The 72089-nt window shown below is 40.8% G+C and overlaps 2 protein-coding genes across 2 annotated transcripts in view; both read left to right on the top strand.

Annotated features, from left to right (window-relative positions):
• LOC311276514 (uncharacterized protein) overlaps positions 1–115 on the top strand; it is a 2075-nt gene extending 1960 nt beyond the window's left edge. The window contains exon 2 of the mRNA XM_084386213.1: positions 1–115. This exon is cut by the window's left edge and continues 660 nt beyond it. The gene's annotated coding sequence lies outside the window, so the exon portion shown is untranslated.
• A 14948-nt stretch (positions 116–15063) lies between these two features.
• Positions 15064–66577, top strand: LOC311276183 (tumor necrosis factor receptor superfamily member 11B-like). Its single transcript, XM_084385723.1, has 5 exons — positions 15064–15140; positions 37873–38236; positions 46345–46560; positions 64971–65195; positions 65780–66577. The coding sequence occupies exons 1-5, from the start codon at positions 15093–15095 to the stop codon at positions 66169–66171; spliced, it is 1245 nt and encodes a 414-aa protein (XP_084241849.1). The 5' UTR covers positions 15064–15092; the 3' UTR covers positions 66172–66577.
• Positions 66578–72089: the final 5512 nt, after the last annotated feature.

Below are 72089 nucleotides of genomic sequence, written 5' to 3'. Positions count from 1 at the left end.
GCACGGTTATGTTCCAAAATCTCTCAACACACCGTTTAGGGCACAGGTCATTTCCCTGTCAGCCCTACCGGTCTCTGATGAGGAAGGAGACCCGAGCTTCCTTTGCCCAGTTAGGGCATTAACCCTCTGGGGTCTGAGGGGTTTTCTTGGCCCTGGAGGTGTTCTGACATGCTCTGACATTTGTGCTTTTTTCAGTTATTTATAAACATGTTAATGGCAAAGGTGTAAATTCACTCTATATAGCACAAACAGGTCTACCATATGTGATCAACATGTATATGTTTGAATTTTTAAGAGAATAATGTTTATGCGTGGTTATTGATAAAAATAAAAATGAAAGTTGCTGAAATAAGACCACAAAACACATAGTAAATATGTGTCAATAAGACTTTTGACTAATGAATGTTGTCGCTTCGAGTTCTGGCTTCAAAATGATGTGAAAATCATCCTGCCTAATCGTTCACATAACACAATACATTGATTTACACTTTGTAAAACATTTTTTTTGTCAGAAGAGGTTTATGCATGGGAGTGGTAATGGCCTATCAATATTAATGAGATTCAGACCAGGGGTGTGACAGACACTCCCCACATTCCTAAAAAACAACAACAAAAAAAACTGTTAGCATACATTATCCAAAGTAAACTGATGGGCAATTAAAGGGATAGTTCACCCAAAAATGAAAATTCTGTCAGTAATTACTCACCCTCATGTTGTTCCAATCGCGTAAAACCTTCGTTCATCTTCGGAACACAAATTAAGATATTTTTGATGAAATCTGAGCCTTGTCTCACTCCTCCGTAGGCTGCTAGGTGGCCCAAACTTGCTGGCCCAGAAAAGTTATTAAAGAGATCGTTAATATAGTCCAAGTGACTACAGTGGCTCAATCTTAAGTATATCAAGCGACGAGAATACTTTTTGTGCGCAAAAACAAACAAAAATAACGACTTTATTCCACTATTCATTTCCTTCTCTCTGGGCCTCGTAGTGTTTTTGCGCTGAGCGTCTGTGTTGCACGTCATCACGCATCACACACATGACCAGCGTCGGCCAATAGTGAGCCTACGTGGTGACGTGTAACACAGACGTGCTGCGCAAAAACACTACGCGAACCAACTAGAGGTCGAGAGAGAAGGAAATGAATAGTAGAATAAAGTCGTTATTTTTGTTTGTTTTTGCGCACAAAAAGTATTCTCGTCGCTTGATATACTTAAGATTGAGCCACTGTAGCCACTTGGACTATATTAACGATCTCTTTAATAACTTTTCTGGGCCAGCAAGTTTGGGCCACCTAGCAGCCTATGGAGGAGTGAGACAAGGCTCAGATTTCATCAAAAATATCTTAATTTGTGTTCCGAAGATGAACGAAGGTCTTACGCGGTTGGAACAACATGAGGGTGAGTAATTACTGACAGAATTTTCATTTTTGGGTGAACTATCCCTTTAATTGTTATGGACGCACAATGTATGTATATATCTGTTGATGGTCCATAGGACAGAGAAATATCACTGCGAGTATCTGTTTATGGGCCATGACCGCACGTATTTAGTGATGCACGTAATGAACGGATCGTTCGCGAACGACACATGCATTTCAAACATTTACACCTGTATTCACAAACATCAGTGCATAAGGCAGTATGGAAGCATGATAAGCAGTGTCATAGTCTAACCAAAACCATACGTTTATATATATATATATATATATAATGTCTAGTATTTAGACAGTAGGCCTAGGCTATCACATATTTTACCGGAGGCTGAAATATATTTAGACTAAATCACATTACACTTAAGCAGATATTCGCAAATAAGCTACATTAAACATAAGGCAGTATTTTAGCATGATAGTGTTATATAAGCTAATCAAAACTGAGTGAAATATATTTAATATACAAATATATTTAGAGAGTAATAGCCTATCACATTGAAAAAGTTTACACTTGAGCATATACTCGAATGTTAGGGATATTGTAAGGCAATCTTTCCTGTAAGATGTCAAAAGCAAGCCAAAACTAAGCAAACTATAGTCTGAAAATTCATATGAGTTCTATATTATCAGAAAAATAATTATATAACAGTAAAACTTACTCCGAAATTGTGTCCTCGGCGGGATCAATTCGCTCTTCAAAATACTGCCGTTCGTCGTCCGAGTTACAATCTTCCTCTGAGGAAAAGGTGAATTCTTCCTCGCTGTCCAGAATCATCTGAAGGGCGTCTTTACCGGAAAAGCGTGCCATACTCAAAACGCGATGAACTATCAGTGAGTCTGATGAAGAAACTGTGTTTGTATGGCATTGATCGGGGGGCGTGTGCGATGCATAGATCACCTAAACTATTTACCATGTAAATAGTGCCGGGGGCGGGGCTGCCTCAGCTCATCAGAGATAATGAAGGGAGAACTAAAAAACGGTACCTCTCCTTGCTTTTAAAGGGACTACATAAGCTGAGAATATTTGTTTTTTATATAAATTACTTCATTTAAAAGAAGAGATTTCAAGCTTCATAAAGACATATCTCACGTGTCTGTGTGAGAAGTATTCGCTGAGTTATGGTTAATTTTCGGACGCGTTTCAGAATGGACTTAACTGACAGAGAGAAGGCAGAACTCGCTTCGTGTTTATTTTTCTTTATTTGGCGAAAAGCACAACACTTTGTTTTTATTGTGAGTATACACAAAAATAATACACATTTAACAGGATCGATTGATGTATGAAACTCCTATGGAAAATCAAAGTCAACAGAGTATTTATGAGTTTCTTTTACACTGATAAAAAAAAAGCGAGCCGGTATCGCCGGCGATACCGCCGACCCCAGGGGGTTAAGAGCTTATGTGTCTCGCTCTTCTGTTTTCAGACAGACAGAGCAGCTCTTTGTTTCGTTCAGCGGGCGTTCTAAGGGACTAGCCGCATCGAAACAAAGCCTATCCAGATGGATAGTTGACGCTATTGCGCTAGCGTACACTTCCAAGGGCATGCAATGCCCGTTGGGTGTCAGAGCGCACTCCACGAGAAGCATGGTTTCATCGTGGGCCTGGTCAAGTGGGATTGTCTTGCAAGATATATGTATGGCGGTAGGCTGGGCCTCCCCGTCTACATTTATAAGGTTTTACAACCTAGAGGTTCCCGCCCTACAGGCCAGGCTGCTGTCGGTCTAAATGACCAGTATTGTCTGTTCTGATGCTATCGGTTCAGAATGTTGCGTCTACTGAGCACAGCTCACTGATCGACCAAAAAAATAATAATAATAAATGCTATGGGCAAACTGTATAAGACCCACATTTCCCCATCAGTTCAGGCCGTACCCCGCCCTGTCTGTATGATGTAATCCGCGTCTAAGTGACGCTGCTATATGTGGAAGAGCGCGGCTTCGCCCCTCCCTCTTCCCGGACTCCCTGTGAGTTCCCTGGGTGATTGTGCACTATATGAACCCTGGGTTTTCGCCCTTGGGTCTTTGGTGTCAGATCCCAGCACGCACGGCGTCTTGCATTGGGTCCCCTAGAGTAAGATACTCTTACGCAGTACGAGAGACCTCTCGTAAGAGAACGTAACCTCGTTCTCTCTAGTAGAGGGAACGAGTACTGCGTATCTTGCCGTGCATGCATACGCTCTGGTTGCTTCGACGATGAAAAAACAGATATCAGCTGCCTGTGAGCCATATTTATAGGCCTAAGCCACGCCTGTTTCGGCGGGACGTGACGCAGCGGGCGCGAAGCGCCCTCATTGGGTCTGACGTCACGCCAGGCCTCGCTCAATAGGCTGCTGCAGTTGCCGCAGAGCAGCCAATAGGCGCGCGAGCCGTCTTGCCTATGTCTGTATGCTGCCGCAACGCGTTTTACATTATTACAAAATTAAGGATAATTTTTGGCTTCAATATCTCGCGGAAAAAGGATTTTCCCCTAGCGTAAGATACTCTTACGCAGTACTCGTTCCCTCTACTAGAGAGAACCGAGGTTACGTTAGTAACCGAGTACGTTTTTTTCACAAATCGCACCCCATGGAATCAATGTTAATGCCGTTGAAATTCTGCAGCAGAGCGATGACATCTCAGATCATTATCTAGTCTTGTGCATACTCCATTTACCCAAGGTTGCAAAGCCGACTCTGTGTTACAAATATGTTAGAAGTAGAACTTTCACTTCTGCCACTAAAGATTGCTTTATTAATAATATTAATAATTATAATATATTAGAATAACTCAATATTGTGACAGAAACTTTTGACTCTCTCTTTTCCAGCACTCCTTTGCGCTTAAAGAAGATTAAAGAAAATAACCCAACGCGTAGAACAACGAGCACACTCGGGCCCTTAAGAGAGCAGCCAGAAAAATGGAGCGCAACAAGAAGAAAACAAAACTAGACATTTTTTTAATTTCATGGATAGAGAGCACGATTGCGTACAGAAAATCCTTAAAAACTGCTAACATCTGCTTATTTTTCGACTATCTTAGAAGAAAACAAACACAACCCTAGATATTTATTTAACACAGTGGCTAAATTAACAAGAAATAAAGCTTCTACTTCTGAAGTTTCCAAAGAGCATAGAAGTAGACTTTATGAACTTCTTTACTTACAAGATTGATAATATTAGAGAGAAAATTATAACTATGCAACCATCTACTACAGTAGATCAGGCAGTACATTGTAGTCTCCCTGAGGAAAAATCCATTCATTCATTGCAATAGGAGAGGAAGAATTGTCTTTAGTGATCCTTTCAGTGATTGTTGAACACAATTGAATAAATTCAAGGCACACGTTTTTATTATGCAAAGCTCTTTGTCTTTTACAAGGAAGTGAGTCTCTTTTGAACTTCACTGAATGTGTGCCACTCAAACTAGCAACAGATAAAGGAACAAATGATCATCTAAATCAGACTTTATGGAAACACTTAACAATAAGGTTCATTTGTTAACTACCTTAGTTAACATGAACTAAGAATGAACAATACTTCTAAAGCATTTATTAATCTTAGTTAATATTCATTTTCAACATTCACTAATACATTATTAAAATCAAAGGTTGCATTTCTTAACATTAGTTAATACACTGTGAACTTAAATGAACAAATAATGAACAGCTGTATTTTTATTAACTAACATTAACAAAGATTAACTAATATAGTTACAAATCTATTGCTCATTTTAATACATAACCTAATGTTAACTAATGAACCTTATTGTAAAGTGTTAACGACTGACTTTGCTGTTTGATGATCATCCAACCATCAAACAATGAATACAGTATCAAACTGAAATTTCAGAGGTGGTGTTTTTTTTTGTTTTTTTGTCCTTGGCCTCGGCCTACAGCTCTAACTGCGGACCTTAGTGTGAGCCTGCCTCCATTAGCGGCACAGGCGGCCTATTTTCCACCCCAGCCACTTTTCCAGCCATTTGTGTCTAATTTGCTGGTGTGTATGGAATCGACAATATCTAGGGCACTTTCAACAGGTTTCTAAGTGGGGAGAACTTGTGTAATGTTTTGATCGGAATGAAACAGCTGTGTTTTGTCACGATGTATGATATAGGATTTAGGAGTAGCGTAAGCTTTGACGTTATTTTAGTTTATAACTTTTTTTATAATGGATGGATGCACTTTTTGGGGGCATCAGAGTCAGGACCACCTTTCACTACCATTATAAAGCTTGGAGGAGCCAAACAATGTTTTTAATATAAATCCAATTGTATTCGTCTGAGAGAAGAAAGCCATATACACCTAGGATGGTTTGAGGTTGAACTATCTCTTTAAGCTTACAGTTGGAAATTCATCTCAGTAAGCCTATTTTTCACCTCTCCCCAGCACAGAAATGTACTGATGGCAGCCAACTTTCAGTTAAAGTTCCTGTTCTTTTTATTTATGGAATCAGTTATGGAAATCAATTGAGTTTTGAGGGCCTCAATGTTATCAGTAGACTCATTCAACAGAGGAAGATCTCTATATCAATCTACAGTGTATGTAAATGAACTGGCTTTTTGGACTCACAGCTGCCCATGGTAAATCTGTTTACTTGTGTCAAATTTGCAAAATGGGGATCCTTTAGGAATTAGTCAGAGTGCTGAGTGCTGAACTGAAAAAACTCTGACAAGAGTTTTGCATGTGAATGGCAGAACACAGTTGAAAATTATTTACCCCACCACAAGTAACACATATATTAGTCATTCAGTATATACTATTCTCCAAAAAGAGGTGTAGGTTAATCTTCCAGAATAATTTTTTGGTGAAAACAAACTTATTAACTGTAGATGTGCAGAAATTATGCTGTTCTTTATAGAAGTGACCACACAACACTTATTGTAAACGATTTGTTGCTGCATGCTATTCCAAAGAGAAAATGAAAGTGCTCCAATGACTTTAGTGGTGGTGCTTAGCAAAGCCCAAATACTAATGTCAAAATAAGAAGAAGAAAGAAAGAAAGAAAATTGGAAATGTTTCCACCTCTGTTGGAAAAAGGTGTCTGTGCAATGTGTTATTGTAAGTTTAATTTAAATTAGTTGCAAACAGGAATTCATGCTGAAATTAACTGAACATTTTAGTTATAATCTTTTGGAGCTGTTTTACAGAAATTTCCTGTTTTAGTAATGTTCTATTTCCTAAGTGAAATTACCATGGTTACTGAACAGATAGGATAGGATTATGAGTTAGGATGTTTCTGCAATACAGCGCCTAGTCCCTTGTTTGTTTCACTGACCTTTTACTGTAGTTTGTGTGGTCAGTAGTATAAAACTGAAAATACAGTAGCCTTCAATGACTCCAAAGCATTGTCATTTTATGATGAGTGTGTCGGTAAGGGCTTTGAAATGGTGTGTAGACTGGCCACATGGAAGCACTGATGGTTGACCTCTTAACACCCACATCATGTCTGGGTATATATCGGTGAAGAATTCCACAATGCTTCACCACAGGTCGGGCAGCCGATCCACGCGTCACTGATGGCGTTGAGAGCTACGTCTGTCTTAGACTGCCTACATGCTGTGGTGTGTCTTCTCCCACAACCTTTCGAGGTGTGGTCTGTATTGGTCCAACTGTTGAAGTAATGAACCACCCATTACGTCAGTTAAAAAAAAAAAGTTCTTCTCTGTCGAAAGCACAATGATAACTGTTTTCTGGAAATGGTGTTCAGATAATACAATACATTATATAATACAAACTCAGAATGATTCTCTAATCCTAAGGAAGACATAGTGGTTCTAAAAACAGTTTAAAATATTTCAAGACTGCTAAAAAAAACGTAAAATATTTTACTTTTGGTTGAAAACATTTTAGGAAATAACTGAACACTTAAATATCTAAAAAATGAACTCATAAAGGTAAAATTCAAAACCTGAGTTTGGTTGAAAGCGTAACCTGGAAAGGGGATGTGCCAGTGAAGACATCATGGGTGTGCTATCTTTGGGTAGAATCTCTCAGGACACACTCTGGTGTGACCACACAAAATTTCTACTTACTTTGTAGCTATGTCATAAAATAAGAACTGTTAAAGTACTTTACATGCAGCTGGTGTCTCTGTTGTCCTCTGTGACCTAAAGCATGTCGCTTGGCAGAACTCTTTAATCTCTGAGCTGACTATCAAGGGTGCAAAGACCACAGTGAAAGAGGATTTTGGCAATACTCTAAAAGAATAAGAAAGCCTATAATTGAAAAGTGCTTGTCAATATAAATTTGCAACTGGTTTATTTATTTTATTTAGTCAAGCCACCAAAGCAGTCTACTGTTAAGGTCTCGGTTTAAAAGATTTTAAAGAATCAAAGATATGTATGAATAAGTAGTTTAGGATTTAAAAAAAAAAAAGAAAAAAAAACTGCCTTCCCATGAATTATAAAACAATGCTTCTTGATTCTGATTACAACACTCCTTCCTGAAGAATATGTGATAAAAAATGTTGTCAAAGAGTCTGCTTTATTGTAAATACAGTCACAGCTAAAGGGTTTACAAAAAAAATCAGTATATTCATTATATAGCACATCCTCTCTTACTGTTACAACGGGAAACACAGAGGCAGAGGATGAACTCAAGTATGGGGTTTTATTGGCAGGTGATGTCATAAACGAACAGTGCAGATGAATGAAAACAGTCTGTGAAAACAAACAATGAGTAAATAAAACTTAACTGAATTGTCTAGGGGGAAACAAATCTTGAGGCACACAAAGACTGATGAGGCAAAAATAAAACAGGAGAACAATAGTTCAAAAGGGGTAGAAACAATCAGTCTTAGGGTAAATTTACACAGTAACAATGTACTAAATATGGAAAAGAAAGTTTTGCGCACGAATGTTGTCAAAACAATCCCTGTTCACAATCCACAAAAATGACTAAAAACACTGTATTATGCATGCCAGGCCAGAAACACTACATGACATGTAATACACATGCACATGACGTAACCGTTTTCAAAATCTGTGTAGTTTACTCAGAGATGATAATGGTATAATTTCAAAAACTCTTTAAAACACATTTTCAAAAGTTTGTGTTTTCAGGCTTTTCATCTACATGTTAAAACATTCCATAGACTTCTATTGTTTTTATGTACGGTTAGTTATACTAGTAATACTAGTTATAACCTAAAAGTAACCCACACCCTAACCCTAACAGAAACCTTTCCACTTTTTTATAATTTAACATAAAACTTTATTTACTTGATTTTTATACTATTTTACAAATGAGGACGGTGTAAAAACTAATATAAAATGAATATATTAATAATACATAATAAAAATAATCTACTTATACTAATGCATTTCAAGTTGTACAAATAAACATTATATGTGAACATAAAAAAAAATGTATATATAAATATATACAATTATATTTATATTACATTATATTATATTATATATAAATTGCTATAAAGACATGTATGACAAACAGAATGAACTAGAACCATTTTTAATGACAAACACTTAGGAGAACACTGGGAATACACCCATCAACGTAAACATAAACGATAACCGACAAAGGACTAAACTGAACGTGGGGGTATATACAGAAATTGTCTTATTATTATGAGAAGGTCTATGGTTCACATGAGGCACCTCATCCTATCATATAATGGCAGTGAAGTCAGTTGTGAATAATGTTCTATATTTGGTGTTATTGCTAGTAAAGTTAGGAAAGAAATGTTTGTGGAATGTGCTTTACTGGGCGGTAAAAAGAGCGCAAATTGCTCTATTAGCTGCAGATTACTGGTCACTAAGGTGCCCATAAAACCACATTAAAGATTAGATTTTAATCTGTTCATTAAAATCAGCTTTATTATTATATATTAATATTTATATATTATATATTAATAACAGCTTTATTTGTCATACGTAGCAGTTGATACTAGTCACTATAAATGTAACTAATTTAATTGTTGAAATCTAGAAGCGATTGAAAGAATATATTTATTTATTAAAAACTTTATATCATGTTTACCTTCATTCATTAAAAAGCGTTATCTTTATTAGGCATAGGGCCTACACAGCAGTCATAAATCATTACAATTCAAGTCTAATTCATTTGTTGAAACCTAGAAGCCATAGAGAGAACACATCATTATTTTATTTATTTTTTTCATTAAACAACAATATAATACAATATTTATAATTAAATTATTCATTTTCTCTTTATTTGTTAAAATGCATTATATCAGCATCATAGTGCAGTGCAGTCATAATCATTCAAGTCTTATTATAATTGGTCAAACCTGAAAGCCAAAGAAAGAAAACATCAATATTGTTTATTTTCTTTAGACAATATACAATATCACTCAATATTACACAACACCTATTATTAAATACTTCTACACATTTGCTGGTGGTAATGTCGTAAATGAGTCCTACATGTCGTGACATTCCCTACGTATCATGTATGTTACACAATGTCGCGCACAAAGGCTCGCCTGCCTGGTGTGGGTCATTGAGGATCATTTGACGATTTTGTCGAGTGGTTGTTGGTGAACTGCACCCCTAACAGTGTCTGACCAGGTGCATGAGCCAGCAACGCCGGATGTCATTGAGGGAGTATTAATGGAACTCGAGGGTTCAGAGGACAGTCCCGCCCACAATCCTGCCGCTGTGTGTGAGTCTGATTTGATCTCAAAAGGATTTGTTTGAGGAGAACCTTATTGACTGGTTTGGAGAGGTGATATCTAACACCCCTGAATCTCCAGCGCCCCCTGTATCTCCAGCGTTTCCTGAGCCTCCAGCGTTTCCCATATCTCCAGCGCCCTCTGTATCTCCAGCATCCACAGGATCTCCAGTTTGCCCGCCCAACCTCCCTGCTGTTCCTCATTCCCACCTTCACTGGTGTCCTTCAGCCCCTCTGCATCTCCAACACGCAGCAAGGATCTGCTTAGTGTCCTCAGGCCACCAGCTTCAGCACAGAGGATCCCCTGGCTCCGCCTTCAGCCTCTGTGCCCATCACTCCACCACAGCCTGTCGACACAACGGCTTCACCCTCCCTCGGCTCCACCGGAAACCATCGCCCATACGGCTCCACCGAGTTCCCTCGTCCCTCCGGCTACACCTTGGTTGGACATCGTCCCTCCTGCACCTTCGGCTACGTCTAGTTCCGCCCTCCCCCGGCTCCACCTTCGTCCTCTGTCCCACTGACTCCGCCTCTGTCCTCTGTTTATCCGGCTACACCTGTGTCATTGCCTCGGCTTTTCCTCGGTCTCCAGTGCCATCGGTCTCGCATAGGCTCATAAGCCTGTCATTTCCACTTGGGTCTCCATCTTCGGTGACGGAATCTCCAACGGTCATAGCTTTGGCGCCTACCATCAAGTTGTCTCCACCATGGCTCCTCCTGCCTTCGACTTTGCCCTGGGGCCTTGTCCTGGCTGGCCTCTGGTTCTACATCCATTAATGTCAGACTGTACGACAGTCAAGATGCGTTAAAAACGGACGCGTGCAAGAAAATTTGTCCGGAGTTTTACATCATCAATCAATGACATTCAGTGACGGTGAGCTGCGTTACACCTCCAGCAGAAAACGTCCAATCACTGGATTGAAATGGTGGCTACAAAGAAATCTCTAACGTTAATTTTGGTCACGGCTTGTCTTGAAAAACGAAGACAATTTGACGGTCGTCGTAGGAGAAGTCACACTGCAGGACTGTGAGCCAAATCTTCTGACACTGCCAGAATTTCGTTGGAGGTAAAATTTTATCTCAATGGTCAGTAAGTGGCTGTCGGTGAACATGTCAAACTTACGATCAAAGACTTCAGATTTAGCCTAGGATCTGAGTAATCTTTTAGGATTAGCAAAATTTGTCTCAGACTGCAAAATCGTGGCCAAAAGCGCACAGTGTGCACCCAGCTCAAGTTTAGCAAAATCATCTGCTAAAGTCTATTGCAGATATGGATCATTTTATATGCATCCAACTACGGTTGCAGATGGACAGTCAACTTGTGTTGTGACCGTTCCAATATGGCGGATGTCTTACGTATAGCGGCTCATTAAAAACAGCCACTAATGAGGCATCTATGTATATATATGGATTCAGCTGCTAGCGCCATCTTCTGGCGAGACACAGGAATTCATTTGACTTGCGACTCTCACAGTACATCAAATGTACAATGGTCGGTTGTACACTTGTTATTCCGGTGCATTGAGGGATTGAATGAGTGCACTCAAAACATCCACTATGGTTTCGGACACCACTACAAATGGCTGTCCCCTCAAATAGTGCCCTATTTAAGGGTATAGGGGGCAATTTCGGACACAGCCAGACATAAACCGAAACTAAACAGAGCAGGAAAACATGAACTAAAGGAAACAGAACAGAATATCAAATAAGAGTCCATAACCATGACATATAGTATAGATTAATATGAACTAGATTAATAAATAAAAGAGGTTGTCCATTGTTAGTGAACTTATGTGAACAAATTTAACTGTAAAGTGTTGTCAAAATGTTCCCTTTTATTCTTAAGTGTTTTAAATGAAGCGGGTGGGTTGGGTTGATGATGAAGTGAGAATGGATAAATTCAAATTAAGAAAAAATAAGGATCACGGCGCTTGGACAGAGTTGGCCAGCTGGATGTGTGGAAGTCATGCCTTTTTTATTGTTCTCTTTCAAAAGCTACGCTCAATGCTGCGCTTGATTTAAGCTTTATGGGAACGCTTTTGTGCGTGACCAGCTGTGAATATATGTGTGCAACACGTCGATAGAATTGACTTTGAGCTTATAGCCTCTGACAGTGACATCATTGGAATGCGCGCATGTCAGAGGCTATAATTATGAGCCACAGGTGCATCGGCAGGTCTTTTGTCTTCAGACCATACTGTGATGTGTGTCTGCTTCTTAAGCTCTCAAAAACTCTTTGTTTCCTCTGATATGAGTTAGTTTTTGCTCTCTTCAGTCTCTTTGGACTGGCGCATCATCGTATAACCACACGCCCCTGCACCCACGATAGTCTAATAAGTTGACGCCGAGGGCACAGGCCTTGTTGGCTGAACAGAGTTTGGTTCTCAGAAACAATATCTCTCCCCAACGGCTCGTATTGGCCTCCGAAGGGTACCAACTGAGGGACGCTGGGTTTTCAGCTGATATCATAGAGACCATTCTCAGTGCCAGGGCTCCCTCCACTAGAGGAAGTATTGCCAATAAATGGGGTGTCTTTGAAAGGTGGTGCACTGCACGTAATGCAGATCCAGTTAACTGCCAGATTGCTTCAGTTCTGGACTTCCTGCAGAAAAAAATTATCAGCAGGCACATCCCCCGCCACTCTCAGGGTTTATGTGGCCACTTTTCTGGCTTGCCACGCCTTGATTAACCAAAGCCACTTGAGAAACATCCTCTGCTCGCCCGCTTCGTTCGTGGAGCCAGGTGGTTGAGGTTTCCCGTTAAAACCAAGATTCCTTCATGGGACTTAGCTATAGTCCTGGAGGGTCTGGTTGAGACCCCCTTGGAACCTCTAGGGTCAGCGTCTCCAAAGCGATAAACTTCTGACTTTTAAGATAGTTTTCTTATAGTTATTACTTCTTTAAAAATAATCTTGCATTCTTATCCTGGCTACCTTGAGGCCTTCTGCCCTCCGCCGTTCACAAGGCCGGATCAAGAGTCCGTGCTCTTCAGCCCTACGTCCACCGCACTAGCCAGTGCCATAAGTCAGAGCAACTATTTGTTTGTCATGATGGCCATAATAGAGGCGGCCGCCACAAAACTTACAATTTCACATTGGGTGAGGGATGCTATTGCCCTCTGCCTATGAGGCGTTTAGTCAAGCTTCGCCAGTAGGCATCAGGGTTCATACTACTAGGGGGGACACTTCTTCCCAAGCCTTGGCGGGGGGTTCCCCCCGTAGCATGTTTGTGATGCGGCAGACTGGTCCTCTCCGCACACATTCATAAGATTTATAGTTTGGATGTTCAAACCACTCCGGGCTCTCACGTCCATGAGTTGACATCACAAGCTCATGTCTGCATTCTTCTTTGCGTTCTTGTGAGCACACACTACTCAACCGTAAGAGGTCCAGACACCCACAGTGCGGCGGCGTGGGTATTCAAGATCAAGCGCAGCATTTAGTGTAGCTTTTGAAAGGGAACGTCTCTGGTTACTTGACTGTAACTCTGTTCCCTGAAAAAGTGGCAACGAGATGCTGCGCTTTATTGCCGCACTGGGGATGTCCCAGGCCTGCTCTTCAGACAAAATTATACCTGCCAATGCACCTGTGGCACATCTAATTATAGCCTCTGACGTGCACGTATTCCAATGATGTCACTGGCTATAAAAGCTCAAAGTCAATTCCATTGACGTGCTGCACACATATATTCACAGCTGGTCACGCACGAAAGCGTTCCCATAGCGCTTAAATCAAGCGCAGCATCTTGTTCCCGCTTTTTCAGGGAACAGGGTTACAGTCAAGTAACCCGAGACGTTTTTCCTGTTTGCTATTTCAAAGTCCTGTTACCGAAGTGTTGTGAACAACGACACAGAAGGTAAATGTGTAGATACAATGGGCATGTCACTTTCCAAATAAAATATATTTGTATTTAAGTGTCTCTTTATGGAAGTATTATTATATGTATGCTACTATAATAAAATAGACACAAATATATTTGTCTTTAAGTGTCTCTTTATGGAAGTATTATTATATGTATGCTACTATATTAAAATAGACAAATAATATAGTGTCTCTTCTGCAATTGGACATACATTCAGTCATGTCTGCAACTTGACAAATATGTTGTCAATATATAGGATTAAAAAAATGAATGGTCTAAAGTATTTTGGAGTTTTTGCAAACTTATTATATTGGGCTTTATTAAACTTTATGAAACTATAATGAATTAATATGCTTTTTTTTATTTATTTTTTATTTTTACTAAAAGTCAATTTATTGAACAATTTCCACAGTCTTTAAACTGAGATCTTCAAAGGATTTGCTATCCTGTGGCTCTCTCTAGTGGATAACATTAGTATTATGTTCTTCATCTCTGAATCGCATTGATACAAATGGCTGATACTTTTTTTTCTTTTTCTTTTTTTTATGATTACATATTTTTTAATGATTACTTTATTACTGAAACATACCCACATTAAACTCAAATTCACTGATACGTGGTATATTATTTCATGCTTTAACGTTTGTATTTTCCACTTCCATTTTTTTAGCTAAGCAGTAATGATGCATTATTATATCACTTGTTAAATGGTTATTTATGAATTAGGCCTACATTCAGTCTTGCATTACTAACAGTGTGATTCAGTTTGTTTGCGCGCAAACCAGCCACCACTGCCTGGGACTCCTTATAAATAAATAACTTTTAGAGTAAGAAAAATCCAGACATTACAAATAACAATTTTCATTCTGGTTGTATCTTTCCGGAACATGTGATGAAAGGAGTTACTGGCATAAATAGCCTGAAATATCCCATCGTAGTTTGATCCATGCCTTTCACCAGTCACCACATTTCCCGAATAATCTAAAAATACGCATTTATTTCATACTGGCTTCATCAAAAGTGTACTTTCCGCAGGTAAAAAATTATTCAAGCCAGAGAAACAGCCAGAGGACGGACTGCAGTGCCACAAAGTGGGTGGGTACATTCTGACCTTATCCCTTAAACTATAAGTGTGGAAACGATCTTGTCCGTGCGGACTTCTGCGAGACTTATGAGTGTGCTGAATATGCCTCCACTGACAGCAGTGAAATTACAGATGGTGAGTATGATGAAACTCAGTGCCTGCGACACTTCAGTAAACCTTCTGCTTAGTTTGTGTTTTTTCCTCAAGACATGATGCTGTTTTACATAATATGAAACGATTATAAATTATGTTGAAAGCTATTTAAATCGTGTTGTGGTTGATGCTTTAACTTACAGGGATATTTTCTGTCAAGTAGCGCAGGTGAATGAACCTGCCAATCAATTGGTCTTTTCGCGCGAAATCTACAAAAACGTTCGCATTTGGTGAATCATATCGCTAGTTTGGAGTCGAATCTTTTTTTTTAGATGCCCCAGAATGCTGTCTATTTTGGCTTTCTACTTGGTTTTGATACATTTATGTTGCTTTATTTACGCAGAATTCACTTTGGTTTCTCGTGTGCCAAAAGTACATTGTGTATTGGAGTGTCCCTGAAGTATTTGCATCAAGAACCCTGTAATGTGGCATCATGTTTATTCTTTTAGTATTTTTTTTCCTAAAGGTGTTATAAAAGAGTTGAAAATATTCCCGATAATATGCATCTTATCACAGTAATTTGGAGTGTAAATAGTTACATATATTATTATTAGAGTATTATTATAATAGTATATAATAATACGTATAATAGTATGTTATAATAATGTGGATATACAGTATTTATAATAGTGGTTTTTGGAATTTTTATTCATGAAGTGTTAGTGGAGACAGGAAACGATGGAAACTGTGGTTATGAGTGAATATTACCCTACCCCTAAACCTAAATCCTACTCATACCCTTAATGCAAACAATAATCATTATAGCCACAAATATAAATCCCCTGATAGATTTGCAAAGCATCAGGTATGTACACAATGAGTACATTGATCATATCTTTCCATTTTAATGTTGGTGCACCTGATACAATGTTTGATCTGTATGGTTTCACTGTCCTTCACTTTACCTGTGTACTTTTTGTACAGTTGTAGAGTGCTTTGCATGTGTAGCTCATTGTGGTTCTGAAACATTATTTGCATGAATCCATGTTTTGGAGATTATCAAACATCATTGGACTTTCCATGTGCCTTTTTTTAGGAAGACGTTTTTTTTTATGAGGCCATGTCGAATAATGAGGTACTCGAATAATGGTGGTTGAGCTGGGCTTTAGTATGGAAACTGTGAAGTTGTTGTCAAGAAGATGTTATCAGTTATCATGAAAGGGTGAAAGAGTCTGAACTTCCCTATAAATGGTGTCTCTCTATTCGGCTGTTGCTATTACCTTGAGGATGTATAAAACTTGTTTTAACAGTTCATCTGCACAATAGGAGAGGCCATGATACATTAAATAAGTTATGAATATGATAACAGATAATAGTGTAGCTTATTCATAGCTAGTAGTTCTAATCAAGCTGAAGGCCATTTTTAATGATTGCTAGACAGCACTGTATTGAAATACCTCTTAATTTGTCTTTTTTCCCCCACCTTAATTGTCTGAAATTAATTCACAGCTTAATATGCTCCATGCATACATTAGCCACGATTACATGATTTTTTTTTTTTTTAAATTCAATTGGAACGAAATCAACATGATTTCAACATGGGGGAAGTTGTGGCCTAATGGTTAGAGTCGGACTTGTAACCTGAAGATCGTGGGTTCGAGTCTCAATACCGGCAGGAAATGTAGGTGGGGGGAGTGAATGAACAGCACTGAAGTTACTCTTCCACTCTCATTACCCACAACTGAGGTGCCCTAGAGTAAGGCACCTAACCCCCAATCGCTCCCCAGGTGCCGCAGCAAAAATGGCTGCCTACTGCTCCGGGTGTGTGTGTGTTCAATACTCACTGCTGTTGTGTGTGCACATGGATGGGTGAAAAGTAGAGCACAAATTACAGGTATGGGACACCATACTTGGCTACACGTCACTTCACTTTTTATGACTTTATGTTTACATGAATGTGAAATAAAGTGATCTGGTTGATGTCTGCACGTATATACAGAGTTTCCGGTAACACTTTATTGTGATGGTCCCTTTTGAACATGCTGTTGACAATTAGTAACTTTGCAACTACATGTCAACTAATTCTCATTAGAGTATAAGTAGACTGTCTGCTAGTAGACTGAAGTAGACTGAAGGGATACTTCACCTCTGGAAAGATGAATGTGTATTTAAAATAGGTAATTTATGTAGAAGAAATATGAAATTATTTTTGAATTTGGAGCTTTCTAGACTGAGAAAAGCCAGAAAATGTATTTTTGGCTTATGTGGATGAAAGACAACAACTCCCAGAATGCACTTGCTTCGCTGCCCTAGGAGGCCACTCCCAAGCCACGCCTACCGGTAAGAGCACGCAGTTGAAAACCATAGACAGTATATAAACTGGGCACAGCGACCCCATTGGATTCAACGGAGACAAGTGAAGTCAATTAGAAGCACTAACTTCCTGATGGTTGAGCGTACTGCGCAGACTCAAACTGAGCTTGACGACGTAGATGTGACGTGAGCAACCCGTCTGTCTTCTAGTAGCTGTGCCAAGATCAATCTGAATCATTCCCTTCCGAAACTTGCAGAGACGGAGAGCGTGAGTAGGAGCTGCCCATGAGCTAGGAGCAGGAGAAACGTTTGCTAAGTATTCTGATTAATTACTTTATCATTTTGCCTCCACGTCCCCCCGATTGCGCGCGAGCTTCTCATCCTGTCCATACGGTAATTCTCTACTGTGCGACAGAGAGTCGCGTGGTTATGACGCAATCGTTAGCCTATTTTTACAAAAACTGCATCTAGGGGGCCATAACGTAAGATACAAGGTAATGGAGCCTTTTATACATTTTCGTGTTTCTTTAGAAATAAATAATGGACAAATGGAGTCTTTAAACGCCTCAGATGTAAAGTTATTCGCTGTCAAAGTGACGCCAAAATGAATGGGAGTCAATGGGATGCTAACAGCAGGGTGATGGTCCGCTAGCCAATGGCGGCGCCCGGGGAAACTTCAAAATAATATGAAACCCTGCCCCCCTGTTGAAAACAACAAGGCTAGGCTACTAGTGAGTCTCCGTGAGTTTGCCCGGGATTTCGAGATCGCCCAAAATGTCTGGGATTCGGCTTTTGCGTTCTACAGTCGCCATTCATTATGTTTACTGTGGCGAGCAGGACAAGGCTGAGGGCCGCGGGAGAATGGCGTGAGGCCGGTGGCGTGATTACTGAGACGCACCGGTCTCGTATCTCCAGGGGGGCAGGGATTTGTATTATTTTGAAGTACCCCCGGGCGCCGCCATTGGCTAGCGGAACCCCACCTGCTGTTAGCATCCCATTGACTCCCATTCATTTTGGCGTCAATTTGACAGCGAATAACTTTACATCTGAGGCGTTTAAAGACTCCATTTGTCCATTATTTATTTCTAAAGAAACACGAAAATGTATAAAAGGCTCCATTACCTTGTAGCTTACGTTATGGCCCTGTAGAAGCAGTTTTTGTAAAAGTAGGCTAACGATTGCGTCACAGCCACGCGACTCTCTGTCGCACAGTAGGAAATTACCGTATGGACAGGAGGAGAAGCTCGCGGGCAATCGGGAGGACGTCGAGGCAAAATGACAAAATAATTAATCAGAATACCTACAAAAAGTTTCTCCTGCTCCAAGATCATGGACAGCTCATACTCACGCTCTCCGTCTCTGCGAGTTTCGGAAGGTAATGATTCAGATTGATCTTGGCACAGCTACTAGAAGACAGACGGTTTGCTCACGTCACATCTACGTCGTCGAGCTCAGTTTGAGTCTGCGCAGTACGCTGGACCCCCAGGAAGTAAGAGTTTCTAATTGGCTTCACTTTGTCTCCGTTGAATCCAATGGGGTCGCTGTGTCCATTTCTTTTACTGTCTATGCGTATCTCTCACGGAGGAGCGGGAATTTTCTTAGCAATGTTAAAACGCACATCAACCGATCACTTGTTTAGCGTTCATGTAAACACTACATTCAGATTCACCAATCGGAATGAATTCAGTTAGATTGAAACAAAAGGTGTGCATGTAAACAATGAATGGCGACTGCAGAAAGCAAAAGCCGAATCCCGGACATTTTGGACGATCTCGACGGCCGGACATGTCTGGGAAAAAGAGGATGGTAACCCCTACTACTCAGCTTTCTCCTGCTACTCAGCTTTCTCCACAGAACAAGAGCCTGCTAGCTTAGCTTCCAAAGAAAGACGGCTGACACTGTGTACATTCTGTGAGTGAGATCCCACCCCCTATGGGCGGGATTGAAAACATGCGGAACACTGCTAACTCTTTATTGTGATGGTCCTCCAACAGACATTCTACTGACCATAAGTAATTTTGCAACTACATGTCAGCTCATTCTAACCCTACCAGTCTAATGAGAGTTAGTAGACATGTAGGTGTAATGTTACTTAAAGTCAACAGAGTGTGTTAAAGGGACCATCAAAATAAAGTTAATCCGAATTTCCCGCTGTTGTCCCAACCTAACCATCCTCATTTTCTTTGTTTTAAAATGCAGACTTAAGATACAGTATATATTCGGGGTCCTAGTTAGGAGATGATGAGGACACAAAGCTTTGTGCCATGATGCTTATGTTTATCAAGCAATGAAAACACCCATTCCCGCACCATATTAAACAACAACATCAGCTCGTTCTGTGCATCATAACTCATTAACACCATTTCTACATCTTTGCATATAAGCAAAACTTTTCAGCTTCGGTTTTTTAATCCAATCAAGTGTTTACGTGTCCTATCGAACGGATTAGAAAAGGTTTATCCCACCCCTCTCAAACCGATTGAAATTTCAATCAGATTGGGCTAGGGGTGTAACGATACCCTCATGTCACGATTCGATACATATCATGATACTGAACTCACGATACGATATTACTGCGATACTCAAAGACATATGGTAAAAGGTTAACGAAAAATGTACTGTTACATTTGATACAATGCTAAATTGGTTTTACATTGGGGGAAAGAAAATGGAAAAGAATAGTCTTGGACTTGGTGCTGGTAACCCAATGCACAGGACAATGGTGACACCAGAATAAAAGTATTCATGATTCTGAAGCTGTTACGCAGCACAGATCAGCAGCAGGAGTCAGATTTCATTCATCACGAGAGTGAGGAACTGACTGACAAGATGATGGCAGAATTCAAAGCAAAATGTAAAAGCACCTATTTAAGCGAATTGGTCATATTACTGTTTTGTTGTTGTGTTTTTCATTAAGAATAATAGGCTAATGAACTCACCATTCAAGCAATCCACCCCCCGAATTTGAAAACGAAAATTAACTGCGCTAATTTGAAACCTGCACCATTATGAATGCCTGTGCAGATGTGCACATTTTTCTTTCGCCTTCAAATGAGTGATTTAAAAGCCTTGCAACACCATGTCATGTTTTTGATTTGTTTACATGTCTTTGGTCTGTGTTGAGTTCATATTTTATTTGAACAGCACCAGAGTTTTTTTGGAAGCTGATCGAGACCCATTATTTCAGCTGTCTTGGTCCCCTTGTTTGGTGCGCACCAGGGTTCAGATGGTAGCGTTGACATTTATTCAAATGAAATGCACTAACAGAGAAATCGCTCCAGGATTCATTTTAATCTAACGAAACATGCCAAGTGTGAACACACCCTAAAGTTGCAGAAAGCTGTTTCTGAAAAAAACACTGTTGAAAGTGTAATTGGCTTACAAACAAACTTAAAGGAGTCATAACCTAGTATTACCTTGGATACCCATGCTCCATTATAGTCTTTCAGGCCCTTCTAAAAAATAAAAGTGGAAAAAAAATAAACACAGAGCTCCTCTGACCCTTATTTCTGAAGGCATTATTGTCTCGCGAGATCTGATGCAATATTTTGGCTGTCATGGACGGTCATTTTAATAATGCAAATGAGAGGCGCGTTGATTGGTGGCACTACTTCAAGTGGTACAAAGACATAGACAAAATACTCAGTTAGCGTAACTTTAAATGTAACTGAAATCTTCATTTGTTGTTTGCAAAGTAGCAGCCATTCCCCATGTTTACCTCGAAGCTAATACTCCCGCTAGCATAGAATAGCCGCATTAGCAGTTAGCTGCTGTTTGTTACACACAGTAGAGCAATAAAAACAGTCTTACCGTTTCAAATTCAGGCAAGTCTCTGATTGTTGGAATGGCCTCTTTTTCCAAATGGAGCTTCGATGCCAACTTCGCCTGATATTGGCCCAAATTTGTGAATGATCCCTGTGTAAAATGTTTAGCACAGACACCTAACGTTAAGCCTGTTGAAAGGGTTGTAAGAACAGCGTCATTAAAAATGAATTTAATCCACTGGTCCCTGATAGTTTGGTCTGTTCTTGGTAGAGAAAACACATTTACATGTTGATTCTGGCAGTCCACCACAGAGCAACTCACGTGTGCACTACGTTTCTGCATCTTTCTCGACTGAATATGATGGGGAGAGGGGCAGGGTGGGCTTCCTGCAGCGGTGTCCATATATGGTATATCCTGCCCCGTCTTGACGTCAAGTCGGGGCAGAAATTAAAATCTCGTATTTGAGTGTGCGTGCACGTGGGCTGGTTTACGAACCCAGGGGTAAACAAATGCTTCACTTTTAAATATCGGCTTCCCGGCCAGTGTACAATAGTTAGGCAATCATAACATACATTGATTCTCGTGGAAAAGTGAAAATTACAGGTGATGACTCCTTTAACAAACTTGTAGCACATCAGCAGTAGGGGCCTATACACTCGTAATAGGGTAGGATGGGGACACTCATCGATTGCTCCTGTCTGCCTCGTTGCTGCTGCTGAATTGGCAGGCATCTGTAAGCTTCATATATCTTTCTGTTTTGAATCATTATTTACTATCATTCCTTGTTGTTTATACTGCTAAATATAGCATACTCAACATCACACATTAACCTGACATCGCTAGCTTCAATCTAAATTGTTATTGCTAGCACAACATGCAAGTAATTTGCTAGCCTGTTAGCGTGTCATCCGTGCGCTCTTTATTTAAGTTTTTTTTTTTTCTCTCGCGCCTTTTACTAGTTCATCAAACCTTAGGTGAGTAGGATCAGTCAACAAACACGGTGAGTCATGACATCTTCTCCTCTTATTGTCACTTGCACTTCATGTAACATGTATAGCATACCCTTCTCTGCCAGCACAGGATTTATATGTGATAAATGCAGGGAGATAGTCAGGCTGGCGGAGAAGATTTCAGAACTAGAGATAAACATCCAAACTTTAATCGAGGTTAATTGTAAGAGTGCAAGGGCTTTAGATACTGCTTTGGATGCGACTAGCTTAGTGAAATCTGTACATTGTTTGGTTCCGGCTGTAGTAGAGCCCGTGCAGAAGGGCAATTGGGTGATGGTGAGGCGCTGTAGTCGCAGGACAAAACACCGCTCTTCCATCTGATAACAACATTAAACATCTCCCCACTCAGTGAAACACCCACTGAGAATCCTGTTGAATGTGCCCTAGTTATTGGCGATTCTATTACACGGAACGTGAAAATAGATACACCAGCCGCCATAGTCACATGTTTGCCGGGAGCCAGAGCGCCTGACATCAAAGCAAATTTAAAAGTGCTGGCTAATGCTAATCGCAAATTCTCTAAGATTATTATTCACGTCGGCACTAATGATGTTCAACTCCGCCAGTCGGAGATCACCAAAATTAACGTTAAAGAGGTGTGTGAACTCGCAAGTACGATGTCAGGCACTGCAATTTGCTCTGGCCCCCTTCCCCTTCGCAGGAGTGATGAGATACTTAGTAGATTGTCCTCACTCAATGGCTGGCTGTGTAAGTGGTGTCCGCAAAATAATATAGAATTCATAGACGATTGGAAAAGTTTTTGGGGCAGACCTGACCTGTTGAAAAGAGATGGTATTCATCCTTCCTGGAATGGTGCTGCACTTCTCTCTAGTAATATGGCACATAGTCTTAGAGCTCAAACATGAATTGGGGCTCAGGTCAGGAAGCAGACAGACTGGCTAGCCAACTGTCTGCCAGCTGTCTTAAGTCACCAAGGTCAGATAAATCCCATCACATAGAGCCTCTTTCACCTAGATATCATCATATAGAGACTGTGTCTGTTCCCCGAATTAGGAAATACAAAAAACTTCCGAACACATCTAAGGGTAAAAATTTAATTGATGTTCAACAAATAAAAAACAGATATAATACAAATTAGCAAATTATGAAGCTTGGGTTGATGAATATTCGATCCCTTACTTCAAAAGCACTTATTGTTAATGATATGATTACAGACTATAACCTTGATGTGCTGTGTTTGACAGAAACCTTGCTAAAACCAACCGATTACATTACTTTAAATGAGTCCACCCCACAAGATTACGGTTATAAATATGAACCTCGTCTGAAAGGCAAAGGGGGAGGTGTTGCTGTAATTTATAGTAATATTTTCAAAATGACTAATAACTCTAGTTTCAAATATAATTATTTTGAAGTGTTGGTGCTTAATTTAACAATATATATAGTGTAAATGATAAATCACGTTTGAGATTTATGCTGGCTACTGTATACAGGCCACCAGGTGTCACGGTGTGGTGCAGGCAGAAGAAGACGAAGAGGAGTCAAAGGCTCCAATACAAACTTTTACTTAAAGGGATACTTCAGGATTTAGCATTAAGCTTTGTATTAGTAGAAAACCTGTAGTATTTTCGAATTACCACGCTTTCCACCCTCATATCCCCCTGAGACAAGAGATTTATGTATTTTTTGTCTGGAAAAAATCCTCCGATGACGCAAAAATCGTCATTTTGCGTCATCGGAGGATTTTCTGGCCAGAGGCTAAAGACTACAGCCAGTAGATGGCGTTGTTCCGCATGTTTTCAGCCCGCCCATAGGAGGTGGGATTTCACTCACAGAATGTACACAGTGTCAGCCGTCTTTCTTTGGAAGCTAAGCTAGCAGGCTCTTGTTCTGTGGAGAAAGCTGAATAGTAGGAGAAAGCTGAGTAAGTAGGGGTTATACTACCATCCTCCTTTTCCCGGACTTGTCCGGCGGGCGAGATCGTTCAAAATGTCCGGGATTCAGCTTTTGAGTTCTGCGGTCGCCATGTTTACATGCACATGCACCTTTTGTTTCAATCTAACTGAATTCATTCCGACTGGTGAATCTGAATGTAGAGTTTACATGAACGCTAAACAAGTGATCGGTTGATGTGCGTTTTACCATTGCTAAGAAAATTCCCGCTCCTCCGTGAGCGATGCGAGACCCGGCGCGTCTCAGTAATGACGCCACCGGCCTCGCGCCGTTCTCCCGCGGCCGTCAGTAAACATGCCACAGTAAACATGATGAATGGCGACTGTAGAACGCAAAAGCCGAATCCCGGACATTTTGGCCGATCTCTAAATCACTGGCAAACTCATCACGTAGGCTAGCCTTGTTGTTTTCAACTACGCACTCTTACCGGTAGGCGTGTCCTCCTAAGGCAGCGAAGCAAGTGCATTCTGGGAGTTGTTGTCTTTCATCCACATAAGCCAAAAATACATTTTCTGGCTTTTCTCAGTCTAGAAAGCACCAAATTCAAAAATTTCTTCACATTTCTTCTACTTAAATGACCTATTTTTAAATACACATTCAACTTCCCAGAGGTGAAGTATCCCTTTAATATAATTTCAACAGGTACAGCAGGGCTCGCAAAATCGCCTGCCCGACGTCCCGGGGCTATTGTGTTTTCCAGTCGGGCCACCAAAATGCATAACCGGCCTGCCCGACGGGCTATCTGAAATAGTGTTCGCTTCAGTTTTGTTATAATCAGGTTCAGCGCGTTCTTCATCTTCTATCCGCAGCGGCGCAGAGCTATGGAGCGAATTATGTGCCATAATTTAACAAACAAATCCAGCATTTTGCAAACAAACTCAATCTACTTCGCAAAGGAAAACTCGACTCGCAAACAAACTCAATCTACTTCGCAAAGGAAAACTCGACTCGCAAACAAACTCGATCCGCTTTGCAAAGGAAATCTCGACTCGCAAACAAAAAGAAACCAATGTGCAAGCACAAAGGTCACAAATGCGTGCAGGCAGATTTTCTCACAAATACGTCCAGGCAGATTTTCTCACAAATGCGTGCAGGCAGATTTTCTCACAAATGCGTGCAGGCAGATTTTCTCACAAATGCGTCCAGGCAGATTTTCTCACAAATGCAGTTGAGCAACTTCCTCTTCTAAAACAGTAGATGGCGCTAAACTATAGGCTAATTTAGTGCTAGTCTCCCAGGAGAAGCACTGATTTGAAACTTGCCTTTGCCTACAGCTGAGGAAAATGACCGGTGACCGGGTGTGTTTCTGTCTTATTTGATCTATAATTAACCTGTTTGAGGTTTTCTCTTGCCAAACGTTTATTGCATATCTAGACAGAAATCCACATTAGCACTTAGTAGCACTTCACTCTCTAGGATCGGGGAATCTATAAGCTGAAAGCTCTGCCATCTTGTTGCTTTTTGTCATTTTTTTCTGCATCGGACTCATGCGAAATTACTAAATTAGTGATTATGTCTACACTTGAATGAATCTATTTCTTTCGTTCTCCATAAATTAATGAGAACATTTAATTTAATTGAAAGGAGGCTCCCACTTATTTATTTATTTAGCCTAGTTGGAATTCAGTCAGTTTAACAATTAATGTAATAAAATAATTAATGCAAATTGCTGCATTATAATGATTTCTTCATTCAAAATATGATTGAGATTGCGTAGGTGGATGTTTTCGGGGAATTTGGCTGTTAAAAGTATAACATTTAAAGCCACTTAAATGAACGAAATGACTCAAATAAAGATTCGTTCATTTTGATGAACGAGATCGAACGAGAGAGTCAGTAAAATGATCCGAACTTCCCATCACTAGTCTAGATATGCAATAAACGTTTGGCAAGAGAAAACCTCAAAAAGGTTAATTATAGATCAAATAAGACAGAAACACACCCGTTCACCGGTCATTTTCCTCAGCTGTAGGCAAAGGCAAGTTTCAAATCAGTGCTTCTCCTGGGAGACTAGCGCTAAATTAGCCTATAGTTTAGCGCCATCTACTGTTTTAGAGGAGGAAGTTGCTCAACTGCATTTGTGAGAAAATCTGCCTGGACGCATTTGTGAGAAAATCTGCCTGGACACATTTGTGAGAAAATCTGCCTGGACGCATTTGTGAGAAAATCTGCCTGCACGCATTTGTGAGAAAATCTGCCTGGACGCATTTGTGAGAAAATCTGCCTGGACGTATTTGTGAGAAAATCTGCCTGCACGCATTTGTGACCTTTGTGCTTGCACATTGCTTTCTGTTTGTTTGCGAGTCGAGATTTCCTTTGCAAAGCGGATCGAGTTTGTTTGCGAGTCGAGTTTTCCTTTGCGAAGTGGATTGAGTTTGTTTGCGAGTCGAGTTTTCCTTTGCAAAGTAGATTGAGTTTGTTTGCAAAATGCTGGATTTGTTTGTTAAATTATGGCACATATTTCGCTCCATACAGAGCGCACGTCAGAAAGGTGTGTGTGTGTGTGTGTGTGTTCATCTGAGTCTCATTGGTCTGTCAATGTCAGAATATTTGAGATGACCAATCAAATCAAAGTAGGCGGGCTTTATGTTCACAACAGTGAATTTGAGCAGAGCAACTGACGCTTCAGTTTACGGCCAAGTGCGAGATAAGATGTAAGTAGCTAAACTAAACATTTCATATTTGACAGCTTTTTTAGGTCATAAATGTGAAACGAATGACAAAAATAATCAGACAAACGAATATACTTTTGTCGAATTTCGCCATTTTGAACTGAAAATAGGCCTATATAACGTGACTAATAATTAGTTTACTGTCATTGTGAGGGGACATTAACAGAGCATTAACAAAGCCGTTTTCATGTTAGGCTAAGATTTCATGTAAGATTAATAATGAATGTGTACATGTTGAGAATTAATATACAATTTGTAGCCTTCAGTAAATTAAAAAAGTTCAGGTTTAGGTGGGGAAGAGACAGGGCAAGATGAGGAGACAGAGAAAAAGAGAGAGTGATGGATAAGAAGTGAGAGCAGGTATTGACACAATCTACTGCCCACTGACATTGTTTTAAAGCTATTTATTATCCTTTTTTGGCCTTCAAACGTCTTGAAATGGACATATCAGAGAAATAAAAAATTTGAACCCCCTAATAACCTTAAATGTAGGACCTATTTGATTATAAAGCCCTGTAAAAGAATAAGATCAATAATGAATGTGTATACTGTAAATGAATTTAATCAACTTAGTTAGGCTACCTAGCTTTCCTAGTAGCTTTCAGTAAATTAATGCGTCTGAGAAAATGATTCATAAATCAACCTATCAGTTGACCCTAAGTTTACTTCACTGACAGACAAAAATGAAAAGCCTATATCAGTCAAAGCTCAGCTTTAGGAGGGGAAGAGACCGAGCAAGAGAAAAACAAAGAGAATAGGAGTGTGATGCTGATCAGGAGAGAAAAATAATCAGCTACCCACTTACATGGTTTTAAAGCTATTGTTATCCAATTTTTTTGGCCCTCAAAACATCTTAAAATGCACATATGTAGATCAGAGAAATCAAAATTTTCTCAGGGGTGCCCCTGAACCCCCCTAACTAGCCTACCTCACATTCGGGACCTCCGTGATGATAAAACACTGTCATCTGCATGTTAATGAAACTTAATAGTGAGCATTAGACCCTAAACTAAAGTGTTATTTTTTTATTTTATCATACCCTCACTGGGGGGCTGAGCCACTGACACAGACTGATTCATGTTCCATACTGGTCACACACCTATCAGTTCAGTTAGAACCAGATGCATATTTGTTGATATTTTGTGGTTTGAAAAAGTTTTTGATTCATTGTTTTGACTCCTAACCAATTTTCTACATTAATAAAATTGTCTTTTTATCTGGGCTAGTAAAATTCATTTCGGGCTACCAAATTCTGAAGAGTGCCTGCCCGAAGGGCTTCCAGCGATTTTGAAATTTTGCAAGCCCTGTACAGCCAGGCAGAGAAGGAAGACAGACAGACAGACAGACAGAGACAGACAGACAGACAGAGACACACACACACACACACACACACACACACACACACACACACACACACACACACACACACACACACACACACACACACACACACACACACACACACACACACACACACACACACACACACACACAAATAGGACTGAGAATGGACCAAGACTGACTGAAATTAACTAAATACAAACACTGATGAAAAGAACACAGGTGATATAGATGATGATGATGAACTGACACAGGTGATACAGATGAACTGGTAATGGTTGTCAAGGAACAAATGAGTGGCGGGAAAATAGAATAAAGGAAGACGTGACTATGAAAACACAAACAAACACTGACACGTGACACCAGGGCACCATACAGACTTTATCAAAGAATTTGCTGACTTTCTATCAGAGTTAGTACTGGCTGCAGATAAAGTCCTAATTGTTGGTGATTTTAGATAACGAAAATGATGCATTGGGATTGGCATTTAAAGACATTATTAACTCTATTGGAGTTAGACATGATTGCATACAGAGAGGCCTTAAAAGCTGCTAGATCTGCTTAATTTTCAACCCTATTAGAAGAAAATAAACAAACCGCTAGGTATTTATTTGAAACAGTGGCTAAACTAACAAAAAATGTAAAGCTTCAAGCCCAGAAGTTTTCAAGCAGCACAGCAGTAATGACTTTATGAACTTCTTCACTTATAAGATTGATAAAATCAGGGAGAAAATATAACTATGCAACCGTCTACTACAGTATCGCATCAGGCAGTGCATTGTAGTGTCCCTAAGGAACAATTAGATTCATTCATTGCTATAGGAGAGGGAGAATTCTCTAAACTCATTAAATCATCTAAATCGACAACATGTATGTTAGACCCTATACCGACTAAGCTACTGAAAGAGATGCTTCCAGAGGTTATAGATCCTCTTCTTAATATCATTAATTAATTTGTCACAAAAACTTTTAAGCTGGCTGTGATTAAACCGCTTGTTAAAAAAACGCAACTTGATCGAACAGAATTAGTCAATTACAGGCTGATCTCGAATCTACCTTTTCTGTCAAAGATACTAGAAAAGGCAGTATCCGCACAACTATGTTCCTTTTTAGAAAAAAATTATATCTGCAAGGATTTTCAGTGAGGATTTAGACCGTATCATAGTACTGAGATTGCTCTCATAAGAGTTACAAATGATTGCTCTTATCATCCGATCGTGATTGTAAATCGCTATTAGTGTTACTCAATCTTAGTGCTGCATTTGATACTACTGACAACAGCATTCTTTTAAATAGACTTGAAAATTATGTTGGCATTAGTGGAATTGCATTAGCATGGTTTAAATCATACTTATCTGATGGTTATCAGTTTGTAGCAGTAAATGAAGAGATGTCTTATCGATCACAAGTTCAGTATGGCGTACCACAAGGCTCAGTACTAGGACCGTTGCTGTTCACTCTGTACATGCTACCATTAGGAAATACATTGGGAAGCATGGAATTACATAACTTTCACTGTTATGCCGATTATACTCAGCTCTATATTTCTTCACAACCTAATGAAAACTACCAATTCACAAAATTAACGGAATGCATAGCTGATATAAAAAACTGTATGACTAGTAATTTCCTACTACTAAATTCTGAAAAACAGATTCTAATTATTGGACAAAAAAAAATCCTCATGTAATAACCTAGAATACTGTCTAACATTTGATGGTTGCTCTGTTAATTCTTCGTCGTCGGTTAGGAACCTGGGTGTGCTCTTTGATACCAATCTTTCATTTGAAAGTCACGTGTCTAGTATCTGTAAAACCGCATTTTTCCATCTAAAAAATATATCTAAATTACGCCATATGCTCTCATTGACAAATGTGGAACAATTAGTTCATGCATTCATGACCTCAAGGCTAGATTATTGTAATGCTCTACTGGGTGGTTGCCCTGCACGCTTAATAAACAAACTACAGCTGGTCCAAAACGCAGCAGCTCGAGTTCTTACCAGAACCAGGAAGTATGACCATATTAGCCCTGTTCTGTCAACACTGCATTGGCTCCCTATTAAACATCGTATACATTTTTAAATATTGCTGATTACTTACAAAGCACTAACTGGTTTAGCTCCGCAGTACTTGAGCGAGCTCTTAACGCATTATAGTCCTTCACATCTATTGCGATCTCAAAATTCCGGCCAGTTGATAATACCTAGAGTATCAAAATCGACTGCTGGCGGTAGATCCTTCTCCTATTTAGCACCAAAACTTTGGAACAGTCTTCCTACCATTGTCCGGGAAGCAGACACACTCTGTCAGTTCAAAGCTAGACTAAAAACACATCTCTTTGACCTAGCATACACATAACACATTATAGACTTCTATAATTCAATGTTAGGCTGCATAGATCAGGTCAGCCGGAACCGGGAACACTTCCCATAAATCCTGATGTACTCGTTACATCATAAGGAGAATGGCATCTACGCTAATTTTAGTGTTTTTGTTTATCCTGAGGTTTCCCGCAGCCTGCCGGATCCAGGCTGTATCCAGGGGCCTCATTTATAAAGCTTGCGTACGCACAAAACGGGGCTGAAAACATGCGTACGCCAGTTCCTGCGCAAAAGGTGGGATTTATAAAGAAAAACTTGACGGGAAAATTTGCGCACCTGCACGCAAACTCTGACCCATGCGTACGAACGTTTTGGAGATGGAGCACTTTGGCGACACCGATGGTGAGCTGGAGTTAAATGTATTTTTGGTCACTTTTATACAGAAAATCTAAAGAAAATTAAACATATACAGAAAGATCATACAAATACAATTTCAATCACCAAGCCTGTCACTTGAAGCAAATATCCATTCCTTCTTAAATGTCCGCGGCAGCGAGCGTGTTGAGCCGTTTAGTGAAACTGACGCAAATAACAGTTTAAATAAATAAAATACTTCTGAAATAAACATTTATATTAAATATGCCATTCAAATTAATGGAGTTAAACACTTAAACATGAAATCATTACTGAAGTTACAACATTTTTTAAAATTCAATCATTAGAAATATTTGTTGTGGATTGTTTTTGAACACTTTTCCTGTGGCGTGCTTTAATGTTTTAACCACAGAGATAATTGCTTATCATGATAATACCAGATTGTCTGAGAAAATAGTTTCGTGCAAATAATGCCCAAGGCCTATCTGTTTCCATTAAAAATATAAATCAATTAAAAATACAATTCGGCAAGTGGAAAAGATTGAGAAAAACTTTCTCTGAAATGTATTTTACACTATTTGATTTATGTAGGCTATTCAAAAACAAGGCAAGGATAGACAACTACTTGATTTGTATTAATGTAATGTTTCTTGTACCGTTTATATCATTTGCATATGATTATTCATCCACATGATAACGTTTAAGTGGAGACGCATGTACGCACAATCTTCCGCTGACTGGGATTTATAAAGTGAATTCTGCGCAGGTTCTGGCGTACGCACGGTTTTATAAGTCTGAATATTTTTTTGGGTACGCCATTTTTGGCTTTCGGGCGCATGTACACTTTTAGTAAGGTTCTTACGCACAGTTTTATAAATGAGGCCCCAGATCTGATGAAGGACCTGCGCCTGGACCCGATGTCATAGCAGGGTGCTAAAGTACCAACTAGTTTCTCCTTATGGAGGATCCCTTTACCACTCTACAGATAAAGCGTTGTCGGGAAAATTCGGTTTGCGTATCTACCCCGAAGTGATAAAATTCTGTCTGAAATTAAGGCCAGATAAGTATTTTTTTAAGGCTTGGTTTGTAGGGAATTACAAACCTGCGCACATATATTCAAACGCGCATACAGACTGAACTCGTAATACGCATGTGCAGGCCATCAGCGTTCTCACAGGTTTCACGTTTAAAGCCTCTAAGTTAATAACTAATGATCATTGCGACGGAAGTGAATCAATCAAATTAACTTTAGCTGGAAAATAACTTTATTCAAGAACTGCTATAAAGCCAAAACAATCTCTGTTACTTTAAACTATCCTTGTATCTCAATAAAGCCGCTTTGGAACAATCTACATTGTTAAAAGCGCTATATAAATGAAGATGACTTGACTTGACTTGACATTACAAAAGAGAAAAAAAATTAGGAATATCATTGTAAATAGAAGGGTAATGGTCAGGCAAGAGCTTTAGGACCCTCGTTAATATTAGAAAAGCTTTCCAGCGCTGGAGAGACCAAAGGCCACTTCGCCTTGCGTTGTACCACACAGCATTTTCACCCCTTGTCCCGCACGTCGCATATTGAGAAAATGTCCCGCATTTTCATCAGTCTAATGGTTTTTAATGATCATATTAAGAAAACGTGCATGCGTTCTTTTGCCTTTTTAAGAAAGCATTTTATTTATTCTTTTTGTGGCGTAGGTTTTCACCTATATTTAACAGCGCTTCGTCAGAAGTACAAATACAACAGCCGTTTTTTAAATCCTATCCAATGGTTGAAAAGAAAGGAGTAAACATGGTCACTAGTAGGTTGTGATGGCTGTCAATCAAAATGTGTTTCGTTCCATGTGTTCCCTGGCAGAAAACAAATGGATAATTCGGTCAATTAAAATATCAATTTAACAGAATTTATCTTGCAACAACCTGCTATGGTTGTTTTAATTCACATCCTTTCTAAAAATATGAGTTTTTGGTGTAATATATTCTTAGTATATAAGACTGTCAATGATCTAATTTCATGTTGTTTTATATTTTATTTGTTCATTGTTTATTTTGTTGAATTTTAGTTGGACTTGGTCAGAACTGTTTCAAAAATAGTTCTCTGCATGATGCCGCTGCCTTTGGGCTCAGTGATGTTGAATTTAAATGACATGTCAAATAAAGACATGTTATGTTACATTGTGATGTAATGGTGTTTTCTGGAAGGGACTAAAGAACAAAGTACTTTTATCAGCTGAAAGGCAGAATACAAATGTTTTTATTAAGTTAGACACAACAGTTTCAGGTTATGTTTAAGTGTTGGTAACATGTCCCACATTGTCCCACACAAACTTATAATCGTCCCACATTTGGTTTGTTTGATGGTGGTCACCCTAGGTAAGGCCTGAAAAAGGTCCCCACGGTTGTTTTGTTTCTGCTTCATATGTGAGTAACATTGGTTTTGAATGTGTGCTTCTTGTGACTAACAACAAATTCTTGCTTGTACTCATGTACTGTATGTTCATTTTTGGTTCTTTCATGTTGTTTGTTCGTTATCTTCGCTTTATTTTTCGGGCAAGCTTTATTTTGCTTGTTTGGGTTGATTTCAAATATCAACAGTGCCCAACAATGATTCTCAGAAATCACTCACTGCACCTTCAATCTTTAGCCTAACTCATCGGGCATTTTATTTAAAAATAATAAAATGTTGCCACATTCATCTGTTGCAGAAAATTTAACATGCATCAAGCGTCACTCACTGGACATTTCACTTAAAAACTGCTGTGAAACAAGCAAGATGCAACTTTTTATCAGTTTGGAAGTTTTTTCAAACTTTATACTCAATAAAAACTTAATATACATAAGAATAAAATGTGAAACATCCCATTTCAAAATCAAACCATCAACGACATAATTATAATACTAAATTGTGATTTCTTTCTTGCATTTCTATATTCATATATGTTCTGTTCCTAGATACAAACTGTAATGGAGGAAATGTTGTTTTCTCCTCTTCGCGTCGTGGCCGCATTACCACCTCGGGTGTGCACTATTTTTCTAATAATTCAACGGCCCATCATCAATTATTCCTTAATTATTTATTTGGTCTGGTGGTTAATTTGTGATTAACAAATATATTCCAATATATCATTCCAATATATTTTATGATAATTAATGAATGTTTGAACTATACCTTCAGACATCACACAAAATTAAAAGAAAAGAAAAAAACTTTGGGTTATGACTTTAGGAGATTTATGCAACAACTTTATATTCATATAACACAGTGACGTGCACAGACCTTGGCGGGGGCAGGGGCTATCGAGGGGGCACCGCAATATGGTTAAAAAGGGCACTTTCACTTTCACGATTAAACGGGCAGAGGCTCAAACAAGCCCCTCTCCCCTGTGCACGCCACTAATATGACATATAGAGAGAGGGAGAGGAGTATCTTTTATTACAGAAGATAATATTAGTGAAGAGATTAAATGAAGTTCAAAACATGGGTTCAGGAGGAGCCTAAACATTCAGTCCTGTCAATCATCATTATGATAAGGATAATGATGCTTACTTATACAGAGTATGAGTAAGCAGCAGACACCACGTCATCACATTGACAAATTCTTCCAGCAGCCCTCCTCCTCCCCTTCTCATCCAGTAAATTATCTCTCTCCTCTTATGCGCAATTCCATCATGGGGGGGGGTTTAACTCGGAGCTCAAGCCGAGCCTCGGGTTCGAGCCTCCTCTAAGGACAGCAAGCCAAGTTACTTTACTATTAACCTTTAAGGCTGAATGGGCAGGCGATCTAGTGAAATAACTCCATCCACTATGATCCATTCCACTGGCTTTATGATGTGGATGTAAGGAGAGCCTTGTTTGATGTCAGGTGTCCAAGACAGTGAATGGATTGTGCACAGGGAGAGAGAGAGCTGAGGAAATTTTCAGGAAGAGTTCAAGAGTGATATAGGTATGAATGATGTAACTCTGTAACTTAATTAAGAAAGCTTTGCAGTATCCTTGAAGACCACCTGCAGATCCTGAAATGTCCCACTTCTAATTTCCCCAGCTATTTTATATTTTAACACGCTTGTTAATCAGGAATAGTTGATGTGGTGATAATTGGAGAATTAGTGATTGTGTGGTGTACACACACTTTCTAATCTATTAGCTATTTAAGTGAAAATTTAATGGTCTTCCATCTTTGTTAGTCAGTCTTGTTAGCCATCTTGTATCACACTTCTCACAATCTTTTTGGATTCAAATCTTAATTTCAGTGTCCTGTTTTAGGACAATGAGATTTCTCTGAGAGCCTTATGTCTGCCTGAGATAAATGTAGCTTACCTTGAAATTAAGCATTTGAATTCAGCACTGACTGAAGGTCACTGGTTTCTTTGTGAGTTTCCTTTAGATCATTTGAACAGTGTAATTACAACTCTCAAAGACTCCATGGTAGTATGTAATTTGGGTTAGAGTACTGTACACATCTTCGTCAAATGGCAACCTTGCTTAGAGCGCCAAAAGGCTAAAAGTTCACAACGTTTTCCACAGTTTCACTCTATATCTGCGGCATTCTTATGCTGAAAAATGAGTTTAAGGACTTAATGATTTCCTCACTGAAATCCACCACCTGCTGTATAGAACACAATTTATGGGTAGCTTGGCATCCTTTATCTCCTTCCCACCTCCTATACGGAAATGTAATATATGTACATATGTCTATAATATATGTACACAGAACATATATGCAAACATTTGGTATGCTTATATATGATTTTCTATAGGTTTATACCATTTATCAAATAAAAAATGTTATATTATACTCGATGTTAAGACCATATATGTGAGCAATATATGTCTCATTTATATATGCAAGTTTATTTAAAAAACAAATATGCAAACATTCAGTATGCTTATATAGAGATTTTAGATTTTTTCATTTTGTTTTCAATTGGATCGCATGGGTAACGGTAAAAGGCAAATACTCCAAATGTGTGACCCTAGAATCATCACCACCATTTGCCCCTCCAGAGATTCCACACATGTATGACTTTTTGTCTGTGGAACATAAAAGAAGATCATTTAAAATATGTCTGTTTTTTTTTTGTTTTTTTTTTTGTTTTTTTTTAAATCAAGGTTAACCAAAATGGTTTAGTTACCAACATTCTTCAAAATACATTCCTCAAAAAAAACATCTTTTATTATGTGTTTATGTCCTATTTGTTGTATTCATTTATTTATTCCAATTTAAGGCCCTAACCCCAGCAAAACCTCTGTGGCTGAACTTGTGGGCTGCATGGGCTGGATTTGTGTTGTATTTTGTGTAGCATACAGATCGTGTTCATCATCAACCATTTGCTTTCATGATGTGTTCTGTGTAGCATATGGCTCGTGTTTATCATCAACTGGGTGCTTTCATGTGGTGTTGTGGACACTGAGTCAGTGAGAGCTCTCACTGGCTGCGTGTTCATCTGCTCAGCTGTCTATTGTCTTAACCCCGCCCTTCTTATTACCTGATTGTTGGTTCATTTGTCCCACCTGCTCTCTCCCTCGTTACTCCCCTAATTTCCTTCCCTTCTTATTCTTTTCAGTCCTGTTTCTTGTTGTGGATGTTTTCTCTGTAGGTGTTGCAGTGTACTGTTCTGTAGTCATGCTGTGCCTTGTTTAGTGGTGGGCAGATCGAGACTTCGTGGAATACTAAAACAGTTTGAAGCAAATGTGCCGTATTGTGTCGAGGCTTTGAAATAATCCGACACCTGTCTCCACGGTGACCCCTAGTGGTCAGAACAGTGACCGGGCCAAACAAAAACCCGGGCCAAACGTGCATAAAAACAACTTTTGCAACAACAAAAATTATAGTAAAATCTTTCAAATGCAATTATCTAATCATCTAACAAGATTATCACCTGTCTATATGTTTTTTTATTCATTGTCAGGGTTTGTTTTGTTTGTTCTTTAATGGCTCAGCTAAACAGGCCAATAAGAGACTATTAACTACCATTATTCATTTTAATCATACTCATGTCTAATTAAAACATCTACGAATGTATAAAACTGATCAGAGATCAAGTATAACCCACAGACACTTGTTCATTGGTGACACTTGTTCACTCAGTGACTCCTCATGTTATGGGTTGACAGAGATCATCGCCCCAGTGGTGATCCATTGACATTTCAAAGTGTTTTGAAATGTTTCGAAACAGTTATGACGTAATGAGGCCTCGTTTACTGAATTCACGTGTCTCTGGCAGTTTGATACATGCTCCGAACCATTGATTCGGAACAAAAGAGTCTTAAAGGTTTCGAAGCTTCATGAAGCAGTGTTTTGAAATTGCCATCACTAGCATTGCTATACTGTGACTGTGTTTCCCCTTGGGGGTAGTTTTTGTTTTATTTAGTTTATTTTTGAAGTCTAATAAAATCTCATTAAACTCTGCATCCTTGAGTCCTCCTTACATCCCTTACCTCACCTCACAATAAGTAACATATATTCAAAATACATGTGCACACCATGTTTTTCATAAATTACATTTATATGTCCCACATATTTATCAAAAATACATTTAATTTTTGATATGTAAAATCCATATTAAGACTCTATGACATCTATATCAGTGACATATACATCACATGTATGTAAACAATATGTTACGCATGAATGTGCAATTTGCATGTTACACATTCAAAGACATATTATTGATTATGTGTATCAATAATTCTAAATGAGACATATGATATATGTAAAAATATGGATTATACATTCATAAACATATATATTTATATGGGATATATTATATGTCAATATATGGAATCGTTCCAATTTCTAGTAGGTTATATGGTTTTACTTTATATGAGCATATTAAATATATTGATATTTCATGTTTGTGCATATATTACATTTCCATATGGTCTCTCTCTATCTTTGACATGAGCCAAGAGCAGTCACACCATGCCCTGTGCGATATCCAGACCATATTGTTTGTCATGGCATCAGCGTGAAGAGGAAATCCCCAAAATGACTTAGAAAACACTTCACATACATACCAAAATGCAATCTCTAAACTGTATTTCCTATTTGTTTCCTTAGCTGTTTGCCATGTCTTTTGCATGGGCCTACCAAGAAATACCCAAGTACCAGCACCGAGACCCTCTGACCTCTAAGGTGCTGCTTTGTGAGCAGTGTCCACCTGGCACGGCCGTGGAACGCCACTGCAGGATGGGGGAACCCACCATTTGTGTCCCCTGCCCAGAAAAACGCTTTGCGGAACAGTGGCATTGGGGAGACAGCTGTCAACATTGTACATCTGTTTGCAAAGAAAGGCAGATTGTACGAAGGGAATGTAACAGCACTCATGACAGGCTCTGTGAGTGTATACCTGGGTATCACCTGGTCGTAGAATTTTGTGTCCATCACACAGCTTGCTTACCTGGCTCTGGAGTCGCTGTACAGGGTACGTACACTCATTCTTTTGTCAACAGTGTGCTATTTATGAATTCAAGACCATCGATGTTTGAACCAGTGTGTCTAAATGCGTAATTTAGCAATGTCACAGACTTGCCAGATGCAAGTTATGTATCAAATTATGTATCAAACATCTCATTCACCAAAATATTATGAAGAAGAAATGTTACAGAATGTAACTTGCAAGGACTCCAATATTTCTGGCCTCTAGAAAAGCTTCTTCAGCAAGGAGACACTTTTATTTTAAATTATCCGGGTGTGTTATTGCTTTTAAATGCCATTTTAAATATAATTATTGGGGAGCCTCAGTGGTTTTTAGTAAAATTCCACACTCAGCCAGTCAACTGACCCTGAATTAAACCCATAATGCACCCATATTCCTTATTTTACCATTTTTATTCCAGTATTCAGTATTCTTTGTGTCAAACCGGTTTCAAGGTTAAGAAAGTACATTCATTAGAAAGTATACATTAGCAGTTGGCCAGTACCTCACATAAGCTTTCTTGTCAGCTGGTGGAACATTTGGCAGTGTGTATGTGCTGTCAGGGTGCTATTTAATCATGCTATTTGTTGTATCATGAGAAATTCACAGTGGCTGAATTCCAGCAGAGTAAGTGGAAGTAATCACTTCCCTGTTAGCAATGGAGAGTGTGAGTGACAGAGGTGTTCATTAAACAGAATAACACTGCTGGTTGTTATCACATTGACCACCCCACCCAGACTCCAGCCTGAGTCTAATGGGGATGATCTTTGTGTTCAAGACCAGATGTTTTAATTTTGTCATTTATTTTTGTCTCTTTTTAATTAGGTCAAACATTATCCCTCAGTGTTCCGTTGTCACAGCCCACATACATCACATTTTAAAAAGGAATTTACTGGCTAAAACCTTAAATTGAAGAATGTATTATGAATACTTGGTTTCTGTAACCAAAGAAGATGGCAAGATTTTGGCTCTGATTTATCTCCAAATGCAGTTTGGGTGATTCCATCATTAGATCGTGTTTTTCATGAAAATATAATATGAGTAAAATAATTTTCCTTAAGCTTATCTCATAGTTTGTTGCAAATGTATATATACATATATTCTTGTTTTTAATGTCTTTCAAATGACAAGTATTGAATGAAATAAAAAAAATTAAATGAAAAAAATATTAGTCAAACAGTTATACATTCACCATAAGATGGCGACAGAGGTCCTTGAACACTTTTTTTGGAACATTTGTGATGTCCTCTTCTGGCTTATGGGCTGTATGAGTTTTTCTTGATGAGCATACCCTTTACACCAAGTGTTAAACTTCAGTACACAAATCAGTTTGTGCAATGAACAACAATGCAATGCCAAATTATGCAGCTTTATGGAGAGATGTGTTTTATTATTTTTCTAACCGATCAAACATATTGGAATTTTTGCCTGGTGGATAGACAAAAAAATTACATACTCAAGACTTATCCAGAAGCCATAATATTATAGAGACTTGGATTGTTTTCACTTACCCCTGTAAGCAACCTCCCACAATGCCCTAGTAACACCCTAGCAACAAAACAAAATGCTAAAAGACAAAATAACACTTTAGCCACTACACACCAACACTCTGCCTACCACTGAGCATTGTGGTGAGTTTTCCTTGTGCAAAAACCAAAATGGGTCACTTAGTTGTGTCAGTTGTTCTACCTTGTGTGTGCAGAAAAGGTTATCATGCAATTGTGGCAGTTTGCAATTTTAAGTTAAGTCCGACTACGCCACCCGGAAATAGTCCGGGAACCCACAGGTTATTCAGATACACAAAGCACGCAGATCCGTAGTGGCTGAGTTAAATAGCAGACAACGATGATCGTACAAAACAGTTTTTATTCAAAAAGACACCATTTAATAAATACGACACGATCTTCAATACTAAATCGTAGAGTCAGATAAAACAACAATCACACACACACACACATACACACACATACCACTTCAGAACCTGGGGGATTTGTCCTAACTATTAGATCAACACAGCAACCACTCGTGCTCTCTCACAACACTCCACTCGCTGTGAACACTGCACACTGTCAGTCAAACCACCACCACACCCAGAAGACTTCAGGAACCACGGGTACCCCAGATTCTGAAGGGAAAAGACAAGAACAATCAATATAACAATAAACACATACTCTTTCCACATAAAACTCTGTCAATGAAGCATATAGTCGCACCCAGCCGTAAAGGCCTGTCTTTCTCAGTAACACTACCAGCCAACCAGCTGATGCTCGTGGACCGTGATCAACACGATAACAGGCGTTAATGGGTCATTCCCATAGATGTTGACAAACACAAAATAAATCACAACAGTAAATCAGCGCAACACAAACGGTAAATCAATTCAACACAAACAAAACAAAAATACAAAAGAAAACTAAACCTTCCTAATGTACAAATATAAGGGTGACACACATAGACCTTCGTCGCGGTAAGGTTACCCGTTCTCAGTCCGCCCGTCGAGAAACACTGTGACAGCCCCAATTTAGATGTATCCTGGCAGGCTGTACGCTCAGCGCGTATTTTGATCAGCTCTGGCGTCGTCCTTGACCGGATGGAGACCGTCACACTGTTGAATTAGAATTTGCATACAAGTTCACAGAAACTGTAGTTCAAATAAGAGACGGAAGGACGGGCGAACGCAGCGACTTGGGAGTGAAACAATCCGTCTGAAGTTGTTCAGCGTCACACATAAATAAGAGTTACAGAAAGTAGTACGAGCCGGCAGCGTCTTCAATGCTCCCAGAATCTGCAAAGCCCGCTAAGCCTGCTGCAACACCTCCACGCCTCATACCACTATTAAAACATAACATTAGGTTTAGGAGATAATCATCTCGTTAGCTTAGGCATAAAAAGAATGCATCACATACCTGCGGTAATTAACTCATGCCGCGCAGTGCACTCAAGGCGTACTAATAAAGATTAGATTAGATTAGATTCAACTTTATTGTCATTACACAAGTACAGGTACAAGGCAACGAAATGCAGTTTAGGTCTAACCAGAAGTGCAATAGCAGCAAGTGCAGGATATACAGTGGTTCCATAAGTGCAGAACATGGATATGTACTGAATAAATATAGAGTTGAATACTATTATAAACAAAAATTTACAGATAGATTGTCCTATGAATATAATATACAGATAACTATTACTGTGAACAGAGTTTACAGCTAGATATGTACTGAATATAATAATATACAGATGGCTATTACTATAAACAGAATGTTTACAGATAGATATGTACTGAATATAATATACAGATGGCTGTTACTATAAACAGAATTTTACAGATAGATATGTACTATGAATATATATACAGATGGCTGTTACTATAAACAGAATGTGAGCATAATATACAGATGGCTATTACTATAAACAGAATTTAACAAATAGATATATGTATAAGTTAGGCTAATGAGCAGTATAACAATGGATTTAAAGTAGTGCAAATAAAGTTTGGACAGAAGCTATCCGAGTGAAAGTGCAGTGGAAAGTAATTGCATATTACAGTTAAGGTACGATATTGCAATGTATATATAAACAGTCGGTACTGTAAATAAACAGTCGGCAGTGCAAATTGAGCATATTCCGGTCAAGGTAGTAGTGCAAGATGCATATGTAAACAGTTGTTACTGTAATAACAGTCAGCAGTGCAAATGAACATTATAGTATTGCAAATAACAAAATGGAGGCAGGTGTGAGGAGGGAGAGGAGAGTCAATCAGTATATGAGGGGAGTGGGATCAATGAGGGTTAGAGTTTAATAAAGAGACAGCTCTGGGGAAAAAACTGTTCTTTAGTCTGCTGGTCCTGGTCCGGAGGCACCTGAAACGCCTGCCGGAGGGCAGGAGAGAAAACAGTCTGTGGGCTGGGTGAGAGGAGTCCTTAAGGATGCTGCGAGCTCGATGCAGACAGCGTTTCCTCTGGATGTGCTCGATGGCAGGTAGTGGAGTCCCAGTGATGCGCTGGGCGGTTTTCACCACCCGCTGCAGTGCCTTGCGCTCTGCAACAGAACAGCTCCCATACCACACTGTAGCACAGTTGGTCAGGATGCTTTCTATTGCACAGCGATAGAAGTTCACAAGGATAGTGGAGGAAAGCTGATTCTTCCTCAGTGTCCTCAGGAAGAAAAGGCGCTGGTGAGCCTTCTTGACCAGGCTGGAGGTGTTGGTTGTCCAGGTCATGTCCGCCGAGATGTGGATCCCCAGGAACTTGAAACTGGAGACACGCTCAACAGCCATTCCATTGATGTGGATGGTGTCGTGTGTGCCTCTTGACACTTTCCTGAAGTCCACGATGAGCTCCTTCGTTTTGGTGGTGTTGAGGAGCTGGTTATTTTCGGTGCACCATGTGGCCAGGTGCTTGATCTCCTCCCTATAGGCAGTCTCATCGTTGTTGCTGATGAGACCAATCACCGTAGTGTCGTCCGCAAACTTGACGATGGAATTAGATCCGTACACAGGCTTGCAGTCGGAGGTGAAGAGGGAGTAGAGGAACGGGCTTAGCACACAGCCCTGTGGTACACCAGTGTTGAGTGTGATGGATGTGGAGCAGTTGGAGCCTGATCGAACATTCTGGGGTCTGTTGGTCAAGAAGTCCAAAATCCAGTTGCACATGGAGGTGTTGAAGCCCAGGTCTCCAAGTTTGGCTATTAACTTAGTTGGGATGACAGTGTTGAATGCTGAGCTGAAGTCAACAAACAGCATGCGTGCATAAGTGTTCTTATTGTCCAGATGTGTGAGCACAGAGTGCAGTGCCATGGAGACTGCATCCTCTGTGCTCCTATTGCTACGGTAGGCAAACTGGTGTGAGTCCAATGTGGATGGTAGAGAGTCTTTTAGGTGTGCCAGGACCAGCCGCTCAAAGCACTTCATTACGATGGGTGTGAGTGCTACAGGGCGGTAGTCATTAAGGCACTTCGGGCTGGAGTGTTTTGGCACTGGCACAATGGAAGTGCATTTAAAGCATGTTGGTACAGCTGCTTGGGCAAGAGACAGGTTGAAAATGTCTGTAAAAACCCCAGCGAGCTGCTCCGCACATGCCCTGAGTACGCATCCAGGGATGTTGTCTGGTCCAGCAGCCTTGTGCGCGCTGATCCTGCTCAGTGCATTGCAGACATCTGTGGAGGAGAGTGTGATCGGTGGGTGGTCAGCTGAGGATTTGAGCTTGGTGGCAGTTTCTCTGTTGTCTCTTTCAAAGCGAGCATAAAAGTCATTTAGCTCGTTCAGGAAGTTGACATCAGTGGCTGCGGGGGTGGAGTGAGAGGGTTTGTAGTCACTGATGGCCTGAATGCCCTGCCACATGCGCCGAGGGTCAGCGTTGGAAAAGTGTCCCTCTATCTTAAGCTTGTAGCAGTGCTTGGCCTCTTTGATGCCCCTTTTCAGATTTGCTCTGGATGTGCTATAGGCTTGTGCATCTCCTGATCTGAAGGCAGTATTGCGTGTCTTCAATAGGAGTCGCACTTCCCTGTTCATCCATGGCTTCTGATTTGGGTATGTGGTGATCTGCTTCTGGGTTGTAACACTGTCAATGGTGGTATTAATATAATCCAGTACAGAGGAGGTGTAGCAGTCAATGTCCGTGTGAGAGCCACTGGTGGCTTGAGAAGCAAACATACTCCAGTCTGTGTGTAGAAACCTTTCCTGGAGTGAGAAATCTGCCCCCGCAGGCCACACCTTGATGGTCTTCACTGATGGCTTCACGCGATTGATCAGAGGTGCATATTTGGGGGTGAGGAACAAAGAAAGGTGATCTGACTGTCCCAAGTGGGGGAGGGGTGTCGCGACGTAAGCTTCAGCCATGTTTGTGTAAACATGGTCTAAGGTTTTGTTTCCTCTGGTGTGACAGGAAACATGCTGGTGAAATTTCGGTAGCACTGACTTTAAGTTTGAATGATTAAAATCACCCGCAACAATAAACGCAGCTTCCGGGTGAACGGTCTGTTGTTTACTGATGGCTGCGTGAAGTTCTTTCATAGCAAACTTGGCATCAGCATCCGGGGGAATATAGGCTGCAGTTATAATAGTGGAAGTGAACTCCCGCGGTAGATAAAACGGTCTACATTTAACCATGAGAAACTCAAGGTTAGCTGAACAATGTCTCCCAACAATAGCAGAGTTTGTGCACCAAGCTTTGTTAATGTAAATGCACAATCCACCACCTCTGGTCTTACCGGAGCCATCTAATGTTCTATCCGCCCGGAATGTATGGCGTCCCGCTAGCTCAATAGCGTTGTCCGGTATTCCGCTGTTTAACCATGTTTCCGTGAAAATTAGAACATTACAGTTCAAAAGTCTCTTGCTGTATGTGATGTTGAGTCGAATCTCCTCCATTTTGTTCAACAGCGACCGTACATTGGCAAGGAAAATGCTGGGTAAAGAGAGCCGGTGTGGTGTTAGCTTTAGCTTAGCTCTTAGTCCTCCGCGCTTCCCCCGCCTTTGTTTACGATCTCGCCGGCGCCTGCGAGCACTTCCGCCCGGCCGGGCAGAGTGCATAGCCTCGGGTGATCTGGCGATCTCAGGAAGGAGTCGAAGGTTGTCCATAAAACTGTCGGAAATTCGCAAACCAATATCCAAAAGCTCACCTTGGGTGTACGATGTTAAGGCACAACTGTTCTGGACGAACAGACCCGAAATGAGCAAGAAAAATACTGCTAAATTACAGAATCTGGAGAGACCGCGAGCCTCGCGATGTACTCGCGCCGCCATCTTGGATCATAATAAAAGGCTCGCCATGATAAGAGTTCACTCCACGTTCTCCTCCACCACACTGCAAGTTAAGCGAGTCCCAAATTACTGTTTCTGATCCAAACATTCATACACTTGCCACAAAAGTACTCACCTCCTAAACCTAAACCGGCGCCCCAGAATGACGTCACCACCCGGACTCGGAATAGCACGCTTGCCTAGATGCCTGCCGCATCCCTTTTTATACCCGCAGAACACCATATTTGGGAATTAACCCTATGATGGCTGATCACATCACCACACAATATTTTCACCAGATTTGCAATAGGTATGTACAAACATAAATGTGATCTTTCTGACCCCATTTTGGTTTTTGCACAAGGAAAACTCACCATGCTCAGTGGTCAAATGAATAGGCAAACTGGCGTGTGCCTATTCATTTAGAATCCATCTACATTAGAACTATAGAGTAAGAACTCTATAGTTCTAATGTAGATGGATTCTAAATGAATAGGCACACGCCAATTAGCAATTAGCATAATAGATGCCAAACCGTGCTTACCACAGAACCCGTGCAGTATTAGATTGAATATTATCACACGTTATTACTACTCTGAAAAAAGTACAAATTATTGTAAGTTTGGCTTATTGTCACGTTTTTGGCTATGCACAGTTAAAGAATGAGAACCAAAAGTAAAAATCTAGTTCCTCAAAATTCCTAAGTTCCTTATTCACATAATTAAACTCCACTAATAGTTTCAGGGTTTTTTTTTATTTATTATTATTTTTTTTTTATCTTAATCATTTAAAGATCTGACTCATTTTTTACCTAAACATGTGAGTAGATCGTTTCTTTTAGTCATGTGTTACGTGAATGACATTTGTCTAAGTGATAAATCCTAAACAATTCTTCATAAAACTCTCACTTCCTATGTTTCATGCACCAGACAGCATGGGTTTAGGTTGAATAAAATTGTATTCTTTTCTCATATATCTTTTCACAGTGGGTGCATCCATATGATTATACATTCTTAATATAAAGAATGTTGGAGAAAAGGTGGGAGTTTTAGCATTTAAAAAGCTTTAGTCATGTTTAAAATAGTAGCATTATTCCTTATTAGCAACCTTATTCCATATTATAATACATATTCACTTTCTATATAATATAATAACAAAGTAGCACAAAATAGAATTTAAACAATGTAGTGGGCAGGATTATTTATACAGTATGCTGTATATATACATATACAGCAGAATAAATATTCAGATGAATGCCATGAATGTGCCTGCTTTGCATATAGAAGTAGACCTAGTTTTTGCTATTCAAAGTATTCTGTATTCTAAAATTACATATTGCAATTGTGCATTGAGAGTGTATGTGCATGTCCTGTAGGCACACCAGAGAGGAACACAGTGTGTGAGAAGTGTCCCCAGGGTTATTTCTCCAGCACATCTTCATCCACTGAGCCATGTATACCCCACAGGGATTGCACTCAACTGGGCCTGAAGACTGTCAGACTTGGCACAACCACCCAGGACACACTGTGTGAATCTGAGAATAAAGAGTTCACCTTTGACTGCTCCCATCAGCACACAGGATGTCACACTGGTAAGCTTCATTAAACAATTCCAGCCCTTGTTTTATCATTGAAAAAGTTGTTTGCTTTGAAGATCATTTGTGCCAATTTTGGTAAATAATGGACACATTTTTGAAGGAATAGCTGTGCTGATTCCTGGTGCATCCCTAGGAATTTCCCTTGCTGGGCCCAGTGATAGTGTATTGCCATGCCCCCCTATGTACTGCTTACTGATTTCCGTTGGACCATGGGAAGGGGTGTACAATCACTGTCAGTCCAGGGGGTTGGGGCTGACTGTTATATCGAACTGCATTGATAGGGTTGCCATAGAAATGCATAATTCCGAGTCTGAGGATGCAAACAGCTCCATAGAACATCACAAGTTCTCATCTCATAATTACGATAATAAGCTCATTGTTTTGGTTCAGGAGAAAGAGTAAAAGGTGGCTGCTGTTTGTTTGCAGTGTTCGGTGACTCTAGCAATGTGTCTACAACTCTGCATAGCCTGATGGAACACGCTGATGACATGTGATGTCTGCGCAAGCAGGGTGTGCGGAGGTATGCAAACTCATAGGTTGTCAGGCAGGTAGGACATCCTATCATAGCATTTCGGACCAAATGCAATGATTGGACAAACAGTTTTTGGTCCTGAGACTTCCATAGAAGATATATATATATATATATATACAAAAAAATTACACTTTAATTATTGATTGCTATTTGGATGTAAAGAGACTTTCAACCTCTATAATAAAAGAAAATGTATGACATTTTTTATGAAAACATTGCCTATAGCTTTAAAAAAAAAAACCAGCAAACACAAAATAAACAGCAACATGATTTTTTTTTAGAGACTGATATCTAACTATATAATGCTAGAGATATAATAACTATATAATAACTCAATGTTCAGCTTCAACTATTGAGTCCAGGCTTTTGAAAACATCTGAAACACATGCTTGGAGAAAAAATCACTCCTGATGGTAGTCAGAAAGATATGACACAGGGTGTCAGTTTCTCCAGATCAGGCTTCTTGGTAATGTCACTACATGTGAGAGATTCTCACCATGCTCACATGGTACAACATTCTGATTATAAGAGACAAAATGCCCACCACACACCAGCTTATTGGTGGAGAGGAGACAGAGTGATGAAGACAATCAGTGTATATGAGGATGTGGTGTTGCATGATATTCCCTTAGAAAGATGCAGAGCTGCTATGTCCATGTATTGTTCCCACAATTCTGAGCACTTTTATTGTTAATGCATCAATCGTTCAGCAGAATGGTATGCATATGACATTCAATTAGAGGGGGAGGGCAGTTTGGAACAAGTATTATTACTGATGAGCTTGAGTGTCTATTGTCTGGTGTCTGTTTTCAGTGTGAATGGATTTCTGTAGATATAAAGGTGAAAATGTTTGCAACTCCGCACAATTGCGAGTGATTCACGATCTGTTTGACAGAATCGTCTTTCAACATCAGTGAGAGCTCTACTAGCATAAGCAATGATGGACATCTGTGGTTCTGAAGGAGAATTGCCCCTAGACCTACAGGGCTGGCATCAACTATGAGCTCAGTGTCTTTTCTAGAATCAATGTATGCCATCACTGTGCTGCGATTGCTGCGATATATATGAGACCCATTTCTTTGAGTTGCTGGAATAGTGCAGTCAGGTTTAGTGTTCTGGTTCTGGAATTTCTAAATTCAATATGGTACCTTGAAAAATATCGATATTCTATATAATTTTTCGATACCACTTGGAAAACTGTCATATATACTGCCATATAGATATTTTTATTATTATCATATTTTTTTGATAATTTGGGTAATTTTGTTGCAATAGCTTTCACACAGCACACGGAGGCTTTTTTGAAACTCTGAACTCAATTTACAAAAAAGACAAGAGAAAAGTCTGTAATAAAATAAGAACAAATAATTTGCAAATAATAGCATCAATAAATATAATAGAATTAAGAGAAAAATTTAATAAACATGGCTTTGTGTTTTTCAGGTGGGTATTAGTATTACTAATATTAATAGTATTACTACAGAAATTAATTAAAGTAATCAAATGTAAAATAACACTGGACTGTCTTCATTGTAAAAATTGAATACAATTTAATGCTTACAATTAAAGTTACAAAAGTTAATCATTCAAGAGCAGTGAGTGATTTTCTCTTTGTCTTGTTCTTTGATTAACATGATAACAGTACATTAGGCTGCTGTCACTTTAATAGCTGCACGGATCTTTAATTCTCAATGCCGACAGCAGACCTCAATCCTGTGTTTTCCTGAATACTTGCCAAGACAGGCATTTTGACAATATTTTGTGTCTATTTGACCGTTTAAGTGCAATAAACCATGAAAAAGAACTCCAGAGAACTGTTTGAGGGGCAGCTTTATGTGTGCTCTTCTTATATAGATCAGTGGTGCACTTTTGGTATAAGTGTAAAACCTGCCGGAATGAGCCAAATTATGTGTAATATTATGTGCAATTATGTGATCCATCTTGGAAAATACGGTAGCACCATTCAACTCATGTTGAACGCATTCTGCTGAACTGCTGAATTTGTGTCTTTTTCCTATATGTGAAACATTTGGCGACGAGGACGACTTTATTTATACGTCCTACTAGAGCTTAGATTCTCTGCCCGAGCCTGAGCCCGAACTTGACCTGCGGATCAGGCCGATATTTCTAGCTACTATCCTCTGACCGGGCCGGGCCCTTGTTCAAGCATTTGTGCTTTTTTAATCATCAAGTTAGGCTACAAAGTTACAAAATGCAACTCATCACGTGTCATGCACAGCATCTCCTCCACTCGCACGCATCACACCGTACCTGGGGCCTCATTTATAACCGTTGCGTACGCATAAAACAGGCCCTGAAAGAGGCGTACGCCACTTCCGACGCACAAGTTGTGATTTATAAAAACAATCTTGACGGGAAAATTTGCGCACCTGCACGCAAACTCTGACCCATGAGTACGAACGGTTTGGAGATGGAGCAGTTTGGCGACACCGATGGTGAGCTGGATTTAAATGTCTTTTTGGTCACTTTTAGACAGAAAATCTAAAGAAAATTAAACATATACAGAAAGATAATATGATGTTTTATTAACAAAGTTCGGGAGAAGCAGGTTCAGATAATTAACCAAATTATGCACAGCTGGAGATTAATCAGTAATCAACTCAATGACAGAGTATAAATTCACAGCAGACCTATCTCTGTTCATTGAAAGTTTGTCAGCATTTGGCTGCGCCCTATCTTCCCAACATATCCGAATCAAGCTCTCCCATCCGATGAAGGAATTTTCCGTCCTTTTGGAATATTTGCCAGAATCCTCGGGTGTTATATTACGGGTCCTTGCCACCACGGGCGAAATACCAGCGATCTTCTTCCGCATTTTTATTTTTTCTAAACCAGATCATTCAATAACGTTTTTCCTGCCATGGAGAATGGTCATAAGGCCTGCAAAGCGGTGCTCGCGTTTCGGGCAATGCCGCCCTCTTCACACGAAAGAACGGGTTTCTCCAGCAGCTCTAGGCCGAAGCTGCAGGCCCTCAAAGAGCAGCGCCGCAGATTCAGTACCGGTCGGCCAGCCTACGCTCTCAACCCCGTTGGCTGAACTCCGTGAGCGCTCCGCTCCGTGGTTAAATTTCGCATCGCATTCAGTTGTTCAGTTATAACGAGGGGAACACGGTTTAAATGGTGTCGGTCCAAATTATTTTCTGTCATTAACGCGCTGCTTTCTTGTGGCTAAAACTCACAACAAGTAAGCCTAGCTCGCGGCCTCGTGCATTACGTGCTGAACGCATGCGCTCAGAATCTTTAACCTAACTTATATCGTTAACTATGTCCTGCAATTTATCTGCATAAATCGCGTAGAAACTTAGTTATAGCATAAATGTTTTTATACATGGTTACAAGCAATGTGCGTCACACCAATAGTTTAGTGATCCTTAAATGAAACAAAATTAAACAAACACAAAGTGCCTAAACTAAATTCATGCAAAGCGTTGTCTTTTATGTAAGCTGTCTCCTTAGAAACCAGCAACAAATAAACGAACAATCGTTATCTAAATGAGAGTGTACTTTGACGTTGTTAATCATCAAACGTTCAATAATTGATCTTTCAGCCCTGCACAGTTTGGCTAAGCGCTGGATTCCAAACGCAGGTTAAAACCATGGGTTCAGCCTCATCGAATCCTGGCCATTAATTTGAACACAGTTGATCTCCAGTCCTCACGGCAAAGAATAAATAAATAAATAAATAAATAAATAAATAGGACTTTCGGATCTCGTCCACCTCTCAGACAGTCAATATCGTTCTAAGCAAACTGATATCTGTGCTCGGCCACTTAAACAACAGAAATGCATAATCCTGCAAGGATTTCATCTCTAACCTCCTCTTCATCGCGTCTTAGATTAACGCACAAAAAGATGACCATCGGCTCTCCAAGCCCCACTCTCCTTCTCCCTTTGCTCATCCACACACTGCAGGAGCTCATTTCCTGGTTTCATGTTACTCTGGCTATTTTTTCCTCTGCCACAGCAGTGATGTTTCCTCTGCTCCTACAGGTTCTCCGTAACTCTGGCTATTTGCTCCATTGCCGCAGCAGTGATGTTTTCTTCTACTACCACAGGTTTTATCTTACTCCGGCTTTTTCTCCATTGCCGCAACAGTGATGTCTCCTCTGCTCCCGCAGTCACTCTGTTCCCTTAGCTAATCTTGTTTACTGCCACTGCAGTGTCTCCCCTGCTCCCTCAGGATTTCCGTTTCTCTCGCTATTTTTCTCCCCTGCCACAGCTGTGATGTCTCCTCTGCTCCTGCAGGAACTGTTTCTCCGGCTAATTCTCCACTGCTTCAGCACTGATGTCTCCTCTGTTCCCGCAGGAACTCTATTTCTCTGGCTAATTTTCTATACTGCTGTAACAAGGCTGTCTCCTCTGCTCCCGCAGGAGCCCTGTTTCTTTAGCTAATCTTGTTTACTGCCACTGCAGTGATGTCTCCTCTGCTCCCGCAGGAACTCTATTTCTCTGACTAATTTTCTATACTGCTGTAACAAGGCTGTCTCCTGCTCCCACAAGAGCTCTGTTCTCTGGCTAATTCTCTACTGCCACAGCAGTAAGGTTTTCCTTCGCTCTCATGGGTTTTCTGTTACTGGCTATTTTCTCCCCTGCCGCAGCAGCAATGTCTCCTATGCTCCCGCAAGCTGTTTCTCTGGCTAATTCTCTACTGCCACAGCAGTGAGGTTTCCTTTGCTCCCACAGGATTTGTTACTCCAGTTCATTTTCTCTACTGCTAGCAGGGATGTGTCTGCTCCAGCAGGAGAACTGTTTCTCCGGCTAATCTCATCTTCTGCTACAGCCTTTCTCCGTCCAGCGAGCTTCGGTCTCCCAGAGGATGTACTGTAGCATGCATCTAAGTTTTCTCTTCTGTCCAGCGAGCATTGGTCTCCCAGCGGACACTGCATGCATCCATGTTTTCTCTTCTCTGCAAGCATCGGTCTCACAGCGGAGGCAGTCCTTCCGTCCAACCTCATAGACTGCCCAAATAATTCCAAACGCGAATTCTTCTCGCCGCTCGGCCACCTAAACCATGCTATACACAATTCCGCAAGGCCGCCCTTTCATCACGCACCTCCTCGCCCTAAGTTTATGGATAACTTACTCTAATCAGTGGAATGGCTTAACCTTTTTCTATGATTACATCTCTCTCCCCCTCGATTTAAGCCGTTGACAGCTCCTTCCAATCGTCGTCACGGCTTTCCCAGGGGGGAAAGTGGTCAACTAACAGAATCCTGGTCCATCGCGACAAACTAAACTATGCACTGCATCAACGAAGGTCGTTCTTACTCACCCGCGTTAATTGCCACTCCTCAGATGCCTCATCTGGAACTCCGCTTGATCAGTTTGTAATAACTGCCAAACACGTTCCAGGAGCACAAAATCAAATCGCTGACTCTCTCCCATTACTCTTTCCAGAAATTCAGGACGTTGGTGCCAGAAGCATAAAAAGCTTAATAGAGCTATCTAACCAGCATTCAGTTTTCAATAAATTAGTCTACGGTAAGCCTGCCCCCGCCATAAATTTCAAACATCCCTGCTCTTTAAAGGATTCAAGAACTTATCCCACTCGTCCGGATACCAGTCAATCTATTGCAATTGACATACTCACCAAATGTATTCCAACACTCTGTCTCGCATACCATTCCACCAACTCCGTCTGCACACTGGAAGCTCGTCTGTCCTAGCTGTCTTCGGTTTTCTCCACCGCTCCGAATTGACTATCTAACGTCGACTCAAATACCCATCCTTCAATCTCAGATTTACAAATCGTAGATATCGAAACCATATTTTCTTCATTAAACAAGTAGTAAACTGATCGAGCAAAAAGGTCACTTCGTTTATATTTTCAATCCGCCAACCCCCATCCAACTGTACCACTCTCGTTTGATTTACTGCAGTATAAACGTTCAATGTTCAAATCCCTACTCGGCCCACATCAGAAGCGTTCAAAACCTACATCAGATCCAGCCGCTTCCACATCAAAACGCTCACCAAGCCATAATTAAATCATTCATTTCCATCACCTGCTGCGCTCCATCCATTGTCACTCTCAGTACCAGTACCAAGTTCCAACCCACTTCCAGTATCATTTGGTTCGCTGCGTTCAAGCTCAATACAATAAACATCTACAATACAGCGTATTTTTTTACAAACAATGGCAGGCTCCCCCGTTCGCACACGTAACGGCTCCTCGTTCAAGGGCCGGGCTCTGTCCCCCTTCCGAAGCGCTGATCGAGCCCTCCCGTTCGAATCGCAGTGAGAGTCTGCCCATCTTAGTCGTCGTGGGACGGCCGCGCTCGTGTCGCTGTGTGGGCTCCCCATTCGTCGGGCCGCGAGGGTTCTGTTCCCGTGTCCCAGCCCCCTTCGAAGCGCCGGTCGAGCCCCCCGACAGAGTCCAGCGGGCGCCCTCCCTTCCGCTGGCGAGGCCTACCCATCCGATGCCGTGAGCACCAAAGTTCCCGTCGGACGCTGCGAGGGCCCTCCCAGTTGAATGGCTAAACTCTTTCTCAAATCACACTCGTAAAAATCTTGCGTCATCGAGTTGACAGTTCAACTGCCGAATGGGCTTATCCGTCCGATGCCGTGAGCATCCAAGTTCCCGTCGGATGTCGCGAGAGCCCTCCCGGTCGAACAGTCAAGCTTGTTTTTAGTAAATACCTTCTCATGCCCTGCACTTTTTGGGGGGATTAATTCCACATCATTTTACGATTGCTGTCCTGCGCTCACCTGGCTTTTATGGGGGGAGTACTCTGGGTTCGGGCCTAACTCCGAGCTCGGAGCCCCAAAGTTCGGGAGGAGCAGGTTCAGATAATTAACCAAATTATGCACAGCTGGAGATTAATCAGTAATCAACTCAATGACAGAGTATAAATTCACAGCAGACCTATCTCTGTTCATTGAAAGTTTGTCAGCATCCCTCCTCCACCCCATCTCCTCACTTCCAGTTCCATCTACACTTACCAACTGGGGGGAGTACTCTGGGTTCGGGCCTAACTCCGAGCTCGGAGCCCTCTCCCCGGACAGCACGCCAAATACGCATAAACTTATTGTACTAATTATATGTAGGTGTGAACTCGTGAAACAAAATATAATTTCACTCACCAAGCCTGTCACTTGAAGCAAATATCCATCCCTTCTTAAATGTCCGCGCCAGCGAGCGCGTTGAGCCATTTAGTGAAACTGGCGCAAATAACAGTTTAAATAAATAAAATAATGATTTAAACTATGTTTTACTTCTGGTATAAACATTTAGATTAAATATGCCATTCAAATTAATGGAGTTACACACTTAAACATGAAATCATTAGTGAGAGTTACACTTTTTTTTTTTATAGCCTATTCAGTCAATAGAAATATTTGTTGTGGATGCGATGTTTTTGAACACTTTTCCTGTGGCGTGCTGTGTTTTAATGTTTAACCACAGAGATAATTGCTTATTATGATAATACCAGATTGTCTGAGAAAATAGTTTCGTGCAAATAATGCCCAAGGCCCATCTGTTTCCATAAAAAATATAAATCAATTAAAAATACAATTCGGCCAGTGGAAAAGATTGAGAAAAACTTTCTCTGAAATGTATTTGATTTTTATTAATGTAATGTGTCTTGTACCGTTAAACGTTATCACGTGGATGAATAATCATATGCAAATGATATGCAGATGAGGATCTGCATAGTAAAACTAGGCGTTGTAAACTCCATATATGGTTATTTCGGGGTGGAGACGCATGTGCGCACAATCTTCCGCTGACTGGGATTTATAAAGTGAATTCTGCGCAGGTTCTGGCGTACGAACGGTTTTATAAGTCTGAATATTTTTTTGCGTACGCCATTTTTGGCTTTTGGGCGCACGTACACTTTTAGTAAGGTTCCTACGCACAGTTTTATAAATGAGACCCCTGATGTGCTGTATTGTGTAGCTTTTTTTGCAAGTGCAAAAAAAGAAAAACGGGAGATTTAACTTTGAGCAAGTTTGGAGGAAAGTCGGAGATATGGAACCATTTTAAACAAGTCGTGGGCAGTGACAACCTATATGTTGGCTTTGTCGAGTGCATCAAGTGCGGCACACTGTTCGCCTATGACAGCAAAAAAACGGGGACTTCGACGATGAACAGACACATGAAGCAGGCTTACCATGACAGAAAGGATGATAGTCAGCCTTCAAAGTCCTCTTTTGTTACTTCTCCAAACATACCCCTGAGGGCAAGGCAAGCCCTCACAGAGAAATGTGATGAGTTTTGCTGCAGGTACGTAAGACCATTTTACGTTGTAAGTGGCCAGGGCTTCCAGAGGCTAGCTCAAGAATTTTTTTTTTTTTTTAAATATTTTATTTACACATTTTCAATTACACAAACAGTGAAAATATAGACAGAAAAAATACAAATAAAGACACATAAACTCAAATATAAATGAAATAAGTGTAAGTGTAATACACATTCCCTCCCTTAGAAAGAAACAGAATAGTATAGATAATATAAAAGTAAAATCAACTACAGAAAAAAAAGAAAAAAAAAAAAAAGAAAAAAAAACCTGCTCAGAAGTAATACAAAGCACTGTTAGTAAAGGAGCAGTCAGTACCAGTAAGAACATGTTTGTTATCTCAACAAAGTGAAATACATATACATGGTGAGAACCTAAATACCCACAGGGTTATAGTCTCGACAAGTACAACATAAAAGGCCGCCACATTTTATCAAAGGTCGCAGAGGTCAAACAGACGCTATGTCGAACCCTCTCTAGATGCAATAGATGAGTGATTTCTAATAACCAGGTCTTAAAAGATGGCACATTTTCATTTTTCCATAAAGTTAAAATATTTCTTTTTGCAATGACCATACTATATTGTACCGTTTTTTGTTGAAGATGGGTTAGAGTAGTAAGGTGTCGGGCCCCTCCCAGTATCGCAGTGTAAGGGTCTGGGGTGATATCACAACCATGAATCGTGGAGAGGCAATTGAAAATATCAGACCAGAATTCGTATAGTTTGGGGCATAACCAGAAGAGATGCCCAAGAGTGCCCTCTTCTGCTTTACATTTTGGACAGATTGGGGAAACAGAGGGATAAAAAGAGTGTAGTTTAGTGCAGGAATAATGGAGTCTATGGATTACTTTGAATTGGATGAGTTGATGTCGAGAGTTTATCGAGCAGCAGTGGATGGAGGAAAGGCAAGTATCCCAGTCATCAACACTGATTGTAATACCAAGATCTTTCTCCCAGGCTTCCTTTAGGTGTTGAGTAGGAGCAGGCTCATAAACTGTAAAAATGTTGATAAAACGAGAGACAAATCTCCTCGAATCAGGGGCCTGGTTTAGTAAAGCGTACAAATCTGTGGAGACAGGGAGTGACTCAAAGTTTGTTATGTTTTTGCGTGTGTAATCCCTAATCTGGAGGAAACGGAAGAAATGTGAAGGTGGGAGTGCATATTTTTCCTTCAGTTGCGTGAAGGTAGCGAAAGCTTTTTCGATGTAAAGGTCTGCTAAAGTGGCAAGACCTTTGTTCTTCCAGATCACAAAAGTGTTATCACTTAAAGAGGGGGGGAAAGTGGGGTTGTGGCAAATAGGGGTGTAAGCTGAAAAGTCGGGTAGATTGTATGTTTTTTTTATTTGTTGCCAAATTCTTAGGGAGCTGGCAACTATGAACCTATAACCAGCGCTAGCTGTCGGAAGTTTGTTTGCTGAAAAGAGAAGAGCGGGAAGAGAGCCTACAGGAAGGTCCTGTTCAATTGCAAGCCATGCCGGGGTAGAATCTGTAACATTACCTGGGTGTGCATTTTGCCAGTACGTCAAGGCTCTACAATTTGCGGCCCAGTAGTAGTGCTGGAAATTAGGCAGGCTAAGGCCTCCTGTCGATTTGGGTTTGGTGATGTGTTTTTTAGAAATGCGGTGTACCTTAAATCCCCAAATGAAAGAAAAAATTATGGAGTTCAAAAGCTTGAAAAATGTTTTCGGTATGAATATAGGCAAAGATTGAAAAAGATAGAGGAACCTGGGGAGAGCTATCATTTTAATTGCGTTCACGCGCCCTATCATAGATAAGGGTAACAGCCTCCAGGTTTCAATATTAGATTTAAGTTTTTCTAACATATTTAAATAATTCAATTTATAAATTTGTTTGGGGTCTTTGGGGATAACCAATCCTAAATATTTTATTTTGTCTGTGACAACATGGAAGGGCAAGCTGTTAATAAAATTTGGGCTCAAGTTATTTTTGAGAGATAAGAATTCGCTTTTGTCCCAATTTATAGTGTAGCCAGACAGTTCACCAAATTTATTAATAAGTTCGAGTAAAAGAGGAACCGATTCTTCAGGATGGGAGAGGAACAGGACTACATCGTCCGCGTAAAGCGAAATACGGTGGTCAACTTTGCCTAGGATTAAAGGAGCAATGGAGGGGTGATTCCTTATACTGGTGGCGAGAGGTTCCATTGCCAGTGCAAAAAGTAGTGGGCTAAGCGGGCAGCCTTGACGACAGGAACGTTGCAGTGAAAAAATGGGTGATTTGTCACAATTGGTAACAACCGAGGCTGTCGGGTGGGCATATAGCATTTCGACCCAGGAGGCAAAATTATCACCCAGACCAAACTCCTTTATCACCGCCAGGATGTACTTCCATTCGACCTGGTCGAAAGCTTTTTTAGCATCAAGGGCTAGAACAGAGATTTTGGAGCTTCTATCATATCTGGCATACATTATATTCATCAGCCGTCTAACGTTGAAAAAGGAAAATCTCCCTGGAATAAATCCAGTTTGGTCATGGTGGATTATGGTTGTTATACACTTATTTAGTCTGTTGGCAAGCACTTTAGTGAACACCTTAAGGTCAGAGTTAAGGAGGGCAATAGGGCGATATGAAGCGGGGTCTAACTCATCCTTATCTTTTTTCAATATCAAGGAGATGTTGGCTGAATACAAGGTGTCAGGAAGCAGGCCAGTAGCGATGGAGTGGTTGAACATCCGTAGCATGAGAGGAGCTATTTTGTCTGAGTATGCTTTGTAAAACTCTATGTTAAAACCGTCCGGACCAGCCGCTTTTCCGTTCGGGAAGGAGCGTATTGCCCTCTCAACTTCCTCTGGAGTTATATTTGCGTTTAGGTCCGCTTGTGCTGAGGTGTTCAATTTAGGTAGATGGAGGGTATGAAGGAAGTCAGAGATTTGTGCGGCATCTGCTGTAGTTTTGGATGTGTAAAGGTCTTCATAAAATTGGCGGAAACATTTATTAATCTCTTTTGGATCTGTGGTGATAGTACCTGTTTTTGTCTTGATTTTATGGATTGTTCGTTTAGCCTGTATGCTTTTAAGCTGACGGGCTAATAATTTATCTGGTTTGTCGGCCAGTTCAAAATGTTTTTGTTTGACCTTTAACAGCATAGTACTCACTTGGTTAGAAAGAATAGTGTTATATTTGAATTTAAGTTTCACAATCTCATTAAGTGTAGAAGGTGAGGCAGATCGTTGAAAGTCGCTTTCAAGGACTGACAACTGAGCTGTGATTTCTAACATTTCCTTCTGTCTGTCTTTTTTCAATTTAGCCTCGTAGGCTATGATGTGGCCCCGCATAACAGCTTTGAAAGCTTCCCATAGAGTGGAATCTGTAACGTCAGATGTGTCATTATGTGATAGATAGTCTGTTATGAGGTTGGCTGTTTGTTGGCGAAAATAGATATCGTTGAGTAGTAGCGGGTTGAATCGCCAGTCAAATGTGGGTTTTGTCCTGCCTAAGTCTATCTTTAGTTCTATAGGGCAGTGGTCGGAGATTAAAATGTTGTGGTATTTGGTGTAGATAATATCAGAAGTCAATTTAGCATCTGTTAGAAAATAATCAATTCTTGTGTATGATTTGTGTACATGCGAAAAAAAAGAGTAATCTCTAGCAGCGGGGTGTTGAAGCCTCCAGATATCAACAAGGTTCATAGATCTAATTAGGTTATTTATGGTAATGGTGGACTTGGAAGGAGTAATCGGGCGTGTAGAAAGCCTATCAGTAAAACAATCCAATATATTATTGAAGTCTCCTCCTGTAATTAAGTGAGTGGTGGAAGAGTCCGGAATGAGATTAAAAACTTTTCTAAAGAAGCCAGGGTCGTCAAAATTGGGCGCGTAGATATTAAGAAATGTTACATGCCGTGACAAAATATGACCCGTTACAATGATATAGCGACCGTTTGGATCAGAAATGGTTGAAATATGTTGAAATGGGACATTTCGGCGAAATATTATAGCTACTCCTCTTGCTTTAGAAGAAAATGTTGACTGATAAATTTGTGACACCCAACTGCATTTTAGCCTCCATTGGTCTGAATGTTTAATGTGCGTTTCCTGTAAAAAAATAATGTCCCCAGACAGAGATTTCAAGTGGGAGAAAACCTTGCCTCTCTTTAAATTGGTTCTTAAACCTCTGACATTCCAGCTTAATAAGGTTAGACTGCCGCCTTGTGGCGAGGACGAAAAAGTGCTAGTAGCCATGAGGAGATAATGTCAGAATAATGTGGTGTGATAACAGTAATAATGGTATCGGCACTGAATGCACGAGCAGAATAAAAGAACGAGAAAACAAAAAACAAAAACATAACAGAGGAAAAAATGCCAACAAGACGGTAACATTAATCCCACCCCACTGTCTACTTCCCCAAACGAAGCAGAACATGAATACCCCCATAAACATTGGGAAACGATTTAACACTACAAGGAAATGTCCAGTCGGACTAATTGTACGGTTCAATGAAATAATCATAGCATACAATTACCTTAACAGTGGGCCCTCTGAGTGGCCCCATCTACCCTCATGTCTATTTGCTTACATATAAGCTAGGGAGGGCAAGGAACAGAACTTGCTCAACGTGAGAAGACGGAAGACAGCTGGCTAGTCCGGCATCGCGCGCGCCTCTGGAAACAGCTGTGAGTGACCGGGAGCGTCTCAGGTCGGCTGCGCGGTAGCAGCAGGTGTAACAAACTTGTCTATGAATGCCTCGACATCAGCAGCCTTAAGGAATGTTTTCTGCTCGGTCCCAAGCGTGAGAATCAGACGCGCAGGAAAAAGGAGACCGTGTTTTATTCCTGCCTCCCTCAGTTTCTTCTTTACACCATCAAAGGCCCGGCGCTGCTCGGAAACTTCAGGTGGAAAATCTGGATAAATGCTGATCCGGGCTCCGTTGAATGTCAGTGGAGATTGCAGGCGGGCGAGGTTGAGTATTTTCTCCTTCTCTGGGAAGTGGTGTATTTTGACGATCATCGTGCGCGACCGCGCCGATGAGGATTGTGCGCCTATCCGATGGGCTCGGTCCACTTTCAGGCCAGCGGGGAAGTTGTCGGATCCGAGAAGTTTTGGCAGGAGGTCGGCTATGAAATGAGTCGGATTTCCCTTCTCAACTTTCTCTGGTAAGCCCACGATTTTAATGTTTGACCGTCTTGAGCGGCTTTCGAGGTCTATTAATTTGCGCTTCATGGCTGTGTTGGATTCAATCATTTCCTCACAGCGGCGCTCGAGATTTGTTATGCGGGTGTCATGGTCGGTCATTGCTCCCTCAAGATCAGTAATACGTGTTGCATGGTTGGTAAGGGAGGTTTGAACGAGGTTTAGTTTTGAGTCCAGGCCATTAAATCTGGCTGTTATGTCCTCTTCCAGCTTTCCAATAGCCGCTAGGATGTTAGCCAGAGTAGGTTGTGAACTTGGGGTCTCGTTGGTGCTGGTGGTTGCGTCTGTAGTTAGCTCGGTTTGGTTGCTAGCGTCGTCGTCTTCTTCAACGAATAAAGTTGTCTTACTGTCTTCTTTGGCAGGAGAATCAGGGTTCATAGTTCTCCCTTTAGCTTTAGGTTTGCCCATGGTTGTAGTTAAAAGATGCAAGCGTGGATTTTTAGTACAATTTTTGTGAGGGTTTGACGGAGCTCCACGTGAAAGCGTCTAATCCATGCGGTGCTCACTAGCGCCCCCCCCTAGCTCAAGAATTGATCACTGTTGGTGCTACATATGGTCGTGTATCGGCCCAGTCCATCCTGCCTCACCATAGCACCGTTTCCAAGGCTTGCCTAGAAAAGGCCGATGAGAGGAGGGAAGTTCTGGCACAGACACTCAAAGATGCTTTGAAGAATGGAGACGTAGGGATGAGAACGGATATGTGGATTGATGACTACAAAAAGCTAAGTTACATCGCAATAACGTGCCATTATATCACAGACAACTATATATTAGTTGGTAAAACTCTCACCACAGCAATGTTTCCCGTGGAGGATGCTAAACCGGAGGAAAAATATCAGACGCAAGATAGTGTGCCTGCTGGTCAACAAATTTGGTCTCAACCCTAGCTCCCTCAGCCGAATAGTGTGGGTAACAGATGAAGGCAGCAACATAATCAAAGCCCTGGAACCATATAGGAGGCTTTCTTATCTCGATCACCTAATTAATACTGTCCTTCGCCACGGTCTGACTTTGCCGAGTGGGAGAACCAAGATGATAATAACGAACCAGATGAGGATGAAGTGGCCATGAACAATTCACAGAGGCATGCCATGGATGACGACAGAGACCTACTGAAATGGTGGAAAGTCAACGGATTGGTGTACCCAAAACTAGCCAGGCTGGCAAGATCCGTCCTCTGCATTCCAGCAAGCAGCAGCAGCGAGCGGGTGTTCAGCTCAGCCGAATGAACGATAAAGCAGAGGAGGACCGCTCTGAAACCAGCAGCTGTGGACGCAATCTTGTTCTTGCATGACAACATGTAGAACCATGTAAACAGGCTCTAGCTTTGTGATTAATATGCTATTATATAATGGTTACATTTATGTATAGCAGGCAGCATATAGCCTTGGCCTAATCAATTCCTCACACTTCATGGCTCATACACAGGCAGGAGGCTACCATCTGAATGAAGCAGCGTTTTTGTACTAGGCCTACGTTTTATAATAGGCTTTAAAAATATTTATTTTGTTTAAAAAACATTCTATATTCTAAAACCTGGTTGAATTTTCTGTGTTCATCATTGTTCACGTTTTTCATTCGGATCCATTTGCAATCCATTCCATTCTGAATAAACAAACAACGCAGTTTACATGCTTCGTCCTTGTTGCATTGTTCATTAAGATAATTCTAAACAGATTTCTGTAGTTCAAACAACTCAGAAATGCTGTGTTCTTATAGGCTGCATTGTACATTCTTTTGTTAATTAGTTTTCTTTTCTCTTCTTTTTTTTTTTTTTTTTTTTTTTTTTTTTTCAGGAGCAGGGGTGACCCAAAAGCGGGCAGGCTAGCCATCCTGTGCATGGTGAACAGAAATTCTCCTTTAAGTGTGCGGTAGAGGGTTTTCTTGTCGTGGATTTCACTAGTGTGTGCTTTGGAAGTTTTGGGCACGGTGTACTCCTTGCGGGCTGATTCCGAGGCCTAGGCCTACTGCTCAGCCTGCCCAGCTAATGGTGCACCCCAGCTCTGTCACGAGAGCCTACATGTCTGTTTACTGATTGAACTTCATCCTCATATACAAACTAGTGGCTCTAGTAGCCTTTTAAATTATTTATGATCATTAAATAAAGAATTATATTTTCTGTACGTATTCACGTCTCAGTGTCTTGTGATTGTGGGAGGGAGAAATGAACTATTATTTTATTTTTTAAATGGGTATTTCCCCAGCTGGGTTAATGCTGGGGTGGCCTAGTCAGTGACTCATTCTAGCTCTGTATTTGAGAGCGTGCCCTCAACCATTCTTTGCTCATATTGGCACACAAGTACTGGGGAGCCATTTAAGCCCCTTTCACACAGAGATTCTGGAAAATACACGGATAAAGTGACCTGGGATTTGAACCGGGTTCGTTTGATTTTGGCTCATTCACACTGCCTCACTCTCACTCACTCATAAACTTGCGCTTAACGTAGCCTACCGTTTCACAGCTGGCGAACGATCACGGCTTCAGCGTCATCACTACGTACACGGCATTATTACGGCTTTTGTTCACACAGCGCGCGTTCCGGAACTGAACACGGCAATGTTACTAGGTCCCCGGCATAAATCCCGGGTCGAGTTTGCGTTCACACAGAAGGCGCTCTGGCAATTTCCTGGGTTCAAAGCGCTGTGTGAAAGGGGCTATTTAGTAAACCATAAATCATTTAGTGCTTTTGTAAGTGATCAGCAATATTTTAAAATGTATACACTGTTTAATAGGGAGCCAATGCAGTGTTGACAGAACCGGGCTAATATGGTCATACTTCCTGGTTCTGGTAAGAACTCTAGCTGCTGCATTTTGGACCAGCTGTAGTTTGTTTATTAAGTGTGCAGTGCAACCACTGTAATAGCATTATAATCTATTGCGTTGTTAGAATGCAATAGATTACTTGTTACAAGAATGTTTACTTGTTACAATTACAACACAGATATCGGATACCAGTCCTGTCTAAAGTGAATGTAAACAGGTGGGCCAAAAAATCGTACAAATTAGCCACCTTTTAATCACTTGTACAAATTCATACAAATTGGTCGTGAGATAGCGTTTGTAGCTATCATTTCCAGTAGATTTCACAATGACTGATTTCTCACCTTTTTTGTGTACAGTGGCAGATGTTGGCAGCATGTCGGAAAACCACTTCAAAGAAATTGACAGCCAAGTGTGTCAGTATGTAGACGAAATAAGAAATGAGGGGCATCGCAGGTTGGTATGTTCAGCTCTTCAGCTGGATGACGGCTTTGGTTATGGGCAGCCCCTCATTTCTTTTTGGGCTACGTGCTGACAAACTTCCCTGTCAATTTCTTCGAAGCGGCCGCTTTTCTTAGACTGTAGCATTTATAGGACTGTTTGTTTGGGCTCGACATCTTCTAACATTCTGACACACTGAATTTCTTGGCTGCTTAATGAGAGTTGTTTGATGACTCCGCTGGGTTTATCAGTCCTGGGGTTCACACGTTTTACACGTATTTGGCTCTCCCTATTGTTGAGGGTGTATTATTGTAATGTAAAAGTCTAGACCCTGAATATAAGACAACCACATTTTTTTCTGATGCATTTCCAAGATTCAGAACAATACAGTAATACAAAGTTATGTTATGAAACTCTAGATGGCGCAGGCGATAAGTCCTTAACTCAGTCTGCTAGCAATCACATCGTTGTCTACATAGCGCAGCGGATTGGTTGCTTTTGCATCAGTAGCCAATGAGCTTGTTGCTCAACATTAAAATGCTTGGCAGTTTGCTGTTGGCAGAAAGCATCTGAAATCAAGATAAGCAATTTGATTCAGAATTGGGACTGATGGTATTGTCAGATACATTGGAGAAGCTCAGTCAAAATGATGACCATTCTGAATTATTAAGGATATTATTCAAAAAAGGATATTAAGTTAAAAGAATGTCCCCCGTGTTTTTCAAGAAAATGCTCAGAGACACATTGGAAAAAACAAAACATTTGCTGTTGTTTCTTTTATCCAGTCTACGCAGTATTTAAATCTTGTAAGTAGTTAGTGAATGTCTTTATTTGCAGACTCTTTAACCATAAATGTAATTGTACATACATAATTGCAATCTTTTTTGTTTAGGTAACAAAACAATTATTATTGTAACTTGTACTTGTATGTAATATTACATTAGAAAACTTTACCTTTTAAATAAGGTATTCCCCTAAATATTACTAACCTACACATTACCCTAAAGCCATAAGACATGGGTGGAGTACAATTTAAAGATGTGAATAGTCAAAGCTGCTCTCAACGTGTGGGAACATTTTATTTATTAAAACATGAGAATCTATTGGCTAAAAGAGTACAGGGTAGCTGCAATACTGATATGGTTCATTGACTCTGGTATCTGTTTTTATTTTGTCTCTGCAAAACCTTGTGATTTCTTTTGTGCTCTTATCAGGCTTCCATAACATTCATAACACCTCTCTTTCATGGCCTTCCAGAAATTACTCTATGTGAGGAAGCAATATTTCAGTTCCTTGCATCACCTCCTTTGGCCTCTTTCCCTGTGGAGCGTCTTTCTGAGAGCCTTCCGGGACGCAAAGTGGACTGGAAGAGTGTTGAAAGGCTGAAGAAAACCTGCAGTCCTCAGCAGCAGGCATTACATCTGCTCCGTCTCTGGAGAGAACAAAATAAGGACCAAGATAAACTCCTCAGCATCATCCGAGGTCAGTTTGTCTTATATAGATTCAACAGACACTTGGAGATTAAAAAAAAAAAACTGATTTTTGCAAATTTAGAGCCTTTCAATGTTAGACCATAAGTGGTCACCAGCATCGATAGCATGGATACAAGTGGGAAAGTACAAGCATTAGCATTGGGGGGGGGGGGGGGGGGGGGGGGGGGGGATTTTATATACAGGCGTATGGAAAATAACACATAGGCCTAGTTTAATAGAATTATATTTTTTTTAAAGAAAATTTGTAAGAAAGACAAGTATTTTTCAAGTTCAAGACCTTGTTTGTATCAAGAACAAAAACGCTTGATACATTTATATCTTCTTTTCTTTTGATGTGTGTAGATGAGAACTTCGATGCAGTTTGTCCAGTTGCTATGCCTTAAGCTTTGTTGAAATATAGTATCACATAATTTTTCTAATGCAAGGTGAACAATTTGTTCAAGTTTTGACTTCATCTACCAGCATTATGTCAGTTACGTGTATTTTTTCTGATACTCTGATGTATTTTTTTTAACTTCAGTGCAAGGTACTTTAGGTTCATAGTACTAACATAATCCACCCACTTTCTCCTAGATGTAAAACACTGCGAGAGGAAGGTAAATCGCTGTGCCAGTGTAAAAAACCTCACCCTGGAAGACCTGTTGCTCTTGATGGACAGTTTACCTGGTGAGAAAGTGAGTGACGAGGATGTACGGGCTCTGGTTAACTTCTGTCCCTCACAACGTTACATTATACAGCTCCTCCATTTGTGGAAGATTCAGAATGGAGGTCAGGACCTGGCCAAGGCTTTATCTCACAGTCTTCGCAAACTACGTTCGAAAGGCGCCCGCCGTCCCCTTCTAAAAATTCTAAAGAGGATCAGTCGGATTATTAACGTGTCATCCATACACCGTATGTATGAGAAGATGATTGTCAACATGATCCAGGACAACACATGTTTCAAAACTAAACTGTACAATGACTAATTATTCTGTATCGAAGGACAATACAAATAGAGTAATTTAAATGAAAAGAAATTGTAAATAAATTTGGACAGGTGTGGGTTAAAAGGGGACAGAGTTGGGGTACTGATTTGTTGTTAAGATGCTTTTTTTTTCTTGTGGCTTGTTACTCTTTTTTTCATATTAGACTGAAACTTTGAGTTTTATTGCAAAATGGAAATATAAGCAAAGTGCTGGAGGAAAATCATCAAGGTTAGACCTGCTAGGTCTCTGAAATGGAATGCTTTATTAAAGTTGTAAATAATGGAAATTGGTTATGAATGTATAATAAAATAGAGAGCAGTTATGTTTTATTTAACTGCAATTATGTATTGTCAGGTTTTAATTTGTTTATAACATTTAAAAAATAAAAAACATATTTATCAATGTCAGAAAACTGGACTCTAAAAATTATATAGATAATTTGTTTTTAATTTATGGATGATGTGACTGTTTTGATATTGATGTTTACCACCACATATTCTCATAATCACAGTGATCGGATAAAAAACAAACTTTTAGGCTCCTAAATATATATGGCCACATTAACCCTGTCTTTACTGATTGTGATGTATTCTTACATGATCTACATGTAAAGATAAGAAGGGTAAATTTAATTTAGAACAATAGGAAATTAGCCTATTATTTATTTACCTTTAAAATTAAATTTAAAATTGTTAAATATGTGTTTCAGTCTGTCAGGACTGTTCAGGCCCCATTTGTAATACAAGGGTTAACAGAAGTATCAGGTCTGCCAGGATGTAATAAAACACTTCTATTTACTGAGTCAACCCGATCTCATGGCAATTTCATACGTATTGTACGAGGTGGCTTATTTGTACGAATTCATACGACCTCACTCGTACGAATTCGTACGAATTTTGCTAAATCGTACATATTTTACGAGTTGACCAATTCGTATGTATCCGTAAGAATGACCTACCCCTGACCCGCCCCTAAACCTACTCTTCATTGGGCTTTAGACAAATCGTATGAATTCGTACGAGTGAGGTCGAAAGAATTCGTATGAATTAGCCAAATCGTACTTACTCGTACGAATTCGTATGAATTGGTCGTGAGATAGCGTTGACTAGTCCTCATGTTTTTCAGTGGCTGTTGTAGATCTTACAGGGCTGGGTTATGGAACAGGCACGTGGGGCCAATGACCCAGGCCTCAGATTGTCAGAGGCCATGGGGATGCTGAAGACCCTTAGCCCACATAGGGACCACTAGGGCCAAAGTCCCCTTATTAATATTTAGTAATCTATTGTTAGCCTACCGAAACTTGTAAATTGCCTGTCATTTAATGTAGTATAAGACTTTATTACTTGGGGACGTGGGGGTCTCCAGAGACAAGTGACCAGGAACCTTGCAAGACCATATTTCAGTGTCCTGACACTGAAAACTTGTAATCATGGAAAGCTTGTAAACTATTTAATACTATTTGTGCTGAATCCAGTAGTCAAGGAAGCTATTAATGTAAACTTAATTATATTTAAGCTCTCCAACACCGTAGGATGTACTGTTTGATGGTAATTTCTCACTAGAACATGATGATACATAACATGTCTTTTTTACTATCAGTGCTAATTGATTTTCCTATTAAATTAATTTTTTGTATGAATCACTCTTTGTATTGTATGTTGTTTGACCAAGTATTCACTCACGTTGCTTCTGCTCATATGGTATTCATTGAAAATATGCAGATATCATACAGAAAAATATCTAAATATGGTAGGAAGAAGTTAGAGTGACCACTGGAACAAGAGGAATCCAACAGACATCTCTGTATAAACACCATTAGTGGAGGACATGACTGAGAATTATATGACATACATGAGGGAAAGATCAGTATAAAATTGTTTTTTTCTGTTTTACAGGTTTTGTGTTTACTTTAGATCTTACGTCATCTGTTCCTTTCCAAAACAAAGATAGGAGGTACATTGTTGGGGGGAGGTCTCCTTTTAGATGACTGATGAGTTATGGATGAAACATTTTCACGTCAGATATTTAAAATGGTCTCAACATAGCAATTCTTTCCCATGAAAATACCAAAAAGTTTGAACTGCCTTTGAATCCTATAAAGTTTGTCAAATTGTTTTTAACGTACCACTGATTTAACAGTGTGCTTCAGAAAATGTGTTAACATCACTTCTGTTCTGAATACTGTAGTTATTTTTATATTTCCTTTGCATTTTGTCATTCCTCCCTTTTCCTTAAATACCAATTACATAACGGACTTCTTCCTAATGCACCAATGGACTGATTCCAACTTTAGATGGAAGTATGATACTGAAAATGATGGTAGTGTGTAATTGCATGATAGCTTTCTGAACCTATTTTCAAATAGCAGGCCTATCAGGTATGTGTCACCGCATGGTTGCAGCAGGGTAGAATAAAACACAGGATTTAATTGCAGCAGTTCATTTATTTTCCAAAACTCTAAACCATAACAAACTTAGAATAAACACAACCAACATCATGATGAGAATGGACAATGAACTGAACAAAACATAGGGCCTTAAATACACAAAGAAACTACAGGATTCCCACTCTTTTTCAGCGATCATTTTCCAGGACATACAGCGGGAATAAAAGACAAGGATTACGCCCTAAAGTAATATATTGCTCTCTAAGGGCCCTATTTTAACGATCTGAAACGCAAGTGTCAAAGCGCAAAGGGCAAGTAACTTTGTGGGCGCGTCTTGGCGCTGTTGCTATTTTCCCGGCGGGATAAATGACTCTTGCGCCTGACGCAAATCTAAAAGGGGTTGGTCTGAAGTAGCTTCATTATTCATAGGTGTGGTTTGGGCGTAACGTGAAATAAACCAATCAGAGCGACATCTCACATTCCCTTTAAGAGCAGGCGCGCTTGTTCTAAAGCGGATTCCTATTATAACAGCGGATTTGCCAGGCGCACGCGAGGAGCGGTTCACAGCCGAGGAGACCGACGTTCCCGTCAGGGACGTTGGGGATGGAGAAACACACCCAAATTAACTTCAGTTAAACAGGCGTATGATAATTTGGGTAAATGTGTAAGCTAGATGTATGCTTTTATAATAAACTGTCTATCTATCTATCTATCTATCTATTTATCTTTCATAATAATGTATGATTTGCAAAAATGAAAACTGCTGCGTCTGTGTGTAGATGAGAGAATCAAAGTGTATGCGCGTTGTGCACACGCTACATTGATTATGGCCAAGCATGCGCCCTTAAAATAGCATATGAATAACATGCGCAACGCGCCACTGACGTTTTTTTTTCGGTTAGTGGCGCAATTGTTCTCTTACGAGAGGTTCTCTCGTACTGCGTAAGTCTTACGCTAGGGGAAAATCTCTTTTCCGCGAGATACTGAAGCCAAAAAATTATCCTTAATTTTGAAATAATGTAAAACGCGTTGCGGCAGCATGCAGACATAGGCGAGACGGCTTGCGCGCCTATTGGCTGCCCTGCGGCAACTGCAGCAGCCTATCGATAAGGCCCTATCGTGACGTCAGTACCAATGGGGACGCTTCGCGCCCAATACGTCACGTCCCGCCGAAACGGTCGTGGCCTGGGGCTATAAATATAGCATCGAAAGGCTAGCTTACCGATTTTTCATCTCTTCAGCGGAGCTCACGCATCGCTGAATCCAGAGAGAAGAAGCCGCGCCGTGGAAAAAGCCTTTCAGCGGGACGAGCACTGTACCTGGAGTCGCTGGCCGCGCCGCCTTCAGCCGCCGTTCCTGCTACGCTATCCGGCGTCATATCCTTTTCACTGCTAGTGTGTGTTCGCCGCCGCGACTCACACTCCTTCACAAAAAGAGCAGAGCGTCTTTTTAAAGATGTCTCGTCCATCCTGTGGCTCGTGCCGAGCCCCACTCAGCGACGGGGACCGCCATATCATCTGCGTTTCCTGCCTGGGTGAAGGACATGCAGCTCTCGCGCTCGCCGACGGCGGATGCCCTCACTGCGAGCTAATGCCTATGGCGACTCTGAGGACTCGCCTGGCAACCTTCCACGAGCCTGCACTTCCCGCTGTGATGCCGCGCCGTAAGAAGCGCCGTGCTCAGCGGATCCCTGAGCCTCCTCCCACCGAGAGAAGCTTGCCGGTTCGGTCTGGACGGTTGTTTCCTGCAAGGGGTCCGCGTTTCTACGCCCTCAAGACCCGCCCCATTTCTTCCTGAGCTTCATGAAGAACTGGCAAAGTCTTGGAGCGCCCCTTTCTCAGCCAGGCTGCGCTCCTCTGCTTCAGCGGCATTCTCCGTGGTGGACGGTGCTAAAGACAGAGGATACCTCGCTCTTCCTCTGGTGGAGGAGGCAGTAGCAGCCCATCTTTGCCCGCCCTCTGCTGGACGGCGGGCTAAGACGGCGCTACCATCAAAAGCCTGCCGCGCTACATCTACCTTGCACAGTCGCGCTTACACCGCCGCTGGGCAGGCTGCATCAGCGCTACACACTATGGCCACTCTCCAGATCTTCCAAGCTAACCTTCTCCGAAAGCTGGACGAGGAAGGCACGGAAGCAATCAACGTGGCGGATTTAAAGAGCGCTACGGACCTCGCTCTCCGCGCTACAAAATCCGCTGCACAGGCCATAGGGCGGAACATGGCCTCTCTCACCGTTGCTGAGAGACACCTCTTGCTGACGCTTTCAGAAATGCCGGACTCGGAGCGCTCTGTGTTCATCGACGCCCCCGTTTCTGCTGCTGGCCTCTTCGGATCGTCCGTCAAGGATTTCGCGGACAGATTCGCCGAGGTACAAAAGACGTCGCAGGCCATGAAGCACTTTTTGCCAAAGCGCTCTAGCTCCGCATCAGGCCGCTCTAAACAGCCGTCTGCTCGCAGCTCGCAGCCGCCGCCCCCCGCCGCCGCCTCACAGCGTCGACAGGCCCGGGACCAGAGACCGCGCTCTTGCTCTGCCGGCCGCCGCCCCCCTCCGCGTGGGCCTCGGCCGAAGATTGAGATAAAGCCCGAGGCCTCAAATTCTTCCTAGCCAGCTTAGGAAAATGACGGTGTTCAAGTCCCGCTGCGGCCGGGCTTCCACCAAAACTTATCGCTCGTTCAGTTCCATTACATGCGACTGTTCCAGTGTATTCTGCAGTAAACAAGTCGGTTACACTACCCGCTTGCCTGTACACAAACGCCGTTTTTACGGTGACCCAGATAAATCCTGTAAAGAGTGTATTTTCTGGTATTCCGGCCACGGCCGATGGTGTTATGAGTGTAGTAAAAATGCCCACTGCCCAGTGCCCATTCCTACACACAGACACAGCCCGCCCCACAGGGCTCGCGCACATAAAATCGACTCATGTCGATTGCGCACAGAATGTAGTGAGCGTGCCCACATCCAAGTGCCCACAAACACTACACACTGCATGTCTCTCGGTTTCTGTAAAAACGAAACCAACACACATACAGCCGACTCAGGTCGACGGTGTTTTCAGTGCAAATGTGCCGCTGTCATGCGCCCACATTCACTCACAGACATGACGAATCCCTCGGTTTCCCCCACGCTCGCCGTCTCTCAGCTACCCGCCATGAGAGAGCCGAGCGCGGGCGAACCGCCCGCTGTGATCAGCACACTCCCCGCCTCGAGCGCTGCAAATGCGGTGTCTATAATACAGCATACCGAAGCTCTCCGGCCGCCACTATGTCACGGCCAGAGCTCCGATCTCATTCAACCCTTAGCTATTCATGCAAATGCGTGGGCAAAGCTTCCCGGTGTATCAGAATGGGTGCTGAACATTATAGAAAGAGGCTATTCGCTACAGTTCGCTCGACGTCCCCGCCGTTGCGCGGCGCGAATCGAAACCACGGTAGAAAAGGAAGTAGCACATCTACTTCGTGCCGAAATTGTGAAACTGTTGAGCAAAGGGGCAATAGAGCCTTTATCTCAAGCTCAGAGCGAAGGGGGGCTATA

This window comes from Rutilus rutilus (genome assembly GCF_951802725.1).
Source record: "Rutilus rutilus genome assembly, chromosome: 17".
In the NCBI taxonomy this organism is placed as follows: Eukaryota; Metazoa; Chordata; class Actinopteri; order Cypriniformes; family Leuciscidae; genus Rutilus; species Rutilus rutilus.
The sequence above is the reverse complement of the archived record's forward strand: the minus strand, read 5'-3'. Positions and strand labels throughout refer to the sequence as shown.

What these genes read in the sequence shown, in the direction of transcription:
- LOC311276183 (XM_084385723.1), top strand. Translation starts at nt 15,093, where the DNA reads ATGAGTGTGCTGAATATGCCTCCACTGACAGCAGTGAAATTACAGATG. An exon ending in CTCTGGAGTCGCTGTACAGG is followed by an intron (nt 38,237 to 46,344) that starts GTACGTACACTC and finishes CATGTCCTGTAG; the next exon opens with GCACACCAGAGAGGAACACA. An exon ending in ACTCCTCAGCATCATCCGAG is followed by an intron (nt 65,196 to 65,779) that starts GTCAGTTTGTCT and finishes ACTTTCTCCTAG; the next exon opens with ATGTAAAACACTGCGAGAGG.